Consider the following 72,089-nt stretch of genomic DNA (forward strand, 5'->3'; position numbering starts at 1 on the left):
CAGCTCTGTTTGCTAGCTCCTGTGCCGCTGCCTGACTGGCTGCTACCTTTATAGGACCCCTAGTCAGTGAAGCCCCGCCCCCTAATCAGGGCTCAGCTTCTCTCCAGCACAAACCCCTTCAAACCTCTACACATACAGATACTACCAATACAAAACCAAACACACACAAATACCTTCTCCTCCAACAGAACTCCAACTCAAACTCCCCTGTTTACAGCTCTGTTTGCTAGCTCCTGTGCCTCTGCAGCTGTCTGTGCCGCTGCCTTACTGGCTGCTCCCTTTATAGGACCCCTAGTCAGTGAAGCCCCGCCCCCTAATCAGGGCCCAGCTTCTCTCCCATCACAAAGCCCCTCCAAGCCTCTACACATACAGATACTACCAATACAAAAACACACACAAATACCTTCTCCTCCAACAGAACTCCCACTCAAACTCCCCTGTTCACAGCTCTGTTTGCTAGCTCCTGTGCCACTGCCTGACTGTCTGCTACCTTTATAGGACCCCTAGTCAGTGAAGCCCCGCCCCCTAATCAGGGCTCAGCTTCTCTCCAGCACAAAGCCCCTTCAAACCTCTACACATACAGATACTACCAATACAAAACCAAACACACACAAATACCTTCTCCTCCAACAGAACTCCAACTCAAACTCCCCTGTTTACAGCTCTGTTTGCTAGCTCCTGTGCCGCTGCCTGACTGGCTGCTACCTTTATAGGACCCCTAGTCAGGGAAGCCCCGTCCCCTAATCAGGGCTCAGCTTCTCTCCCAGCACAAAGCCCCTGCACATACAGATACTGACAATACAAAACCAAACACAAACAAATACCTTCTCCTCCAACAGAACTCCCACTCCAACTCCACTATTTACAGCTCTGTTTGCTAGCTCCTGTGCCGCTGCAGCTGTCTGAGCCGCTGCCTGACTGGCTGCTACCTTTATAGGAACCCTAGTCAGTCAAGCCCCGCCCCCTAATCAGGGCTCAGCTTCTCTCCCAGCACCTAGCCCCTCCAAGCCTCTACACATAGAGATACTACCAATACAAAAACACACACAAATACCTTCTCCTCCAACAGAACTCCCACTCAAACTCCCCTGATTACAGCTCTGTTTGCTAGCTCCTGTGCCACTGCCTGACTGGATGCTACCTTCATAGGACCCCTAGTCAGTGAAGCCCCGCCACCTAATCAGGGCTCAGCTTCTCTCCCAGCACGAAGCTCCTACACATACAGATACTACCAATAGAAAACCAAACACACACAAATACCTTCTCCTCCAACAGAACTCCCACTCAAACTCCCCTGTTTACTTCTCTGTTTGCTAGCTCCTGTGCCACTGCCTGACTGGCTGCTACCTTATAGGACCCCTAGTCAGTCAAGCCCCGCCCCCTAATCAGGGCTCAGCTTCTCTCCCAGCACTAAGCCCCTTCAAGCCTCTACACATACGTATACTACCAATACAAAACCAAAAACACACAAATACCATCTCCTCCAACAGAACTCCCACTCAAACTCCCCTGCTTACAGCTCTGTTTGCTAGCTCCTGTGCCGCTGCCTGACTGGCTGCTACCTTTATAGGACCCCTAGTCAGTGAAGCCCCGCCCCCTAATCAGGGCTCAGCTTCTCTCCCAGCACCTAGCCCCTCCAAGCCTCTACACACAGAGATACTACCAATACAAAAACACACACAAATACCTTCTCCTCCAACAGAACTCCCACTCAAACTCCCCTGCTTACAGCTCTGTTTGCTAGCTCCTGTGCCGCTGACTGGCTGCTACCTTTATAGGACCCCTAGTCAGTGAAGCCCCGCCCCCTAATCAGGGCTCAGCTTCTCTCCAAGCACAAAGTCCCGCCAAACCCCTACACATACAGATACTACCCATACAAAACCAAACACACACAAATACCTTCTCCTCCAACAGAACTCCCACTCAAACTCCCCTGTTCACAGCTCTGTTTGCTAGCTCCTGTGCCGCTGACTGACTGGCTGCTACCTTTATAGGACCCCGAGTCAGTGAAGCCCCGCCCCCTAATCAGGGCTCAGCTTCTCTCCCAGCACAAAGCCCCTCCAAGCCTCCACACATACAGTTACTACCAATACAAAACCAAACACACACAAATACCTTCCCCTCCAACAGAACTCCCACTCAAACTCCCCTGTTTACAGCTCTGTTTGCTAGCTCCTGTGCCACTGCAGCTGTCTGTGCCACTGCCTGACTGGCTGCTCCCTTTATAGGACCCCTAGTCAGTGAAGCCCCGCCCCCTAATCAGGGCCCAGCTTCTCTCCCAGCACAAAGCCCCTCCAAGCCTCTACACATACAGATAATACCAATACAAAAACACACACAAATACCTTCTCCTCCAACAGAACTCCCACTCAAACTCCCCTGTTCACAGCTCTGTTTGCTAGCTCCTGTGCCGCTGCCTGACTGGCTGCTTCCTTTATAGGACCCCTAGTCAGTGAAACCCCGCCCCCTAATCAGGGCCCAGCTTCTCTCCCAGCACAAAGCCCCTCCAAGCCTCTACACATACAGATACTACCAATACAAAACCAAACACACACAAATACCTTCTCCTCCAACAGAACTCCAACTCAAGCTCCCCTGTTTACAGCTCTGTTTGCTAGCTCCTGTGCCGCTGCAGCTGTCTGAGCCGCTGCCTGACTGGCTGCTACCTTTATAGGACCCCTAGTCAGTCAAGCCCCGCCCCCTAATCAGGGCTCAGCTTCTCTCCCAGCACAAAGCCCCTGCACATACAGATACTGACAATACAAAACCAAACACAAACAAATACCTTCTCCTCCAACAGAACTCCCACTCCAACTCCACTATTTACAGCTCTGTTTGCTAGCTCCTGTGCCGCTGCAGCTGTCTGAGCCGCTGCCTGACTGGCTGCTACCTTTATAGGAACCCTAGTCAGTCAAGCCCCGCCCCCTAATCAGGGCTCAGCTTCTCTCCCAGCACAAAGCCCCTCCAAGCCTCTGCACATACAGATACTACCAATACAAAAACACACACAAATACCTTCTCCAACAGAACTCCCACTCAAACTCCCCTGCTTACAACTCTGTTTGCTAGCTCCTGTGCCGCTGCCTGACTGGCTGCTACCTTTATAGGACCCCTAGTCAGTGAAGCCCCGCCCCCTAATCAGGGCTCAGCTTCTCTCCCAGCACCTAGCCCCTCCAAGCCTCTACACATAGAGATACTACCAATACAAAAACACACACAAATACCTTCTCCAACAGAACTCCCACTCAAACTCCCCTGTTTACAGCTCTGTTTGCTAGCTCCTGTGCCACTGCCTGACTGGATGCTACCTTCATAGGACCCCTAGTCAGTGAAGCCCCGCCACCTAATCAGGGCTCAGCTTCTCTCCCAGCACGAAGCCCCTACACATACAGATACTACCAATACAAAACCAAACACACACAAATACCTTCTCCTCCAACAGAACTCCCACTCAAACTCCCCTGTTTACAGCTCTGTTTGCTAGCTCCTGTGCCGCTGCAGCTGTCTGAGCCGCTGCCTGACTGGCTGCTACCTTTATAGGAACCATAGTCAGTCAAGCCCCGCCCCCTAATCAGGGCTCAGCTTCTCTCCCAGCACAAAGCCCCTTCAAGCCTCTACACATACATATACTACCAGTACAAAACGAAACACACACAAATACCATCTCCTCCAACAGAACTCCCACTCAAACTCCCCTGTTTACAGCTCTGTTTGCTAGCTCCTGTGCCACTGCCTGACTGGCTGCTACCTTCATAGGACCCCTAGTCAGTGAAGCCCCGCCACCTAATCAGGGCTCAGCTTCTCTCCCAGCACGAAGCCCCTACACATACAGATGCTACCAATAAAAACGAAACACACACAAATACCTTCTCCTCCAACAGAACTCCCACTCAAACTCCCCTGTTCACAGCTCTGTTTGCTAGCTCCTGTGCCGCTGCCTGACTGGCTGCTACCTTTATAGGACCCCTAGTCAGTGAAGCCCCGCCCCCTAATCAGGGCTCAGCTTCTCTCCCAGCACAAAGCCCCTCCAAGCCTCTACACATACAGATACTACCAATACAAAAAAACACACAAATACCTTCTCCTCCAACAGAACTCCCACTCAAACTCCCCTGCTTACAGCTCTGTTTGCTAGCTCCTGTGCCGCTGTCTGACTGGCTGCTACCTTTATAGGACCCCTAGTCAGTGAAGCCCCGCCCCCTAATCAGGGCTCAGCTTCTCTCCAAGCACAAAGTCCCGCCAAACCCCTACACATACAGATACTACCAATACAAAACCAAACACACACAAATACCTTCTCCTCCAACAGAACTCCCACTCAAACTCCCCTGTTTACAGCTCTGTTTGCTAGCTCCTGTGCTGCTGCAGCTGTCTGTGCCGCTGCCTGACTGGCTGCTACCTTTATAGGACCCCAAGTCAGTGAAGCCCCGCCCCCTTATCAGGGCTAAGCTTCTCCCCCAGCACAAAGCCCCTCAAAGCCTCTACACATACAGATACTACCAATAAAAAAACACACACAAATACCTTCTCCTCCAACAGAACTCGCACTCAAACTCCCCTGTTCACAGCTCTGTTTGCTAGCTCCTGTGCCGCTGCCTGACTGGCTGCTACCTTTATAGGACCCCTAGTCAGTGAAGCCCCGCCCCCTAATCAGGGCTCAGCTTCTCTCCCAGCACAAAGCCCCTCCAAGCCTCTACACATACAGATACTACCAATACAAAACCAAACACACACAAATACCTTCTCCTCCAACAGAACTCCCACTCAAACTCCCCTGTTTACAGCTCTGTTTGCTAGCTCCTGTGCCGCTGCCTGACTGGCTGCTACCTTTATAGGACCCCTAGTCAGGGAAGCACCGCCACCTAATCAGGGCTCAGCTTCTCTCCCAGCACAAAGCCCCTCCAAGCCTCTACATATACAGATACTGACAATACAAAACCAAACACACACAAATACCTTCTCCTCCAACAGAACTCCCACTCAAACTCCCCTGTTCACAGCTCTGTTTGCTAGCTCCTGTGCCGCTGCAGCTGTCTGAGCCGCTGCCTGACTGGCTGCTACCTTCATAGGACCCCTAGTCAGTGAAGCCCCGCCACCTAAACAGGGCTCAGCTTCTCTCCCAGCACGAAGCCCCTACACATACAGATACTACCAATAGAAAACCAAACACACACAAATACCTTCTCCTCCAACAGAACTCCCACTCAAACTCCCCTGTTCACAGCTCTGTTTGCTAGCTCCTGTGCCGCTGCCTGACTGGCTGCTACCTTTATAGGACCCCTAGTCAGTGAAGCCCCGCCCCCTAATCAGGGCTCAGCTTCTCTCCCAGCACAAAGCCCCTCCAAGCCTCTACACATACAGATACTACCAATACAAAAAAACACACAAATACCTTCTCCTCCAACAGAACTCCCACTCAAACTCCCCTGCTTACAGCTCTGTTTGCTAGCTCCTGTGCCGCTGTCTGACTGGCTGCTACCTTTATAGGACCCCTAGTCAGTGAAGCCCCGCCCCCTAATCAGGGCTCAGCTTCTCTCCAAGCACAAAGTCCCGCCAAACCCCTACACATACAGATACTACCAATACAAAACCAAACACACACAAATACCTTCTCCTCCAACAGAACTCCCACTCAAACTCCCCTGTTCACAGCTCTGTTTGCTAGCTCCTGTGCCGCTGCCTGACTGGCTGCTACCTTTATAGGACCCCTAGTCAGTGAAGCCCCGCCCCCTAATCAGGGCTCAGCTTCTCTCCCAGCACAAAGCCCCTCCAAGCCTCTACACATACAGATACTACTTATACAAAACCAAACACACAAAAATACCTTCTCCTCCAACAGAACTCCAACTCAAACTCCCCTGTTTACAGCTCTGTTTGCTGGCTCCTGTGCCGCTGCCTGACTGGCTGCTACCTTTATAGGACCCCTAGTCAGGGAAGCACCGCCCCCTAATCAGGGCTCAGCTTCTCTCCCAGCACAAAGCCCCTCCAAGCCTCTACACATACAGATACTGACAATACAAAACCAAACACACAAATACCTTCTCCTCCAACAGAACTCCCACTCAAACTCCCCTGTTTACAGCTCTCTTTGCTAGCTCCTGTACCGCTGCAGCTGTCTGTGACGCTGCCTGACTGGCTGCTACCTTTATAGGACCCCTACTCAGTGAAGCCCCGCCCCCTAATCAGGGCTCAGCTTCTCTCCCAGCACAAAGCCCGTCCAAGCCTCTACACATACAGATACTACCAATACAAAACCAAACACACACAAATACCTTCTACTCCAACAGAACTCCAACTCAAACTCCCCTGTTTACAGCTCTGTTTGCTAGCTCCTGTGCTGCTGCCTGACTGGCTGCTACCTTTATTGGACCCCTAGTCAGGGATGCCCCGCCCCCTAATCAGGGCTCAGCTTCTCTCCAAGCACAAAGTCCCGCCAAACCCCTACACATACAGATACTACCCATACAAAACCAAACACACACAAATACCTTCTCCTCCAACAGAACTCCCACTCAAACTCCCCTGTTCACAGCTCTGTTTGCTAGCTCCTGTGCCGCTGACTGACTGGCTGCTACCTTTATAGGACCCCGAGTCAGTGAAGCCCCGCCCCCTAATCAGGGCTCAGCTTCTCTCCCAGCACAAAGCCCCTCCAAGCCTCCACACATACAGTTACTACCAATACAAAACCAAACACACACAAATACCTTCCCCTCCAACAGAAGTCCCACTCAAACTCCCCTGTTTACAGCTCTGTTTGCTAGCTCCTGTGCCACTGCAGCTGTCTGTGCCGCTGCCTGACTGGCTGCTCCCTTTATAGGACCCCTAGTCAGTGAAGCCCCGCCCCCTAATCAGGGCCCAGCTTCTCTCCCAGCACAAAGCCCCTCCAAGCCTCTACACATACAGATAATACCAATACAAAAACACACACAAATACCTTCTCCTCCAACAGAACTCCCACTCAAACTCCCCTGTTCACAGCTCTGTTTGCTAGCTCCTGTGCCGCTGCCTGACTGGCTGCTTCCTTTATAGGACCCCTAGTCAGTGAAACCCCGCCCCCTAATCAGGGCCCAGCTTCTCTCCCAGCACAAAGCCCCTCCAAGCCTCTACACATACAGATACTACCAATACAAAACCAAACACACACAAATACCTTCTCCTCCAACAGAACTCCAACTCAAACTCCCCTGTTTACAGCTCTGTTTGCTAGCTCCTGTGCGGCTGCCTAACTGGCTGCTACCTTTATAGGACCCCTAGTCAGGGAAGCCCCGTCCCCTAATCAGGGCTCAGCTTCTCTCCCAGCACAAAGCCCCTGCACATACAGATACTGACAATACAAAACCAAACACAAACAAATACCTTCTCCTCCAACAGAACTCCCACTCCAACTCCACTATTTACAGCTCTGTTTGCTAGCTCCTGTGCCGCTGCAGCTGTCTGAGCCGCTGCCTGACTGGCTGCTACCTTTATAGGAACCCTAGTCAGTCAAGCCCCGCCCCCTAATCAGGGCTCAGCTTCTCTCCCAGCACAAAGCCCCTCCAAGCCTCTGCACATACAGATACTACCAATACAAAACCAAACACACAAATACCTTCTCCTCCAACAGAACTCCCACTCAAACTCCCCTGTTTACAGCTCTGTTTGCTAGCTCCTGTGCCACTGCCTGACTGGCTGCTACCTTCATAGGACCCCTAGTCAGTGAAGCCCCGCCACCTAATCAGGGCTCAGCTTCTCTCCCAGCACGAAGCCCCTACACATACAGATGCTACCAATACAAAACCAAACACACACAAATACCTTCTCCTCCAACAGAACTCCCACTCAAACTCCCCTGTTCACAGCTCTGTTTGCTAGCTCCTGTGCCGCTGCCTGACTGGCTGCTACCTTTATAGGACCCCTAGTCAGTGAAGCCCCGCCCCCTAATCAGGGCTCAGCTTCTCTCCCAGCACAAAGCCCCTCCAAGCCTCTACACATACAGATACTACTTATACAAAACCAAACACACAAAAATACCTTCTCCTCCAACAGAACTCCAACTCAAACTCCCCTGTTTACAGCTCTGTTTGCTGGCTCCTGTGCCGCTGCCTGACTGGCTGCTACCTTTATAGGACCCCTAGTCAGGGAAGCACCGCCCCCTAATCAGGGCTCAGCTTCTCTCCCAGCACAAAGCCCCTCCAAGCCTCTACACATACAGATACTGACAATACAAAACCAAACACACAAATACCTTCTCCTCCAACAGAACTCCCACTCAAACTCCCCTGTTTACAGCTCTCTTTGCTAGCTCCTGTACCGCTGCAGCTGTCTGTGACGGTGCCTGACTGGCTGCTACCTTTATAGGACCCCTAGTCAGTGAAGCCCCGCCCCCTAATCAGGGCTCAGCTTCTCTCCCAGCACAAAGCCCGTCCAAGCCTCTACACATACAGATACTACCAATACAAAACCAAACACACACAAATACCTTCTACTCCAACAGAACTCCAACTCAAACTCCCCTGTTTACAGCTCTGTTTGCTAGCTCCTGTGCTGCTGCCTGACTGGCTGCTACCTTTATTGGACCCCTAGTCAGGGATGCCCCGCCCCCTAATCAGGGCTCAGCTTCTCTCCAAGCACAAAGTCCCGCCAAACCCCTACACATACAGATACTACCCATACAAAACCAAACACACACAAATACCTTCTCCTCCAACAGAACTCCCACTCAAACTCCCCTGTTCACAGCTCTGTTTGCTAGCTCCTGTGCCGCTGACTGACTGGCTGCTACCTTTATAGGACCCCGAGTCAGTGAAGCCCCGCCCCCTAATCAGGGCTCAGCTTCTCTCCCAGCACAAAGCCCCTCCAAGCCTCCACACATACAGTTACTACCAATACAAAACCAAACACACACAAATACCTTCCCCTCCAACAGAACTCCCACTCAAACTCCCCTGTTTACAGCTCTGTTTGCTAGCTCCTGTGCCACTGCAGCTGTCTGTGCCGCTGCCTGACTGGCTGCTCCCTTTATAGGACCCCTAGTCAGTGAAGCCCCGCCCCCTAATCAGGGCCCAGCTTCTCTCCCAGCACAAAGCCCCTCCAAGCCTCTACACATACAGATAATACCAATACAAAAACACACACAAATACCTTCTCCTCCAACAGAACTCCCACTCAAACTCCCCTGTTCACAGCTCTGTTTGCTAGCTCCTGTGCCGCTGCCTGACTGGCTGCTTCCTTTATAGGACCCCTAGTCAGTGAAACCCCGCCCCCTAATCAGGGCCCAGCTTCTCTCCCAGCACAAAGCCCCTCCAAGCCTCTACACATACAGATACTACCAATACAAAACCAAACACACACAAATACCTTCTCCTCCAACAGAACTCCAACTCAAACTCCCCTGTTTACAGCTCTGTTTGCTAGCTCCTGTGCCGCTGCCTAACTGGCTGCTACCTTTATAGGACCCCTAGTCAGGGAAGCCCCGTCCCCTAATCAGGGCTCAGCTTCTCTCCCAGCACAAAGCCCCTGCACATACAGATACTGACAATACAAAACCAAACACAAACAAATACCTTCTCCTCCAACAGAACTCCCACTCCAACTCCACTATTTACAGCTCTGTTTGCTAGCTCCTGTGCCGCTGCAGCTGTCTGAGCCGCTGCCTGACTGGCTGCTACCTTTATAGGAACCCTAGTCAGTCAAGCCCCGCCCCCTAATCAGGGCTCAGCTTCTCTCCCAGCACAAAGCCCCTCCAAGCCTCTGCACATACAGATACTACCAATACAAAAACACACACAAATACCTTCTCCTCCAACAGAACTCCCACTCAAACTCCCCTGTTTACAGCTCTGTTTGCTAGCTCCTGTGCCACTGCCTGACTGGCTGCTACCTTCATAGGACCCCTAGTCAGTCAAGCCCCGCCCCCTAATCAAGGCTCAGCTTCTCTCCCAGCACTAAGCCCCTTCAAGCCTCTACACATACGTATACTACCAATACAAAACCAAAAACACACAAATACCATCTCCTCCAACAGAACTCCCACTCAAACTCCCCTGCTTACAACTCTGTTTGCTAGCTCCTGTGCCGCTGCCTGACTGGCTGCTACCTTTATAGGACCCCTAGTCAGTGAAGCCCCGCCCCCTAATCAGGGCTCAGCTTCTCTCCCAGCACCAAGCCCCTCCAAGCCTCTACACATAGAGATACTACCAATACAAAAACACACACAAATACCTTCTCCAACAGAACTCCCACTCAAACTCCCCTGTTTACAGCTCTGTTTGCTAGCTCCTGTGCCACTGCCTGACTGGATGCTACCTTCATAGGACCCCTAGTCAGTGAAGCCCCGCCACCTAATCAGGGCTCAGCTTCTCTCCCAGCACGAAGCCCCTACACATACAGATACTACCAATACAAAACCAAACACACACAAATACCTTCTCCTCCAACAGAACTCCCACTCAAACTCCCCTGTTTACAGCTCTGTTTGCTAGCTCCTGTGCCGCTGCAGCTGTCTGAGCCGCTGCCTGACTGGCTGCTACCTTTATAGGAACCATAGTCAGTCAAGCCCCGCCCCCTAATCAGGGCTCAGCTTCTCTCCCAGCACAAAGCCCCTTCAAGCCTCTACGCATACATATACTACCAGTACAAAACGAAACACACACAAATACCATCTCCTCCAACAGAACTCCCACTCAAACTCCCCTGTTTACAGCTCTGTTTGCTAGCTCCTGTGCCACTGCCTGACTGGCTGCTACCTTCATAGGACCCCTAGTCAGTGAAGCCCCGCCACCTAATCAGGGCTCAGCTTCTCTCCCAGCACGAAGCCCCTACACATACAGATGCTACCAATAAAAACGAAACACACACAAATACCTTCTCCTCCAACAGAACTCCCACTCAAACTCCCCTGTTCACAGCTCTGTTTGCTAGCTCCTGTGCCGCTGCCTGACTGGCTGCTACCTTTATAGGACCCCTAGTCAGTGAAGCCCCGCCCCCTAATCAGGGCTCAGCTTCTCTCCCAGCACAAAGCCCCTCCAAGCCTCTACACATACAGATACTACCAATACAAAACCAAACACACACAAATACCTTCTCCTCCAACAGAACTCCCACTCAAACTCCCCTGTTTACAGCTCTGTTTGCTAGCTCCTGTGCCGCTGCCTGACTGGCTGCTACCTTTATAGGACCCCTAGTCAGGGAAGCACCGCCACCTAATCAGGGCTCAGCTTCTCTCCCAGCACAAAGCCCCTCCAAGCCTCTACATATACAGATACTGACAATACAAAACCAAACACACACAAATACCTTCTCCTCCAACAGAACTCCCACTCAAACTCCCCTGTTCACAGCTCTGTTTGCTAGCTCCTGTGCCGCTGCAGCTGTCTGAGCCGCTGCCTGACTGGCTGCTACCTTCATAGGACCCCTAGTCAGTGAAGCCCCGCCACCTAATCAGGGCTCAGCTTCTCTCCCAGCACGAAGCCCCTACACATACAGATACTACCAATAGAAAACCAAACACACACAAATACCTTCTCCTCCAACAGAACTCCCACTCAAACTCCCCTGTTTACTTCTCTGTTTGCTAGCTCCTGTGCCACTGCCTGACTGGCTGCTACCTTTATAGGACCCCTAGTCAGTCAAGCCCCGCCCCCTAATCAGGGCTCAGCTTCTCTCCCAGCACACAGCCCCTCCAAGCCTCTACACATACAGATACTACCAATACAAAAAAACACACAAATACCTTCTCCTCCAACAGAACTCCCACTCAAACTCCCCTGCTTACAGCTGTGTTTGCTAGCTCCTGTGCCGCTGTCTGACTGGCTGCTACCTTTATAGGACCCCTAGTCAGTGAAGCCCCGCCCCCTAATCAGGGCTCAGCTTCTCTCCAAGCACAAAGTCCCGCCAAACCCCTACACATACAGATACTACCAATACAAAACCAAACACACACAAATACCTTCTCCTCCAACAGAACTCCCACTCAAACTCCCCTGTTTACAGCTCTGTTTGCTAGCTCCTGTGCTGATGCAGCTGTCTGTGCCGCTGCCTGACTGGCTGCTACCTTTATAGGACCCCTAGACAGTGAAGCCCCGCCCCCTTATCAGGGCTAAGCTTCTCCCCCAGCACAAAGCCCCTCAAAGCCTCTACACATACAGATACTACCAATAAAAAAACACACACAAATACCTTCTCCTCCAACAGAACTCGCACTCAAACTCCCCTGTTCACAGCTCTGTTTGCTAGCTCCTGTGCCACTGCAGCTGTCTGAGCCGCTGCCTGACTGGCTGCTACCTTTATAGGACCCCTAGTCAGTCAAGTCCCGCCCCCTAATCAGGGCTCAGCTTCTCTCCCAGCACAAAGCCCCTGCACATACAGATACTGACAATACAAAACCAAACACACAAATACCTTCTCCTCCAACAGAACTCCCACTCAAACTCCCCTGTTTACAGCTCTGTTTGCTAGCTCCTGTGCCACTGCCTGACTGGCTGCTACCTTCATAGGACCCCTAGTCAGTGAAGCCCCGCCACCTAATCAGGGCTCAGCTTCTCTCCCAGCACGAAGCCCCTACACATACAGATGCTACCAATACAAAACCAAACACACACAAATACCTTCTCCTCCAACAGAACTCCCACTCAAACTCCCCTGTTCACAGCTCTGTTTGCTAGCTCCTGTGCCGCTGCCTGACTGGCTGCTACCTTTATAGGACCCCTAGTCAGTGAAGCCCCGCCCCCTAATCAGGGCTCAGCTTCTCTCCCAGCACAAAGCCCCTCCAAGCCTCTACACATACAGATACTACTTATACAAAACCAAACACACAAAAATACCTTCTCCTCCAACAGAACTCCCACTCAAACTCCCCTGTTTACAGCTCTGTTTGCTAGCTCCTGTGCTGCTGCAGCTGTCTGTGCCGCTGCCTGACTGGCTGCTACCTTTATAGGACCCCTAGACAGTGAAGCCCCGCCCCCTTATCAGGGCTAAACTTCTCCCCCAGCACAAAGCCCCTCAAAGCCTCTACACATACAGATACTACCAATACAAAAACACACAAAAATACCTTCTCCTCCAACAGAACTCGCACTCAAACTCCCCTGTTCACAGCTCTGTTTGCTAGCTCCTGTGCCACTGCAGCTGTCTGAGCCGCTGCCTGACTGGCTGCTACCTTCATAGGACCCCTAGTCAGTGAAGCCCCGCCACCTAATCAGGGCTCAGCTTCTCTCCCAGCACGAAGCCCCTACACATACAGATACTACCAATAGAAAACCAAACACACACAAATACCTTCTCCTCCAACAGAACTCCCACTCAAACTCCCCTGTTTACTTCTCTGTTTGCTAGCTCCTGTGCCACTGCCTGACTGGCTGCTACCTTTATAGGACCCCTAGTCAGTCAAGCCCCGCCCCCTAATCAGGGCTCAGCTTCTCTCCCAGCACACAGCCCCTCCAAGCCTCTACACATACAGATACTACCAATACAAAAAAACACACAAATACCTTCTCCTCCAACAGAACTCCCACTCAAACTCCCCTGCTTACAGCTGTGTTTGCTAGCTCCTGTGCCGCTGTCTGACTGGCTGCTACCTTTATAGGACCCCTAGTCAGTGAAGCCCCGCCCCCTAATCAGGGCTCAGCTTCTCTCCCAGCACGAAGCCCCTACACATACAGATACTACCAATACAAAACCAAACACACAAATACCTTCTCCTCCAACAGAACTCCCACTCAAACTCCCCTGTTTACAGCTCTGTTTGCTAGCTCCTGTGCCACTGCCTGACTGGCTGCTACCTTCATAGGACCCCTAGTCAGTGAAGCCCCGCCACCTAATCAGGGCTCAGCTTCTCTCCCAGCACGAAGCCCCTACACATACAGATGCTACCAATACAAAACCAAACACACACAAATACCTTCTCCTCCAACAGAACTCCCACTCAAACTCCCCTGTTCACAGCTCTGTTTGCTAGCTCCTGTGCCGCTGCCTGACTGGCTGCTACCTTTATAGGACCCCTAGTCAGTGAAGCCCCGCCCCCTAATCAGGGCTCAGCTTCTCTCCCAGCACAAAGCCCCTCCAAGCCTCTACACATACAGATACTACTTATACAAAACCAAACACACAAAAATACCTTCTCCTCCAACAGAACTCCAACTCAAACTCCCCTGTTTACAGCTCTGTTTGCTGGCTCCTGTGCCGCTGCCTGACTGGCTGCTACCTTTATAGGACCCCTAGTCAGGGAAGCACCGCCCCCTAATCAGGGCTCAGCTTCTCTCCCAGCACAAAGCCCCTCCAAGCCTCTACACATACAGATACTGACAATACAAAACCAAACACACAAATACCTTCTCCTCCAACAGAACTCCCACTCAAACTCCCCTGTTTACAGCTCTCTTTGCTAGCTCCTGTACCGCTGCAGCTGTCTGTGACGGTGCCTGACTGGCTGCTACCTTTATAGGACCCCTAGTCAGTGAAGCCCCGCCCCCTAATCAGGGCTCAGCTTCTCTCCCAGCACAAAGCCCGTCCAAGCCTCTACACATACAGATACTACCAATACAAAACCAAACACACACAAATACCTTCTACTCCAACAGAACTCCAACTCAAACTCCCCTGTTTACAGCTCTGTTTGCTAGCTCCTGTGCTGCTGCCTGACTGGCTGCTACCTTTATTGGACCCCTAGTCAGGGATGCCCCGCCCCCTAATCAGGGCTCAGCTTCTCTCCAAGCACAAAGTCCCGCCAAACCCCTACACATACAGATACTACCCATACAAAACCAAACACACACAAATACCTTCTCCTCCAACAGAACTCCCACTCAAACTCCCCTGTTCACAGCTCTGTTTGCTAGCTCCTGTGCCGCTGACTGACTGGCTGCTACCTTTATAGGACCCCTAGTCAGGGAAGCCCCGCCCCCTAATCAGGGCCCAGCTTCTCTCCCAGCACAAAGCCCCTCCAAGCCTCTACACATACAGATAATACCAATACAAAAACACACACAAATACCTTCTCCTCCAACAGAACTCCCACTCAAACTCCCCTGTTCACAGCTCTGTTTGCTAGCTCCTGTGCCGCTGCCTGACTGGCTGCTTCCTTTATAGGACCCCTAGTCAGTGAAACCCCGCCCCCTAATCAGGGCCCAGCTTCTCTCCCAGCACAAAGCCCCTCCAAGCCTCTACACATACAGATACTACCAATACAAAACCAAACACACACAAATACCTTCTCCTCCAACAGAACTCCAACTCAAACTCCCCTGTTTACAGCTCTGTTTGCTAGCTCCTGTGCCGCTGCCTAACTGGCTGCTACCTTTATAGGACCCCTAGTCAGGGAAGCCCCGTCCCCTAATCAGGGCTCAGCTTCTATCCCAGCACAAAGCCCCTGCACATACAGATACTGACAATACAAAACCAAACACAAACAAATACCTTCTCCTCCAACAGAACTCCCACTCCAATTCCACTATTTACAGCTCTGTTTGCTAGCTCCTGTGCCGCTGCAGCTGTCTGAGCCGCTGCCTGACTGGCTGCTACCTTTATAGGACCCCTAGTCAGTGAAGCCCCGCCCCCTAATCAGGGCTCAGCTTCTCTCCCAGCACAAAGCCCCTCCAAGCCTCTGCACATACAGATACTACCAATACAAAAACACACACAAATACCTTCTCCTCCAACAGAACTCCCACTCAAACTCCCCTGTTTACAGCTCTGTTTGCTAGCTCCTGTGCCACTGCCTGACTGGCTGCTACCTTCATAGGACCCCTAGTCAGTCAAGCCCCGCCCCCTAATCAAGGCTCAGCTTCTCTCCCAGCACTAAGCCCCTTCAAGCCTCTACACATACGTATACTACCAATACAAAACCAAAAACACACAAATACCATTTCCTCCAACAGAACTCCCACTCAAACTCCCCTGCTTACAACTCTGTTTGCTAGCTCCTGTGCCGCTGCCTGACTGGCTGCTACCTTTATAGGACCCCTAGTCAGTGAAGCCCCGCCCCCTAATCAGGGCTCAGCTTCTCTCCCAGCACCTAGCCCCTCCAAGCCTCTACACATAGAGATACTACCAATACAAAAACACACACAAATACCTTCTCCAACAGAACTCCCACTCAAACTCCCCTGCTTACAACTCTGTTTGCTAGCTCCTGTGCCGCTGCCTGACTGGCTGCTACCTTTATAGGACCCCTAGTCAGTGAAGCCCCGCCCCCTAATCAGGGCTCAGCTTCTCTCCCAGCACCTAGCCCCTCCAAGCCTCTACACATAGAGATACTACCAATACAAAAACACACACAAATACCTTCTCCAACAGAACTCCCACTCAAACTCCCCTGTTTACAGCTCTGTTTGCTAGCTCCTGTGCCACTGCCTGACTGGATGCTACCTTCATAGGACCCCTAGTCAGTGAAGCCCCGCCACCTAATCAGGGCTCAGCTTCTCTCCCAGCACGAAGCCCCTACACATACAGATACTACCAATACAAAACCAAACACACACAAATACCTTCTCCTCCAACAGAACTCCCACTCAAACTCCCCTGTTTACAGCTCTGTTTGCTAGCTCCTGTGCCGCTGCAGCTGTCTGAGCCGCTGCCTGACTGGCTGCTACCTTTATAGGAACCATAGTCAGTGAAGCCCCGCCCCCTAATCAGGGCTCAGCTTCTCTCCCAGCACAAAGCCCCTCCAAGCCTCTACACATACAGATACTACCAATACAAAAAAACACACAAATACCTTCTCCTCCAACAGAACTCCCACTCAAACTCCCCTGCTTACAGCTCTGTTTGCTAGCTCCTGTGCCGCTGTCTGACTGGCTGCTACCTTTATAGGACCCCTAGTCAGTGAAGCCCCGCCCCCTAATCAGGGCTCAGCTTCTCTCCAAGCACAAAGTCCCGCCAAACCCCTACACATACAGATACTACCAATACAAAACCAAACACACACAAATACCTTCTCCTCCAACAGAACTCCCACTCAAACTCCCCTGTTTACAGCTCTGTTTGCTAGCTCCTGTGCTGCTGCAGCTGTCTGTGCCGCTGCCTGACTGGCTGCTACCTTTATAGGACCCCAAGTCAGTGAAGCCCCGCCCCCTTATCAGGGCTAAGCTTCTCCCCCAGCACAAAGCCCCTCAAAGCCTCTACACATACAGATACTACCAATAAAAAAACACACACAAATACCTTCTCCTCCAACAGAACTCGCACTCAAACTCCCCTGTTCACAGCTCTGTTTGCTAGCTCCTGTGCCGCTGCCTGACTGGCTGCTACCTTTATAGGACCCCTAGTCAGTGAAGCCCCGCCCCCTAATCAGGGCTCAGCTTCTCTCCCAGCACGAAGCCCCTACACATACAGATACTACCAATACAAAACCAAACACACAAATACCTTCTCCTCCAACAGAACTCCCACTCAAACTCCCCTGTTTACAGCTCTGTTTGCTAGCTCCTGTGCCACTGCCTGACTGGCTGCTACCTTCATAGGACCCCTAGTCAGTGAAGCCCCGCCACCTAATCAGGGCTCAGCTTCTCTCCCAGCACGAAGCCCCTACACATACAGATGCTACCAATACAAAACCAAACACACACAAATACCTTCTCCTCCAACAGAACTCCCACTCAAACTCCCCTGTTCACAGCTCTGTTTGCTAGCTCCTGTGCCGCTGCCTGACTGGCTGCTACCTTTATAGGACCCCTAGTCAGTGAAGCCCCGCCCCCTAATCAGGGCTCAGCTTCTCTCCCAGCACAAAGCCCCTCCAAGCCTCTACACATACAGATACTACTTATACAAAACCAAACACACAAAAATACCTTCTCCTCCAACAGAACTCCAACTCAAACTCCCCTGTTTACAGCTCTGTTTGCTGGCTCCTGTGCCGCTGCCTGACTGGCTGCTACCTTTATAGGACCCCTAGTCAGGGAAGCACCGCCCCCTAATCAGGGCTCAGCTTCTCTCCCAGCACAAAGCCCCTCCAAGCCTCTACACATACAGATACTGACAATACAAAACCAAACACACAAATACCTTCTCCTCCAACAGAACTCCCACTCAAACTCCCCTGTTTACAGCTCTCTTTGCTAGCTCCTGTACCGCTGCAGCTGTCTGTGCCGCTGCCTGACTGGCTGCTACCTTTATAGGACCCCTAGTCAGTGAAGCCCCGCCCCCTAATCAGGGCTCAGCTTCTCTCCCAGCACCAAGCCCCTCCAAGCCTCTACACATAGAGATACTACCAATACAAAAACACACACAAATACCTTCTCCAACAGAACTCCCACTCAAACTCCCCTGTTTACAGCTCTGTTTGCTAGCTCCTGTGCCACTGCCTGACTGGATGCTACCTTCATAGGACCCCTAGTCAGTGAAGCCCCGCCACCTAATCAGGGCTCAGCTTCTCTCCCAGCACGAAGCCCCTACACATACAGATACTACCAATACAAAACCAAACACACACAAATACCTTCTCCTCCAACAGAACTCCCACTCAAACTCCCCTGTTTACAGCTCTGTTTGCTAGCTCCTGTGCCGCTGCAGCTGTCTGAGCCGCTGCCTGACTGGCTGCTACCTTTATAGGAACCATAGTCAGTCAAGCCCCGCCCCCTAATCAGGGCTCAGCTTCTCTCCCAGCACAAAGCCCCTTCAAGCCTCTACGCATACATATACTACCAGTACAAAACGAAACACACACAAATACCATCTCCTCCAACAGAACTCCCACTCAAACTCCCCTGTTTACAGCTCTGTTTGCTAGCTCCTGTGCCACTGCCTGACTGGCTGCTACCTTCATAGGACCCCTAGTCAGTGAAGCCCCGCCACCTAATCAGGGCTCAGCTTCTCTCCCAGCACGAAGCCCCTACACATACAGATGCTACCAATAAAAACGAAACACACACAAATACCTTCTCCTCCAACAGAACTCCCACTCAAACTCCCCTGTTCACAGCTCTGTTTGCTAGCTCCTGTGCCGCTGCCTGACTGGCTGCTACCTTTATAGGACCCCTAGTCAGTGAAGCCCCGCCCCCTAATCAGGGCTCAGCTTCTCTCCCAGCACAAAGCCCCTCCAAGCCTCTACACATACAGATACTACCAATACAAAACCAAACACACACAAATACCTTCTCCTCCAACAGAACTCCCACTCAAACTCCCCTGTTTACAGCTCTGTTTGCTAGCTCCTGTGCCGCTGCCTGACTGGCTGCTACCTTTATAGGACCCCTAGTCAGGGAAGCACCGCCACCTAATCAGGGCTCAGCTTCTCTCCCAGCACAAAGCCCCTCCAAGCCTCTACATATACAGATACTGACAATACAAAACCAAACACACACAAATACCTTCTCCTCCAACAGAACTCCCACTCAAACTCCCCTGTTCACAGCTCTGTTTGCTAGCTCCTGTGCCGCTGCAGCTGTCTGAGCCGCTGCCTGACTGGCTGCTACCTTCATAGGACCCCTAGTCAGTGAAGCCCCGCCACCTAATCAGGGCTCAGCTTCTCTCCCAGCACGAAGCCCCTACACATACAGATACTACCAATAGAAAACCAAACACACACAAATACCTTCTCCTCCAACAGAACTCCCACTCAAACTCCCCTGTTTACTTCTCTGTTTGCTAGCTCCTGTGCCACTGCCTGACTGGCTGCTACCTTTATAGGACCCCTAGTCAGTCAAGCCCCGCCCCCTAATCAGGGCTCAGCTTCTCTCCCAGCACACAGCCCCTCCAAGCCTCTACACATACAGATACTACCAATACAAAAAAACACACAAATACCTTCTCCTCCAACAGAACTCCCACTCAAACTCCCCTGCTTACAGCTGTGTTTGCTAGCTCCTGTGCCGCTGTCTGACTGGCTGCTACCTTTATAGGACCCCTAGTCAGTGAAGCCCCGCCCCCTAATCAGGGCTCAGCTTCTCTCCAAGCACAAAGTCCCGCCAAACCCCTACACATACAGATACTACCAATACAAAACCAAACACACACAAATACCTTCTCCTCCAACAGAACTCCCACTCAAACTCCCCTGTTTACAGCTCTGTTTGCTAGCTCCTGTGCCGCTGCCTGACTGGCTGCTACCTTTATAGGACCCCTAGACAGTGAAGCCCCGCCCCCTTATCAGGGCTAAGCTTCTCCCCCAGCACAAAGCCCCTCAAAGCCTCTACACATACAGATACTACCAATACAAAAACACACACAAATACCTTCTCCTCCAACAGAACTCGCACTCAAACTCCCCTGTTCACAGCTCTGTTTGCTAGCTCCTGTGCCACTGCAGCTGTCTGAGCCGCTGCCTGACTGGCTGCTACCTTTATAGGACACCTAGTCAGTCAAGTCCCGCCCCCTAATCAGGGCTCAGCTTCTCTCCCAGCACAAAGCCCCTGCACATACAGATACTGACAATACAAAACCAAACACACAAATACCTTCTCCTCCAACAGAACTCCCACTCAAACTCCCCTGTTTACAGCTCTGTTTGCTAGCTCCTGTGCCACTGCCTGACTGGCTGCTACCTTCATAGGACCCCTAGTCAGTGAAGCCCCGCCACCTAATCAGGGCTCAGCTTCTCTCCCAGCACGAAGCCCCTACACATACAGATGCTACCAATACAAAACCAAACACACACAAATACCTTCTCCTCCAACAGAACTCCCACTCAAACTCCCCTGCTTACAGCTGTGTTTGCTAGCTCCTGTGCCGCTGTCTGACTGGCTGCTACCTTTATAGGACCCCTAGTCAGTGAAGCCCCGCCCCCTAATCAGGGCTCAGCTTCTCTCCCAGCACGAAGCCCCTACACATACAGATACTACCAATACAAAACCAAACACACAAATACCTTCTCCTCCAACAGAACTCCCACTCAAACTCCCCTGTTTACAGCTCTGTTTGCTAGCTCCTGTGCCACTGCCTGACTGGCTGCTACCTTCATAGGACCCCTAGTCAGTGAAGCCCCGCCACCTAATCAGGGCTCAGCTTCTCTCCCAGCACGAAGCCCCTACACATACAGATGCTACCAATACAAAACCAAACACACACAAATACCTTCTCCTCCAACAGAACTCCCACTCAAACTCCCCTGTTCACAGCTCTGTTTGCTAGCTCCTGTGCTGCTGCCTGACTGGCTGCTACCTTTATTGGACCCCTAGTCAGGGATGCCCCGCCCCCTAATCAGGGCTCAGCTTCTCTCCAAGCACAAAGTCCCGCCAAACCCCTACACATACAGATACTACCCATACAAAACCAAACACACACAAATACCTTCTCCTCCAACAGAACTCCCACTCAAACTCCCCTGTTCACAGCTCTGTTTGCTAGCTCCTGTGCCGCTGACTGACTGGCTGCTACCTTTATAGGACCCCTAGTCAGGGAAGCCCCGCCCCCTAATCAGGGCCCAGCTTCTCTCCCAGCACAAAGCCCCTCCAAGCCTCTACACATACAGATAATACCAATACAAAAACACACACAAATACCTTCTCCTCCAACAGAACTCCCACTCAAACTCCCCTGTTCACAGCTCTGTTTGCTAGCTCCTGTGCCGCTGCCTGACTGGCTGCTTCCTTTATAGGACCCCTAGTCAGTGAAACCCCGCCCCCTAATCAGGGCCCAGCTTCTCTCCCAGCACAAAGCCCCTCCAAGCCTCTACACATACAGATACTACCAATACAAAACCAAACACACACAAATACCTTCTCCTCCAACAGAACTCCAACTCAAACTCCCCTGTTTACAGCTCTGTTTGCTAGCTCCTGTGCCGCTGCCTAACTGGCTGCTACCTTTATAGGACCCCTAGTCAGGGAAGCCCCGTCCCCTAATCAGGGCTCAGCTTCTATCCCAGCACAAAGCCCCTGCACATACAGATACTGACAATACAAAACCAAACACAAACAAATACCTTCTCCTCCAACAGAACTCCCACTCCAACTCCACTATTTACAGCTCTGTTTGCTAGCTCCTGTGCCGCTGCAGCTGTCTGAGCCGCTGCCTGACTGGCTGCTACCTTTATAGGAACCCTAGTCAGTCAAGCCCCGCCCCCTAATCAGGGCTCAGCTTCTCTCCCAGCACAAAGCCCCTCCAAGCCTCTGCACATACAGATACTACCAATACAAAAACACACACAAATACCTTCTCCTCCAACAGAACTCCCACTCAAACTCCCCTGTTTACAGCTCTGTTTGCTAGCTCCTGTGCCACTGCCTGACTGGCTGCTACCTTCATAGGACCCCTAGTCAGTCAAGCCCCGCCCCCTAATCAAGGCTCAGCTTCTCTCCCAGCACTAAGCCCCTTCAAGCCTCTACACATACGTATACTACCAATACAAAACCAAAAACAGACAAATACCATCTCCTCCAACAGAACTCCCACTCAAACTCCCCTGCTTACAACTCTGTTTGCTAGCTCCTGTGCCGCTGCCTGACTGGCTGCTACCTTTATAGGACCCCTAGTCAGTGAAGCCCCGCCCCCTAATCAGGGCTCAGCTTCTCTCCCAGCACCTAGCCCCTCCAAGCCTCTACACATAGAGATACTACCAATACAAAAACACACACAAATACCTTCTCCAACAGAACTCCCACTCAAACTCCCCTGCTTACAACTCTGTTTGCTAGCTCCTGTGCCGCTGCCTGACTGGCTGCTACCTTTATAGGACCCCTAGTCAGTGAAGCCCCGCCCCCTAATCAGGGCTCAGCTTCTCTCCCAGCACCTAGCCCCTCCAAGCCTCTACACATAGAGATACTACCAATACAAAAACACACACAAATACCTTCTCCAACAGAACTCCCACTCAAACTCCCCTGTTTACAGCTCTGTTTGCTAGCTCCTGTGCCACTGCCTGACTGGATGCTACCTTCATAGGACCCCTAGTCAGTGAAGCCCCGCCACCTAATCAGGGCTCAGCTTCTCTCCCAGCACGAAGCCCCTACACATACAGATACTACCAATACAAAACCAAACACACACAAATACCTTCTCCTCCAACAGAACTCCCACTCAAACTCCCCTGTTTACAGCTCTGTTTGCTAGCTCCTGTGCTGATGCAGCTGTCTGTGCCGCTGCCTGACTGGCTGCTACCTTTATAGGACCCCTAGACAGTGAAGCCCCGCCCCCTTATCAGGGCTAAGCTTCTCCCCCAGCACAAAGCCCCTCAAAGCCTCTACACATACAGATACTACCAATACAAAAACACACACAAATACCTTCTCCTCCAACAGAACTCGCACTCAAACTCCCCTGTTCACAGCTCTGTTTGCTAGCTCCTGTGCCACTGCAGCTGTCTGAGCCGCTGCCTGACTGGCTGCTACCTTTATAGGACCCCTAGTCAGTCAAGTCCCGCCCCCTAATCAGGGCTCAGCTTCTCTCCCAGCACAAAGCCCCTGCACATACAGATACTGACAATACAAAACCAAACACACAAATACCTTCTCCTCCAACAGAACTCCCACTCAAACTCCCCTGTTTACAGCTCTGTTTGCTAGCTCCTGTGCCACTGCCTGACTGGCTGCTACCTTCATAGGACCCCTAGTCAGTGAAGCCCCGCCACCTAATCAGGGCTCAGCTTCTCTCCCAGCACGAAGCCCCTACACATACAGATGCTACCAATACAAAACCAAACACACACAAATACCTTCTCCTCCAACAGAACTCCCACTCAAACTCCCCTGTTCACAGCTCTGTTTGCTAGCTCCTGTGCCGCTGCCTGACTGGCTGCTACCTTTATAGGACCCCTAGTCAGTGAAGCCCCGCCCCCTAATCAGGGCTCAGCTTCTCTCCCAGCACAAAGCCCCTCCAAGCCTCTACACATACAGATACTACTTATACAAAACCAAACACACAAAAATACCTTCTCCTCCAACAGAACTCCCACTCAAACTCCCCTGTTTACAGCTCTGTTTGCTAGCTCCTGTGCTGCTGCAGCTGTCTGTGCCGCTGCCTGACTGGCTGCTACCTTTATAGGACCCCTAGACAGTGAAGCCCCGCCCCCTTATCAGGGCTAAACTTCTCCCCCAGCACAAAGCCCCTCAAAGCCTCTACACATACAGATACTACCAATACAAAAACACACAAAAATACCTTCTCCTCCAACAGAACTCGCACTCAAACTCCCCTGTTCACAGCTCTGTTTGCTAGCTCCTGTGCCACTGCAGCTGTCTGAGCCGCTGCCTGACTGGCTGCTACCTTCATAGGACCCCTAGTCAGTGAAGCCCCGCCACCTAATCAGGGCTCAGCTTCTCTCCCAGCACGAAGCCCCTACACATACAGATACTACCAATAGAAAACCAAACACACACAAATACCTTCTCCTCCAACAGAACTCCCACTCAAACTCCCCTGTTTACTTCTCTGTTTGCTAGCTCCTGTGCCACTGCCTGACTGGCTGCTACCTTTATAGGACCCCTAGTCAGTCAAGCCCCGCCCCCTAATCAGGGCTCAGCTTCTCTCCCAGCACACAGCCCCTCCAAGCCTCTACACATACAGATACTACCAATACAAAAAAACACACAAATACCTTCTCCTCCAACAGAACTCCCACTCAAACTCCCCTGCTTACAGCTGTGTTTGCTAGCTCCTGTGCCGCTGTCTGACTGGCTGCTACCTTTATAGGACCCCTAGTCAGTGAAGCCCCGCCCCCTAATCAGGGCTCAGCTTCTCTCCCAGCACGAAGCCCCTACACATACAGATACTACCAATACAAAACCAAACACACAAATACCTTCTCCTCCAACAGAACTCCCACTCAAACTCCCCTGTTTACAGCTCTGTTTGCTAGCTCCTGTGCCACTGCCTGACTGGCTGCTACCTTCATAGGACCCCTAGTCAGTGAAGCCCCGCCACCTAATCAGGGCTCAGCTTCTCTCCCAGCACGAAGCCCCTACACATACAGATGCTACCAATACAAAACCAAACACACACAAATACCTTCTCCTCCAACAGAACTCCCACTCAAACTCCCCTGTTCACAGCTCTGTTTGCTAGCTCCTGTGCCGCTGCCTGACTGGCTGCTACCTTTATAGGACCCCTAGTCAGTGAAGCCCCGCCCCCTAATCAGGGCTCAGCTTCTCTCCCAGCACAAAGCCCCTCCAAGCCTCTACACATACAGATACTACTTATACAAAACCAAACACACAAAAATACCTTCTCCTCCAACAGAACTCCAACTCAAACTCCCCTGTTTACAGCTCTGTTTGCTGGCTCCTGTGCCGCTGCCTGACTGGCTGCTACCTTTATAGGACCCCTAGTCAGGGAAGCACCGCCCCCTAATCAGGGCTCAGCTTCTCTCCCAGCACAAAGCCCCTCCAAGCCTCTACACATACAGATACTGACAATACAAAACCAAACACACAAATACCTTCTCCTCCAACAGAACTCCCACTCAAACTCCCCTGTTTACAGCTCTCTTTGCTAGCTCCTGTACCGCTGCAGCTGTCTGTGACGGTGCCTGACTGGCTGCTACCTTTATAGGACCCCTAGTCAGTGAAGCCCCGCCCCCTAATCAGGGCTCAGCTTCTCTCCCAGCACAAAGCCCGTCCAAGCCTCTACACATACAGATACTACCAATACAAAACCAAACACACACAAATACCTTCTACTCCAACAGAACTCCAACTCAAACTCCCCTGTTTACAGCTCTGTTTGCTAGCTCCTGTGCTGCTGCCTGACTGGCTGCTACCTTTATTGGACCCCTAGTCAGGGATGCCCCGCCCCCTAATCAGGGCTCAGCTTCTCTCCAAGCACAAAGTCCCGCCAAACCCCTACACATACAGATACTACCCATACAAAACCAAACACACACAAATACCTTCTCCTCCAACAGAACTCCCACTCAAACTCCCCTGTTCACAGCTCTGTTTGCTAGCTCCTGTGCCGCTGACTGACTGGCTGCTACCTTTATAGGACCCCTAGTCAGGGAAGCCCCGCCCCCTAATCAGGGCCCAGCTTCTCTCCCAGCACAAAGCCCCTCCAAGCCTCTACACATACAGATAATACCAATACAAAAACACACACAAATACCTTCTCCTCCAACAGAACTCCCACTCAAACTCCCCTGTTCACAGCTCTGTTTGCTAGCTCCTGTGCCGCTGCCTGACTGGCTGCTTCCTTTATAGGACCCCTAGTCAGTGAAACCCCGCCCCCTAATCAGGGCCCAGCTTCTCTCCCAGCACAAAGCCCCTCCAAGCCTCTACACATACAGATACTACCAATACAAAACCAAACACACACAAATACCTTCTCCTCCAACAGAACTCCAACTCAAACTCCCCTGTTTACAGCTCTGTTTGCTAGCTCCTGTGCCGCTGCCTAACTGGCTGCTACCTTTATAGGACCCCTAGTCAGGGAAGCCCCGTCCCCTAATCAGGGCTCAGCTTCTATCCCAGCACAAAGCCCCTGCACATACAGATACTGACAATACAAAACCAAACACAAACAAATACCTTCTCCTCCAACAGAACTCCCACTCCAACTCCACTATTTACAGCTCTGTTTGCTAGCTCCTGTGCCGCTGCAGCTGTCTGAGCCGCTGCCTGACTGGCTGCTACCTTTATAGGACCCCTAGTCAGTGAAGCCCCGCCCCCTAATCAGGGCTCAGCTTCTCTCCCAGCACAAAGCCCCTCCAAGCCTCTGCACATACAGATACTACCAATACAAAAACACACACAAATACCTTCTCCTCCAACAGAACTCCCACTCAAACTCCCCTGTTTACAGCTCTGTTTGCTAGCTCCTGTGCCACTGCCTGACTGGCTGCTACCTTCATAGGACCCCTAGTCAGTCAAGCCCCGCCCCCTAATCAAGGCTCAGCTTCTCTCCCAGCACTAAGCCCCTTCAAGCCTCTACACATACGTATACTACCAATACAAAACCAAAAACACACAAATACCATTTCCTCCAACAGAACTCCCACTCAAACTCCCCTGCTTACAACTCTGTTTGCTAGCTCCTGTGCCGCTGCCTGACTGGCTGCTACCTTTATAGGACCCCTAGTCAGTGAAGCCCCGCCCCCTAATCAGGGCTCAGCTTCTCTCCCAGCACCTAGCCCCTCCAAGCCTCTACACATAGAGATACTACCAATACAAAAACACACACAAATACCTTCTCCAACAGAACTCCCACTCAAACTCCCCTGCTTACAACTCTGTTTGCTAGCTCCTGTGCCGCTGCCTGACTGGCTGCTACCTTTATAGGACCCCTAGTCAGTGAAGCCCCGCCCCCTAATCAGGGCTCAGCTTCTCTCCCAGCACCTAGCCCCTCCAAGCCTCTACACATAGAGATACTACCAATACAAAAACACACACAAATACCTTCTCCAACAGAACTCCCACTCAAACTCCCCTGTTTACAGCTCTGTTTGCTAGCTCCTGTGCCACTGCCTGACTGGCTGCTACCTTCATAGGACCCCTAGTCAGTGAAGCCCCGCCACCTAATCAGGGCTCAGCTTCTCTCCCAGCACGAAGCCCCTACACATACAGATACTACCAATACAAAACCAAACACACACAAATACCTTCTCCTCCAACAGAACTCCCACTCAAACTCCCCTGTTTACAGCTCTGTTTGCTAGCTCCTGTGCCGCTGCAGCTGTCTGAGCCGCTGCCTGACTGGCTGCTACCTTTATAGGAACCATAGTCAGTGAAGCCCCGCCCCCTAATCAGGGCTCAGCTTCTCTCCCAGCACAAAGCCCCTCCAAGCCTCTACACATACAGATACTACCAATACAAAAAAACACACAAATACCTTCTCCTCCAACAGAACTCCCACTCAAACTCCCCTGCTTACAGCTCTGTTTGCTAGCTCCTGTGCCGCTGTCTGACTGGCTGCTACCTTTATAGGACCCCTAGTCAGTGAAGCCCCGCCCCCTAATCAGGGCTCAGCTTCTCTCCAAGCACAAAGTCCCGCCAAACCCCTACACATACAGATACTACCAATACAAAACCAAACACACACAAATACCTTCTCCTCCAACAGAACTCCCACTCAAACTCCCCTGTTTACAGCTCTGTTTGCTAGCTCCTGTGCTGCTGCAGCTGTCTGTGCCGCTGCCTGACTGGCTGCTACCTTTATAGGACCCCAAGTCAGTGAAGCCCCGCCCCCTTATCAGGGCTAAGCTTCTCCCCCAGCACAAAGCCCCTCAAAGCCTCTACACATACAGATACTACCAATAAAAAAACACACACAAATACCTTCTCCTCCAACAGAACTCGCACTCAAACTCCCCTGTTCACAGCTCTGTTTGCTAGCTCCTGTGCCGCTGCCTGACTGGCTGCTACCTTTATAGGACCCCTAGTCAGTGAAGCCCCGCCCCCTAATCAGGGCTCAGCTTCTCTCCCAGCACGAAGCCCCTACACATACAGATACTACCAATACAAAACCAAACACACAAATACCTTCTCCTCCAACAGAACTCCCACTCAAACTCCCCTGTTTACAGCTCTGTTTGCTAGCTCCTGTGCCACTGCCTGACTGGCTGCTACCTTCATAGGACCCCTAGTCAGTGAAGCCCCGCCACCTAATCAGGGCTCAGCTTCTCTCCCAGCACGAAGCCCCTACACATACAGATGCTACCAATACAAAACCAAACACACACAAATACCTTCTCCTCCAACAGAACTCCCACTCAAACTCCCCTGTTCACAGCTCTGTTTGCTAGCTCCTGTGCCGCTGCCTGACTGGCTGCTACCTTTATAGGACCCCTAGTCAGTGAAGCCCCGCCCCCTAATCAGGGCTCAGCTTCTCTCCCAGCACAAAGCCCCTCCAAGCCTCTACACATACAGATACTACTTATACAAAACCAAACACACAAAAATACCTTCTCCTCCAACAGAACTCCAACTCAAACTCCCCTGTTTACAGCTCTGTTTGCTGGCTCCTGTGCCGCTGCCTGACTGGCTGCTACCTTTATAGGACCCCTAGTCAGGGAAGCACCGCCCCCTAATCAGGGCTCAGCTTCTCTCCCAGCACAAAGCCCCTCCAAGCCTCTACACATACAGATACTGACAATACAAAACCAAACACACAAATACCTTCTCCTCCAACAGAACTCCCACTCAAACTCCCCTGTTTACAGCTCTCTTTGCTAGCTCCTGTACCGCTGCAGCTGTCTGTGCCGCTGCCTGACTGGCTGCTACCTTTATAGGACCCCTAGTCAGTGAAGCCCCGCCCCCTAATCAGGGCTCAGCTTCTCTCCCAGCACCAAGCCCCTCCAAGCCTCTACACATAGAGATACTACCAATACAAAAACACACACAAATACCTTCTCCAACAGAACTCCCACTCAAACTCCCCTGTTTACAGCTCTGTTTGCTAGCTCCTGTGCCACTGCCTGACTGGATGCTACCTTCATAGGACCCCTAGTCAGTGAAGCCCCGCCACCTAATCAGGGCTCAGCTTCTCTCCCAGCACGAAGCCCCTACACATACAGATACTACCAATACAAAACCAAACACACACAAATACCTTCTCCTCCAACAGAACTCCCACTCAAACTCCCCTGTTTACAGCTCTGTTTGCTAGCTCCTGTGCCGCTGCAGCTGTCTGAGCCGCTGCCTGACTGGCTGCTACCTTTATAGGAACCATAGTCAGTCAAGCCCCGCCCCCTAATCAGGGCTCAGCTTCTCTCCCAGCACAAAGCCCCTTCAAGCCTCTACGCATACATATACTACCAGTACAAAACGAAACACACACAAATACCATCTCCTCCAACAGAACTCCCACTCAAACTCCCCTGTTTACAGCTCTGTTTGCTAGCTCCTGTGCCACTGCCTGACTGGCTGCTACCTTCATAGGACCCCTAGTCAGTGAAGCCCCGCCACCTAATCAGGGCTCAGCTTCTCTCCCAGCACGAAGCCCCTACACATACAGATGCTACCAATAAAAACGAAACACACACAAATACCTTCTCCTCCAACAGAACTCCCACTCAAACTCCCCTGTTCACAGCTCTGTTTGCTAGCTCCTGTGCCGCTGCCTGACTGGCTGCTACCTTTATAGGACCCCTAGTCAGTGAAGCCCCGCCCCCTAATCAGGGCTCAGCTTCTCTCCCAGCACAAAGCCCCTCCAAGCCTCTACACATACAGATACTACCAATACAAAACCAAACACACACAAATACCTTCTCCTCCAACAGAACTCCCACTCAAACTCCCCTGTTTACAGCTCTGTTTGCTAGCTCCTGTGCCGCTGCCTGACTGGCTGCTACCTTTATAGGACCCCTAGTCAGGGAAGCACCGCCACCTAATCAGGGCTCAGCTTCTCTCCCAGCACAAAGCCCCTCCAAGCCTCTACATATACAGATACTGACAATACAAAACCAAACACACACAAATACCTTCTCCTCCAACAGAACTCCCACTCAAACTCCCCTGTTCACAGCTCTGTTTGCTAGCTCCTGTGCCGCTGCAGCTGTCTGAGCCGCTGCCTGACTGGCTGCTACCTTCATAGGACCCCTAGTCAGTGAAGCCCCGCCACCTAATCAGGGCTCAGCTTCTCTCCCAGCACGAAGCCCCTACACATACAGATACTACCAATAGAAAACCAAACACACACAAATACCTTCTCCTCCAACAGAACTCCCACTCAAACTCCCCTGTTTACTTCTCTGTTTGCTAGCTCCTGTGCCACTGCCTGACTGGCTGCTACCTTTATAGGACCCCTAGTCAGTCAAGCCCCGCCCCCTAATCAGGGCTCAGCTTCTCTCCCAGCACACAGCCCCTCCAAGCCTCTACACATACAGATACTACCAATACAAAAAAACACACAAATACCTTCTCCTCCAACAGAACTCCCACTCAAACTCCCCTGCTTACAGCTGTGTTTGCTAGCTCCTGTGCCGCTGTCTGACTGGCTGCTACCTTTATAGGACCCCTAGTCAGTGAAGCCCCGCCCCCTAATCAGGGCTCAGCTTCTCTCCAAGCACAAAGTCCCGCCAAACCCCTACACATACAGATACTACCAATACAAAACCAAACACACACAAATACCTTCTCCTCCAACAGAACTCCCACTCAAACTCCCCTGTTTACAGCTCTGTTTGCTAGCTCCTGTGCCGCTGCCTGACTGGCTGCTACCTTTATAGGACCCCTAGACAGTGAAGCCCCGCCCCCTTATCAGGGCTAAGCTTCTCCCCCAGCACAAAGCCCCTCAAAGCCTCTACACATACAGATACTACCAATACAAAAACACACACAAATACCTTCTCCTCCAACAGAACTCGCACTCAAACTCCCCTGTTCACAGCTCTGTTTGCTAGCTCCTGTGCCACTGCAGCTGTCTGAGCCGCTGCCTGACTGGCTGCTACCTTTATAGGACACCTAGTCAGTCAAGTCCCGCCCCCTAATCAGGGCTCAGCTTCTCTCCCAGCACAAAGCCCCTGCACATACAGATACTGACAATACAAAACCAAACACACAAATACCTTCTCCTCCAACAGAACTCCCACTCAAACTCCCCTGTTTACAGCTCTGTTTGCTAGCTCCTGTGCCACTGCCTGACTGGCTGCTACCTTCATAGGACCCCTAGTCAGTGAAGCCCCGCCACCTAATCAGGGCTCAGCTTCTCTCCCAGCACGAAGCCCCTACACATACAGATGCTACCAATACAAAACCAAACACACACAAATACCTTCTCCTCCAACAGAACTCCCACTCAAACTCCCCTGCTTACAGCTGTGTTTGCTAGCTCCTGTGCCGCTGTCTGACTGGCTGCTACCTTTATAGGACCCCTAGTCAGTGAAGCCCCGCCCCCTAATCAGGGCTCAGCTTCTCTCCCAGCACGAAGCCCCTACACATACAGATACTACCAATACAAAACCAAACACACAAATACCTTCTCCTCCAACAGAACTCCCACTCAAACTCCCCTGTTTACAGCTCTGTTTGCTAGCTCCTGTGCCACTGCCTGACTGGCTGCTACCTTCATAGGACCCCTAGTCAGTGAAGCCCCGCCACCTAATCAGGGCTCAGCTTCTCTCCCAGCACGAAGCCCCTACACATACAGATGCTACCAATACAAAACCAAACACACACAAATACCTTCTCCTCCAACAGAACTCCCACTCAAACTCCCCTGTTCACAGCTCTGTTTGCTAGCTCCTGTGCTGCTGCCTGACTGGCTGCTACCTTTATTGGACCCCTAGTCAGGGATGCCCCGCCCCCTAATCAGGGCTCAGCTTCTCTCCAAGCACAAAGTCCCGCCAAACCCCTACACATACAGATACTACCCATACAAAACCAAACACACACAAATACCTTCTCCTCCAACAGAACTCCCACTCAAACTCCCCTGTTCACAGCTCTGTTTGCTAGCTCCTGTGCCGCTGACTGACTGGCTGCTACCTTTATAGGACCCCTAGTCAGGGAAGCCCCGCCCCCTAATCAGGGCCCAGCTTCTCTCCCAGCACAAAGCCCCTCCAAGCCTCTACACATACAGATAATACCAATACAAAAACACACACAAATACCTTCTCCTCCAACAGAACTCCCACTCAAACTCCCCTGTTCACAGCTCTGTTTGCTAGCTCCTGTGCCGCTGCCTGACTGGCTGCTTCCTTTATAGGACCCCTAGTCAGTGAAACCCCGCCCCCTAATCAGGGCCCAGCTTCTCTCCCAGCACAAAGCCCCTCCAAGCCTCTACACATACAGATACTACCAATACAAAACCAAACACACACAAATACCTTCTCCTCCAACAGAACTCCAACTCAAACTCCCCTGTTTACAGCTCTGTTTGCTAGCTCCTGTGCCGCTGCCTAACTGGCTGCTACCTTTATAGGACCCCTAGTCAGGGAAGCCCCGTCCCCTAATCAGGGCTCAGCTTCTATCCCAGCACAAAGCCCCTGCACATACAGATACTGACAATACAAAACCAAACACAAACAAATACCTTCTCCTCCAACAGAACTCCCACTCCAACTCCACTATTTACAGCTCTGTTTGCTAGCTCCTGTGCCGCTGCAGCTGTCTGAGCCGCTGCCTGACTGGCTGCTACCTTTATAGGAACCCTAGTCAGTCAAGCCCCGCCCCCTAATCAGGGCTCAGCTTCTCTCCCAGCACAAAGCCCCTCCAAGCCTCTGCACATACAGATACTACCAATACAAAAACACACACAAATACCTTCTCCTCCAACAGAACTCCCACTCAAACTCCCCTGTTTACAGCTCTGTTTGCTAGCTCCTGTGCCACTGCCTGACTGGCTGCTACATTCATAGGACCCCTAGTCAGTCAAGCCCCGCCCCCTAATCAAGGCTCAGCTTCTCTCCCAGCACTAAGCCCCTTCAAGCCTCTACACATACGTATACTACCAATACAAAACCAAAAACAGACAAATACCATCTCCTCCAACAGAACTCCCACTCAAACTCCCCTGCTTACAACTCTGTTTGCTAGCTCCTGTGCCGCTGCCTGACTGGCTGCTACCTTTATAGGACCCCTAGTCAGTGAAGCCCCGCCCCCTAATCAGGGCTCAGCTTCTCTCCCAGCACCTAGCCCCTCCAAGCCTCTACACATAGAGATACTACCAATACAAAAACACACACAAATACCTTCTCCAACAGAACTCCCACTCAAACTCCCCTGCTTACAACTCTGTTTGCTAGCTCCTGTGCCGCTGCCTGACTGGCTGCTACCTTTATAGGACCCCTAGTCAGTGAAGCCCCGCCCCCTAATCAGGGCTCAGCTTCTCTCCCAGCACCTAGCCCCTCCAAGCCTCTACACATAGAGATACTACCAATACAAAAACACACACAAATACCTTCTCCAACAGAACTCCCACTCAAACTCCCCTGTTTACAGCTCTGTTTGCTAGCTCCTGTGCCACTGCCTGACTGGATGCTACCTTCATAGGACCCCTAGTCAGTGAAGCCCCGCCACCTAATCAGGGCTCAGCTTCTCTCCCAGCACGAAGCCCCTACACATACAGATACTACCAATACAAAACCAAACACACACAAATACCTTCTCCTCCAACAGAACTCCCACTCAAACTCCCCTGTTTACAGCTCTGTTTGCTAGCTCCTGTGCCGCTGCAGCTGTCTGAGCCGCTGCCTGACTGGCTGCTACCTTTATAGGAACCATAGTCAGTCAAGCCCCGCCCCCTAATCAGGGCTCAGCTTCTCTCCCAGCACAAAGCCCCTTCAAGCCTCTACGCATACATATACTACCAGTACAAAACGAAACACACACAAATACCATCTCCTCCAACAGAACTCCCACTCAAACTCCCCTGTTTACAGCTCTGTTTGCTAGCTCCTGTGCCACTGCCTGACTGGCTGCTACCTTCATAGGACCCCTAGTCAGTGAAGCCCCGCCACCTAATCAGGGCTCAGCTTCTCTCCCAGCACGAAGCCCCTACACATACAGATGCTACCAATAAAAACGAAACACACACAAATACCTTCTCCTCCAACAGAACTCCCACTCAAACTCCCCTGTTCACAGCTCTGTTTGCTAGCTCCTGTGCCGCTGCCTGACTGGCTGCTACCTTTATAGGACCCCTAGTCAGTGAAGCCCCGCCCCCTAATCAGGGCTCAGCTTCTCTCCCAGCACAAAGCCCCTCCAAGCCTCTACACATACAGATACTACCAATACAAAAAAACACACAAATACCTTCTCCTCCAACAGAACTCCCACTCAAACTCCCCTGCTTACAGCTCTGTTTGCTAGCTCCTGTGCCGCTGTCTGACTGGCTGCTACCTTTATAGGACCCCTAGTCAGTGAAGCCCCGCCCCCTAATCAGGGCTCAGCTTCTCTCCAAGCACAAAGTCCCGCCAAACCCCTACACATACAGATACTACCAATACAAAACCAAACACACACAAATACCTTCTCCTCCAACAGAACTCCCACTCAAACTCCCCTGTTTACAGCTCTGTTTGCTAGCTCCTGTGCTGCTGCAGCTGTCTGTGCCGCTGCCTGACTGGCTGCTACCTTTATAGGACCCCAAGTCAGTGAAGCCCCGCCCCCTTATCAGGGCTAAGCTTCTCCCCCAGCACAAAGCCCCTCAAAGCCTCTACACATACAGATACTACCAATAAAAAAACACACACAAATACCTTCTCCTCCAACAGAACTCGCACTCAAACTCCCCTGTTCACAGCTCTGTTTGCTAGCTCCTGTGCCGCTGCCTGACTGGCTGCTACCTTTATAGGACCCCTAGTCAGTGAAGCCCCGCCCCCTAATCAGGGCTCAGCTTCTCTCCCAGCACAAAGCCCCTCCAAGCCTCTACACATACAGATACTACCAATACAAAACCAAACACACACAAATACCTTCTCCTCCAACAGAACTCCCACTCAAACTCCCCTGTTTACAGCTCTGTTTGCTAGCTCCTGTGCCGCTGCCTGACTGGCTGCTACCTTTATAGGACCCCTAGTCAGGGAAGCACCGCCACCTAATCAGGGCTCAGCTTCTCTCCCAGCACAAAGCCCCTCCAAGCCTCTACATATACAGATACTGACAATACAAAACCAAACACACACAAATACCTTCTCCTCCAACAGAACTCCCACTCAAACTCCCCTGTTCACAGCTCTGTTTGCTAGCTCCTGTGCCGCTGCAGCTGTCTGAGCCGCTGCCTGACTGGCTGCTACCTTCATAGGACCCCTAGTCAGTGAAGCCCCGCCACCTAATCAGGGCTCAGCTTCTCTCCCAGCACGAAGCCCCTACACATACAGATACTACCAATAGAAAACCAAACACACACAAATACCTTCTCCTCCAACAGAACTCCCACTCAAACTCCCCTGTTTACTTCTCTGTTTGCTAGCTCCTGTGCCACTGCCTGACTGGCTGCTACCTTTATAGGACCCCTAGTCAGTCAAGCCCCGCCCCCTAATCAGGGCTCAGCTTCTCTCCCAGCACACAGCCCCTCCAAGCCTCTACACATACAGATACTACCAATACAAAAAAACACACAAATACCTTCTCCTCCAACAGAACTCCCACTCAAACTCCCCTGCTTACAGCTGTGTTTGCTAGCTCCTGTGCCGCTGTCTGACTGGCTGCTACCTTTATAGGACCCCTAGTCAGTGAAGCCCCGCCCCCTAATCAGGGCTCAGCTTCTCTCCCAGCACGAAGCCCCTACACATACAGATACTACCAATACAAAACCAAACACACAAATACCTTCTCCTCCAACAGAACTCCCACTCAAACTCCCCTGTTTACAGCTCTGTTTGCTAGCTCCTGTGCCACTGCCTGACTGGCTGCTACCTTCATAGGACCCCTAGTCAGTGAAGCCCCGCCACCTAATCAGGGCTCAGCTTCTCTCCCAGCACGAAGCCCCTACACATACAGATGCTACCAATACAAAACCAAACACACACAAATACCTTCTCCTCCAACAGAACTCCCACTCAAACTCCCCTGTTCACAGCTCTGTTTGCTAGCTCCTGTGCCGCTGCCTGACTGGCTGCTACCTTTATAGGACCCCTAGTCAGTGAAGCCCCGCCCCCTAATCAGGGCTCAGCTTCTCTCCCAGCACAAAGCCCCTCCAAGCCTCTACACATACAGATACTACTTATACAAAACCAAACACACAAAAATACCTTCTCCTCCAACAGAACTCCAACTCAAACTCCCCTGTTTACAGCTCTGTTTGCTGGCTCCTGTGCCGCTGCCTGACTGGCTGCTACCTTTATAGGACCCCTAGTCAGGGAAGCACCGCCCCCTAATCAGGGCTCAGCTTCTCTCCCAGCACAAAGCCCCTCCAAGCCTCTACACATACAGATACTGACAATACAAAACCAAACACACAAATACCTTCTCCTCCAACAGAACTCCCACTCAAACTCCCCTGTTTACAGCTCTCTTTGCTAGCTCCTGTACCGCTGCAGCTGTCTGTGACGGTGCCTGACTGGCTGCTACCTTTATAGGACCCCTAGTCAGTGAAGCCCCGCCCCCTAATCAGGGCTCAGCTTCTCTCCCAGCACAAAGCCCGTCCAAGCCTCTACACATACAGATACTACCAATACAAAACCAAACACACACAAATACCTTCTACTCCAACAGAACTCCAACTCAAACTCCCCTGTTTACAGCTCTGTTTGCTAGCTCCTGTGCTGCTGCCTGACTGGCTGCTACCTTTATTGGACCCCTAGTCAGGGATGCCCCGCCCCCTAATCAGGGCTCAGCTTCTCTCCAAGCACAAAGTCCCGCCAAACCCCTACACATACAGATACTACCCATACAAAACCAAACACACACAAATACCTTCTCCTCCAACAGAACTCCCACTCAAACTCCCCTGTTCACAGCTCTGTTTGCTAGCTCCTGTGCCGCTGACTGACTGGCTGCTACCTTTATAGGACCCCTAGTCAGGGAAGCCCCGCCCCCTAATCAGGGCCCAGCTTCTCTCCCAGCACAAAGCCCCTCCAAGCCTCTACACATACAGATAATACCAATACAAAAACACACACAAATACCTTCTCCTCCAACAGAACTCCCACTCAAACTCCCCTGTTCACAGCTCTGTTTGCTAGCTCCTGTGCCGCTGCCTGACTGGCTGCTTCCTTTATAGGACCCCTAGTCAGTGAAACCCCGCCCCCTAATCAGGGCCCAGCTTCTCTCCCAGCACAAAGCCCCTCCAAGCCTCTACACATACAGATACTACCAATACAAAACCAAACACACACAAATACCTTCTCCTCCAACAGAACTCCAACTCAAACTCCCCTGTTTACAGCTCTGTTTGCTAGCTCCTGTGCCGCTGCCTAACTGGCTGCTACCTTTATAGGACCCCTAGTCAGGGAAGCCCCGTCCCCTAATCAGGGCTCAGCTTCTATCCCAGCACAAAGCCCCTGCACATACAGATACTGACAATACAAAACCAAACACAAACAAATACCTTCTCCTCCAACAGAACTCCCACTCCAACTCCACTATTTACAGCTCTGTTTGCTAGCTCCTGTGCCGCTGCAGCTGTCTGAGCCGCTGCCTGACTGGCTGCTACCTTTATAGGACCCCTAGTCAGTGAAGCCCCGCCCCCTAATCAGGGCTCAGCTTCTCTCCCAGCACAAAGCCCCTCCAAGCCTCTGCACATACAGATACTACCAATACAAAAACACACACAAATACCTTCTCCTCCAACAGAACTCCCACTCAAACTCCCCTGTTTACAGCTCTGTTTGCTAGCTCCTGTGCCACTGCCTGACTGGCTGCTACCTTCATAGGACCCCTAGTCAGTCAAGCCCCGCCCCCTAATCAAGGCTCAGCTTCTCTCCCAGCACTAAGCCCCTTCAAGCCTCTACACATACGTATACTACCAATACAAAACCAAAAACACACAAATACCATTTCCTCCAACAGAACTCCCACTCAAACTCCCCTGCTTACAACTCTGTTTGCTAGCTCCTGTGCCGCTGCCTGACTGGCTGCTACCTTTATAGGACCCCTAGTCAGTGAAGCCCCGCCCCCTAATCAGGGCTCAGCTTCTCTCCCAGCACCTAGCCCCTCCAAGCCTCTACACATAGAGATACTACCAATACAAAAACACACACAAATACCTTCTCCAACAGAACTCCCACTCAAACTCCCCTGCTTACAACTCTGTTTGCTAGCTCCTGTGCCGCTGCCTGACTGGCTGCTACCTTTATAGGACCCCTAGTCAGTGAAGCCCCGCCCCCTAATCAGGGCTCAGCTTCTCTCCCAGCACCTAGCCCCTCCAAGCCTCTACACATAGAGATACTACCAATACAAAAACACACACAAATACCTTCTCCAACAGAACTCCCACTCAAACTCCCCTGTTTACAGCTCTGTTTGCTAGCTCCTGTGCCACTGCCTGACTGGCTGCTACCTTCATAGGACCCCTAGTCAGTGAAGCCCCGCCACCTAATCAGGGCTCAGCTTCTCTCCCAGCACGAAGCCCCTACACATACAGATACTACCAATACAAAACCAAACACACACAAATACCTTCTCCTCCAACAGAACTCCCACTCAAACTCCCCTGTTTACAGCTCTGTTTGCTAGCTCCTGTGCCGCTGCAGCTGTCTGAGCCGCTGCCTGACTGGCTGCTACCTTTATAGGAACCATAGTCAGTGAAGCCCCGCCCCCTAATCAGGGCTCAGCTTCTCTCCCAGCACAAAGCCCCTCCAAGCCTCTACACATACAGATACTACCAATACAAAAAAACACACAAATACCTTCTCCTCCAACAGAACTCCCACTCAAACTCCCCTGCTTACAGCTCTGTTTGCTAGCTCCTGTGCCGCTGTCTGACTGGCTGCTACCTTTATAGGACCCCTAGTCAGTGAAGCCCCGCCCCCTAATCAGGGCTCAGCTTCTCTCCAAGCACAAAGTCCCGCCAAACCCCTACACATACAGATACTACCAATACAAAACCAAACACACACAAATACCTTCTCCTCCAACAGAACTCCCACTCAAACTCCCCTGTTTACAGCTCTGTTTGCTAGCTCCTGTGCTGCTGCAGCTGTCTGTGCCGCTGCCTGACTGGCTGCTACCTTTATAGGACCCCAAGTCAGTGAAGCCCCGCCCCCTTATCAGGGCTAAGCTTCTCCCCCAGCACAAAGCCCCTCAAAGCCTCTACACATACAGATACTACCAATAAAAAAACACACACAAATACCTTCTCCTCCAACAGAACTCGCACTCAAACTCCCCTGTTCACAGCTCTGTTTGCTAGCTCCTGTGCCGCTGCCTGACTGGCTGCTACCTTTATAGGACCCCTAGTCAGTGAAGCCCCGCCCCCTAATCAGGGCTCAGCTTCTCTCCCAGCACGAAGCCCCTACACATACAGATACTACCAATACAAAACCAAACACACAAATACCTTCTCCTCCAACAGAACTCCCACTCAAACTCCCCTGTTTACAGCTCTGTTTGCTAGCTCCTGTGCCACTGCCTGACTGGCTGCTACCTTCATAGGACCCCTAGTCAGTGAAGCCCCGCCACCTAATCAGGGCTCAGCTTCTCTCCCAGCACGAAGCCCCTACACATACAGATGCTACCAATACAAAACCAAACACACACAAATACCTTCTCCTCCAACAGAACTCCCACTCAAACTCCCCTGTTCACAGCTCTGTTTGCTAGCTCCTGTGCCGCTGCCTGACTGGCTGCTACCTTTATAGGACCCCTAGTCAGTGAAGCCCCGCCCCCTAATCAGGGCTCAGCTTCTCTCCCAGCACAAAGCCCCTCCAAGCCTCTACACATACAGATACTACTTATACAAAACCAAACACACAAAAATACCTTCTCCTCCAACAGAACTCCAACTCAAACTCCCCTGTTTACAGCTCTGTTTGCTGGCTCCTGTGCCGCTGCCTGACTGGCTGCTACCTTTATAGGACCCCTAGTCAGGGAAGCACCGCCCCCTAATCAGGGCTCAGCTTCTCTCCCAGCACAAAGCCCCTCCAAGCCTCTACACATACAGATACTGACAATACAAAACCAAACACACAAATACCTTCTCCTCCAACAGAACTCCCACTCAAACTCCCCTGTTTACAGCTCTCTTTGCTAGCTCCTGTACCGCTGCAGCTGTCTGTGCCGCTGCCTGACTGGCTGCTACCTTTATAGGACCCCTAGTCAGTGAAGCCCCGCCCCCTAATCAGGGCTCAGCTTCTCTCCCAGCACCAAGCCCCTCCAAGCCTCTACACATAGAGATACTACCAATACAAAAACACACACAAATACCTTCTCCAACAGAACTCCCACTCAAACTCCCCTGTTTACAGCTCTGTTTGCTAGCTCCTGTGCCACTGCCTGACTGGATGCTACCTTCATAGGACCCCTAGTCAGTGAAGCCCCGCCACCTAATCAGGGCTCAGCTTCTCTCCCAGCACGAAGCCCCTACACATACAGATACTACCAATACAAAACCAAACACACACAAATACCTTCTCCTCCAACAGAACTCCCACTCAAACTCCCCTGTTTACAGCTCTGTTTGCTAGCTCCTGTGCCGCTGCAGCTGTCTGAGCCGCTGCCTGACTGGCTGCTACCTTTATAGGAACCATAGTCAGTCAAGCCCCGCCCCCTAATCAGGGCTCAGCTTCTCTCCCAGCACAAAGCCCCTTCAAGCCTCTACGCATACATATACTACCAGTACAAAACGAAACACACACAAATACCATCTCCTCCAACAGAACTCCCACTCAAACTCCCCTGTTTACAGCTCTGTTTGCTAGCTCCTGTGCCACTGCCTGACTGGCTGCTACCTTCATAGGACCCCTAGTCAGTGAAGCCCCGCCACCTAATCAGGGCTCAGCTTCTCTCCCAGCACGAAGCCCCTACACATACAGATGCTACCAATAAAAACGAAACACACACAAATACCTTCTCCTCCAACAGAACTCCCACTCAAACTCCCCTGTTCACAGCTCTGTTTGCTAGCTCCTGTGCCGCTGCCTGACTGGCTGCTACCTTTATAGGACCCCTAGTCAGTGAAGCCCCGCCCCCTAATCAGGGCTCAGCTTCTCTCCCAGCACAAAGCCCCTCCAAGCCTCTACACATACAGATACTACCAATACAAAACCAAACACACACAAATACCTTCTCCTCCAACAGAACTCCCACTCAAACTCCCCTGTTTACAGCTCTGTTTGCTAGCTCCTGTGCCGCTGCCTGACTGGCTGCTACCTTTATAGGACCCCTAGTCAGGGAAGCACCGCCACCTAATCAGGGCTCAGCTTCTCTCCCAGCACAAAGCCCCTCCAAGCCTCTACATATACAGATACTGACAATACAAAACCAAACACACACAAATACCTTCTCCTCCAACAGAACTCCCACTCAAACTCCCCTGTTCACAGCTCTGTTTGCTAGCTCCTGTGCCGCTGCAGCTGTCTGAGCCGCTGCCTGACTGGCTGCTACCTTCATAGGACCCCTAGTCAGTGAAGCCCCGCCACCTAATCAGGGCTCAGCTTCTCTCCCAGCACGAAGCCCCTACACATACAGATACTACCAATAGAAAACCAAACACACACAAATACCTTCTCCTCCAACAGAACTCCCACTCAAACTCCCCTGTTTACTTCTCTGTTTGCTAGCTCCTGTGCCACTGCCTGACTGGCTGCTACCTTTATAGGACCCCTAGTCAGTCAAGCCCCGCCCCCTAATCAGGGCTCAGCTTCTCTCCCAGCACACAGCCCCTCCAAGCCTCTACACATACAGATACTACCAATACAAAAAAACACACAAATACCTTCTCCTCCAACAGAACTCCCACTCAAACTCCCCTGCTTACAGCTGTGTTTGCTAGCTCCTGTGCCGCTGTCTGACTGGCTGCTACCTTTATAGGACCCCTAGTCAGTGAAGCCCCGCCCCCTAATCAGGGCTCAGCTTCTCTCCAAGCACAAAGTCCCGCCAAACCCCTACACATACAGATACTACCAATACAAAACCAAACACACACAAATACCTTCTCCTCCAACAGAACTCCCACTCAAACTCCCCTGTTTACAGCTCTGTTTGCTAGCTCCTGTGCCGCTGCCTGACTGGCTGCTACCTTTATAGGACCCCTAGACAGTGAAGCCCCGCCCCCTTATCAGGGCTAAGCTTCTCCCCCAGCACAAAGCCCCTCAAAGCCTCTACACATACAGATACTACCAATACAAAAACACACACAAATACCTTCTCCTCCAACAGAACTCGCACTCAAACTCCCCTGTTCACAGCTCTGTTTGCTAGCTCCTGTGCCACTGCAGCTGTCTGAGCCGCTGCCTGACTGGCTGCTACCTTTATAGGACACCTAGTCAGTCAAGTCCCGCCCCCTAATCAGGGCTCAGCTTCTCTCCCAGCACAAAGCCCCTGCACATACAGATACTGACAATACAAAACCAAACACACAAATACCTTCTCCTCCAACAGAACTCCCACTCAAACTCCCCTGTTTACAGCTCTGTTTGCTAGCTCCTGTGCCACTGCCTGACTGGCTGCTACCTTCATAGGACCCCTAGTCAGTGAAGCCCCGCCACCTAATCAGGGCTCAGCTTCTCTCCCAGCACGAAGCCCCTACACATACAGATGCTACCAATACAAAACCAAACACACACAAATACCTTCTCCTCCAACAGAACTCCCACTCAAACTCCCCTGCTTACAGCTGTGTTTGCTAGCTCCTGTGCCGCTGTCTGACTGGCTGCTACCTTTATAGGACCCCTAGTCAGTGAAGCCCCGCCCCCTAATCAGGGCTCAGCTTCTCTCCCAGCACGAAGCCCCTACACATACAGATACTACCAATACAAAACCAAACACACAAATACCTTCTCCTCCAACAGAACTCCCACTCAAACTCCCCTGTTTACAGCTCTGTTTGCTAGCTCCTGTGCCACTGCCTGACTGGCTGCTACCTTCATAGGACCCCTAGTCAGTGAAGCCCCGCCACCTAATCAGGGCTCAGCTTCTCTCCCAGCACGAAGCCCCTACACATACAGATGCTACCAATACAAAACCAAACACACACAAATACCTTCTCCTCCAACAGAACTCCCACTCAAACTCCCCTGTTCACAGCTCTGTTTGCTAGCTCCTGTGCTGCTGCCTGACTGGCTGCTACCTTTATTGGACCCCTAGTCAGGGATGCCCCGCCCCCTAATCAGGGCTCAGCTTCTCTCCAAGCACAAAGTCCCGCCAAACCCCTACACATACAGATACTACCCATACAAAACCAAACACACACAAATACCTTCTCCTCCAACAGAACTCCCACTCAAACTCCCCTGTTCACAGCTCTGTTTGCTAGCTCCTGTGCCGCTGACTGACTGGCTGCTACCTTTATAGGACCCCTAGTCAGGGAAGCCCCGCCCCCTAATCAGGGCCCAGCTTCTCTCCCAGCACAAAGCCCCTCCAAGCCTCTACACATACAGATAATACCAATACAAAAACACACACAAATACCTTCTCCTCCAACAGAACTCCCACTCAAACTCCCCTGTTCACAGCTCTGTTTGCTAGCTCCTGTGCCGCTGCCTGACTGGCTGCTTCCTTTATAGGACCCCTAGTCAGTGAAACCCCGCCCCCTAATCAGGGCCCAGCTTCTCTCCCAGCACAAAGCCCCTCCAAGCCTCTACACATACAGATACTACCAATACAAAACCAAACACACACAAATACCTTCTCCTCCAACAGAACTCCAACTCAAACTCCCCTGTTTACAGCTCTGTTTGCTAGCTCCTGTGCCGCTGCCTAACTGGCTGCTACCTTTATAGGACCCCTAGTCAGGGAAGCCCCGTCCCCTAATCAGGGCTCAGCTTCTATCCCAGCACAAAGCCCCTGCACATACAGATACTGACAATACAAAACCAAACACAAACAAATACCTTCTCCTCCAACAGAACTCCCACTCCAACTCCACTATTTACAGCTCTGTTTGCTAGCTCCTGTGCCGCTGCAGCTGTCTGAGCCGCTGCCTGACTGGCTGCTACCTTTATAGGAACCCTAGTCAGTCAAGCCCCGCCCCCTAATCAGGGCTCAGCTTCTCTCCCAGCACAAAGCCCCTCCAAGCCTCTGCACATACAGATACTACCAATACAAAAACACACACAAATACCTTCTCCTCCAACAGAACTCCCACTCAAACTCCCCTGTTTACAGCTCTGTTTGCTAGCTCCTGTGCCACTGCCTGACTGGCTGCTACATTCATAGGACCCCTAGTCAGTCAAGCCCCGCCCCCTAATCAAGGCTCAGCTTCTCTCCCAGCACTAAGCCCCTTCAAGCCTCTACACATACGTATACTACCAATACAAAACCAAAAACAGACAAATACCATCTCCTCCAACAGAACTCCCACTCAAACTCCCCTGCTTACAACTCTGTTTGCTAGCTCCTGTGCCGCTGCCTGACTGGCTGCTACCTTTATAGGACCCCTAGTCAGTGAAGCCCCGCCCCCTAATCAGGGCTCAGCTTCTCTCCCAGCACCTAGCCCCTCCAAGCCTCTACACATAGAGATACTACCAATACAAAAACACACACAAATACCTTCTCCAACAGAACTCCCACTCAAACTCCCCTGCTTACAACTCTGTTTGCTAGCTCCTGTGCCGCTGCCTGACTGGCTGCTACCTTTATAGGACCCCTAGTCAGTGAAGCCCCGCCCCCTAATCAGGGCTCAGCTTCTCTCCCAGCACCTAGCCCCTCCAAGCCTCTACACATAGAGATACTACCAATACAAAAACACACACAAATACCTTCTCCAACAGAACTCCCACTCAAACTCCCCTGTTTACAGCTCTGTTTGCTAGCTCCTGTGCCACTGCCTGACTGGATGCTACCTTCATAGGACCCCTAGTCAGTGAAGCCCCGCCACCTAATCAGGGCTCAGCTTCTCTCCCAGCACGAAGCCCCTACACATACAGATACTACCAATACAAAACCAAACACACACAAATACCTTCTCCTCCAACAGAACTCCCACTCAAACTCCCCTGTTTACAGCTCTGTTTGCTAGCTCCTGTGCCGCTGCAGCTGTCTGAGCCGCTGCCTGACTGGCTGCTACCTTTATAGGAACCATAGTCAGTCAAGCCCCGCCCCCTAATCAGGGCTCAGCTTCTCTCCCAGCACAAAGCCCCTTCAAGCCTCTACGCATACATATACTACCAGTACAAAACGAAACACACACAAATACCATCTCCTCCAACAGAACTCCCACTCAAACTCCCCTGTTTACAGCTCTGTTTGCTAGCTCCTGTGCCACTGCCTGACTGGCTGCTACCTTCATAGGACCCCTAGTCAGTGAAGCCCCGCCACCTAATCAGGGCTCAGCTTCTCTCCCAGCACGAAGCCCCTACACATACAGATGCTACCAATAAAAACGAAACACACACAAATACCTTCTCCTCCAACAGAACTCCCACTCAAACTCCCCTGTTCACAGCTCTGTTTGCTAGCTCCTGTGCCGCTGCCTGACTGGCTGCTACCTTTATAGGACCCCTAGTCAGTGAAGCCCCGCCCCCTAATCAGGGCTCAGCTTCTCTCCCAGCACAAAGCCCCTCCAAGCCTCTACACATACAGATACTACCAATACAAAAAAACACACAAATACCTTCTCCTCCAACAGAACTCCCACTCAAACTCCCCTGCTTACAGCTCTGTTTGCTAGCTCCTGTGCCGCTGTCTGACTGGCTGCTACCTTTATAGGACCCCTAGTCAGTGAAGCCCCGCCCCCTAATCAGGGCTCAGCTTCTCTCCAAGCACAAAGTCCCGCCAAACCCCTACACATACAGATACTACCAATACAAAACCAAACACACACAAATACCTTCTCCTCCAACAGAACTCCCACTCAAACTCCCCTGTTTACAGCTCTGTTTGCTAGCTCCTGTGCTGCTGCAGCTGTCTGTGCCGCTGCCTGACTGGCTGCTACCTTTATAGGACCCCAAGTCAGTGAAGCCCCGCCCCCTTATCAGGGCTAAGCTTCTCCCCCAGCACAAAGCCCCTCAAAGCCTCTACACATACAGATACTACCAATAAAAAAACACACACAAATACCTTCTCCTCCAACAGAACTCGCACTCAAACTCCCCTGTTCACAGCTCTGTTTGCTAGCTCCTGTGCCGCTGCCTGACTGGCTGCTACCTTTATAGGACCCCTAGTCAGTGAAGCCCCGCCCCCTAATCAGGGCTCAGCTTCTCTCCCAGCACAAAGCCCCTCCAAGCCTCTACACATACAGATACTACCAATACAAAACCAAACACACACAAATACCTTCTCCTCCAACAGAACTCCCACTCAAACTCCCCTGTTTACAGCTCTGTTTGCTAGCTCCTGTGCCGCTGCCTGACTGGCTGCTACCTTTATAGGACCCCTAGTCAGGGAAGCACCGCCACCTAATCAGGGCTCAGCTTCTCTCCCAGCACAAAGCCCCTCCAAGCCTCTACATATACAGATACTGACAATACAAAACCAAACACACACAAATACCTTCTCCTCCAACAGAACTCCCACTCAAACTCCCCTGTTCACAGCTCTGTTTGCTAGCTCCTGTGCCGCTGCAGCTGTCTGAGCCGCTGCCTGACTGGCTGCTACCTTCATAGGACCCCTAGTCAGTGAAGCCCCGCCACCTAATCAGGGCTCAGCTTCTCTCCCAGCACGAAGCCCCTACACATACAGATACTACCAATAGAAAACCAAACACACACAAATACCTTCTCCTCCAACAGAACTCCCACTCAAACTCCCCTGTTTACTTCTCTGTTTGCTAGCTCCTGTGCCACTGCCTGACTGGCTGCTACCTTTATAGGACCCCTAGTCAGTCAAGCCCCGCCCCCTAATCAGGGCTCAGCTTCTCTCCCAGCACACAGCCCCTCCAAGCCTCTACACATACAGATACTACCAATACAAAAAAACACACAAATACCTTCTCCTCCAACAGAACTCCCACTCAAACTCCCCTGCTTACAGCTGTGTTTGCTAGCTCCTGTGCCGCTGTCTGACTGGCTGCTACCTTTATAGGACCCCTAGTCAGTGAAGCCCCGCCCCCTAATCAGGGCTCAGCTTCTCTCCCAGCACGAAGCCCCTACACATACAGATACTACCAATACAAAACCAAACACACAAATACCTTCTCCTCCAACAGAACTCCCACTCAAACTCCCCTGTTTACAGCTCTGTTTGCTAGCTCCTGTGCCACTGCCTGACTGGCTGCTACCTTCATAGGACCCCTAGTCAGTGAAGCCCCGCCACCTAATCAGGGCTCAGCTTCTCTCCCAGCACGAAGCCCCTACACATACAGATGCTACCAATACAAAACCAAACACACACAAATACCTTCTCCTCCAACAGAACTCCCACTCAAACTCCCCTGTTCACAGCTCTGTTTGCTAGCTCCTGTGCCGCTGCCTGACTGGCTGCTACCTTTATAGGACCCCTAGTCAGTGAAGCCCCGCCCCCTAATCAGGGCTCAGCTTCTCTCCCAGCACAAAGCCCCTCCAAGCCTCTACACATACAGATACTACTTATACAAAACCAAACACACAAAAATACCTTCTCCTCCAACAGAACTCCAACTCAAACTCCCCTGTTTACAGCTCTGTTTGCTGGCTCCTGTGCCGCTGCCTGACTGGCTGCTACCTTTATAGGACCCCTAGTCAGGGAAGCACCGCCCCCTAATCAGGGCTCAGCTTCTCTCCCAGCACAAAGCCCCTCCAAGCCTCTACACATACAGATACTGACAATACAAAACCAAACACACAAATACCTTCTCCTCCAACAGAACTCCCACTCAAACTCCCCTGTTTACAGCTCTCTTTGCTAGCTCCTGTACCGCTGCAGCTGTCTGTGACGGTGCCTGACTGGCTGCTACCTTTATAGGACCCCTAGTCAGTGAAGCCCCGCCCCCTAATCAGGGCTCAGCTTCTCTCCCAGCACAAAGCCCGTCCAAGCCTCTACACATACAGATACTACCAATACAAAACCAAACACACACAAATACCTTCTACTCCAACAGAACTCCAACTCAAACTCCCCTGTTTACAGCTCTGTTTGCTAGCTCCTGTGCTGCTGCCTGACTGGCTGCTACCTTTATTGGACCCCTAGTCAGGGATGCCCCGCCCCCTAATCAGGGCTCAGCTTCTCTCCAAGCACAAAGTCCCGCCAAACCCCTACACATACAGATACTACCCATACAAAACCAAACACACACAAATACCTTCTCCTCCAACAGAACTCCCACTCAAACTCCCCTGTTCACAGCTCTGTTTGCTAGCTCCTGTGCCGCTGACTGACTGGCTGCTACCTTTATAGGACCCCTAGTCAGGGAAGCCCCGCCCCCTAATCAGGGCCCAGCTTCTCTCCCAGCACAAAGCCCCTCCAAGCCTCTACACATACAGATAATACCAATACAAAAACACACACAAATACCTTCTCCTCCAACAGAACTCCCACTCAAACTCCCCTGTTCACAGCTCTGTTTGCTAGCTCCTGTGCCGCTGCCTGACTGGCTGCTTCCTTTATAGGACCCCTAGTCAGTGAAACCCCGCCCCCTAATCAGGGCCCAGCTTCTCTCCCAGCACAAAGCCCCTCCAAGCCTCTACACATACAGATACTACCAATACAAAACCAAACACACACAAATACCTTCTCCTCCAACAGAACTCCAACTCAAACTCCCCTGTTTACAGCTCTGTTTGCTAGCTCCTGTGCCGCTGCCTAACTGGCTGCTACCTTTATAGGACCCCTAGTCAGGGAAGCCCCGTCCCCTAATCAGGGCTCAGCTTCTATCCCAGCACAAAGCCCCTGCACATACAGATACTGACAATACAAAACCAAACACAAACAAATACCTTCTCCTCCAACAGAACTCCCACTCCAACTCCACTATTTACAGCTCTGTTTGCTAGCTCCTGTGCCGCTGCAGCTGTCTGAGCCGCTGCCTGACTGGCTGCTACCTTTATAGGACCCCTAGTCAGTGAAGCCCCGCCCCCTAATCAGGGCTCAGCTTCTCTCCCAGCACAAAGCCCCTCCAAGCCTCTGCACATACAGATACTACCAATACAAAAACACACACAAATACCTTCTCCTCCAACAGAACTCCCACTCAAACTCCCCTGTTTACAGCTCTGTTTGCTAGCTCCTGTGCCACTGCCTGACTGGCTGCTACCTTCATAGGACCCCTAGTCAGTCAAGCCCCGCCCCCTAATCAAGGCTCAGCTTCTCTCCCAGCACTAAGCCCCTTCAAGCCTCTACACATACGTATACTACCAATACAAAACCAAAAACACACAAATACCATTTCCTCCAACAGAACTCCCACTCAAACTCCCCTGCTTACAACTCTGTTTGCTAGCTCCTGTGCCGCTGCCTGACTGGCTGCTACCTTTATAGGACCCCTAGTCAGTGAAGCCCCGCCCCCTAATCAGGGCTCAGCTTCTCTCCCAGCACCTAGCCCCTCCAAGCCTCTACACATAGAGATACTACCAATACAAAAACACACACAAATACCTTCTCCAACAGAACTCCCACTCAAACTCCCCTGCTTACAACTCTGTTTGCTAGCTCCTGTGCCGCTGCCTGACTGGCTGCTACCTTTATAGGACCCCTAGTCAGTGAAGCCCCGCCCCCTAATCAGGGCTCAGCTTCTCTCCCAGCACCTAGCCCCTCCAAGCCTCTACACATAGAGATACTACCAATACAAAAACACACACAAATACCTTCTCCAACAGAACTCCCACTCAAACTCCCCTGTTTACAGCTCTGTTTGCTAGCTCCTGTGCCACTGCCTGACTGGCTGCTACCTTCATAGGACCCCTAGTCAGTGAAGCCCCGCCACCTAATCAGGGCTCAGCTTCTCTCCCAGCACGAAGCCCCTACACATACAGATACTACCAATACAAAACCAAACACACACAAATACCTTCTCCTCCAACAGAACTCCCACTCAAACTCCCCTGTTTACAGCTCTGTTTGCTAGCTCCTGTGCCGCTGCAGCTGTCTGAGCCGCTGCCTGACTGGCTGCTACCTTTATAGGAACCATAGTCAGTGAAGCCCCGCCCCCTAATCAGGGCTCAGCTTCTCTCCCAGCACAAAGCCCCTCCAAGCCTCTACACATACAGATACTACCAATACAAAAAAACACACAAATACCTTCTCCTCCAACAGAACTCCCACTCAAACTCCCCTGCTTACAGCTCTGTTTGCTAGCTCCTGTGCCGCTGTCTGACTGGCTGCTACCTTTATAGGACCCCTAGTCAGTGAAGCCCCGCCCCCTAATCAGGGCTCAGCTTCTCTCCAAGCACAAAGTCCCGCCAAACCCCTACACATACAGATACTACCAATACAAAACCAAACACACACAAATACCTTCTCCTCCAACAGAACTCCCACTCAAACTCCCCTGTTTACAGCTCTGTTTGCTAGCTCCTGTGCTGCTGCAGCTGTCTGTGCCGCTGCCTGACTGGCTGCTACCTTTATAGGACCCCAAGTCAGTGAAGCCCCGCCCCCTTATCAGGGCTAAGCTTCTCCCCCAGCACAAAGCCCCTCAAAGCCTCTACACATACAGATACTACCAATAAAAAAACACACACAAATACCTTCTCCTCCAACAGAACTCGCACTCAAACTCCCCTGTTCACAGCTCTGTTTGCTAGCTCCTGTGCCGCTGCCTGACTGGCTGCTACCTTTATAGGACCCCTAGTCAGTGAAGCCCCGCCCCCTAATCAGGGCTCAGCTTCTCTCCCAGCACGAAGCCCCTACACATACAGATACTACCAATACAAAACCAAACACACAAATACCTTCTCCTCCAACAGAACTCCCACTCAAACTCCCCTGTTTACAGCTCTGTTTGCTAGCTCCTGTGCCACTGCCTGACTGGCTGCTACCTTCATAGGACCCCTAGTCAGTGAAGCCCCGCCACCTAATCAGGGCTCAGCTTCTCTCCCAGCACGAAGCCCCTACACATACAGATGCTACCAATACAAAACCAAACACACACAAATACCTTCTCCTCCAACAGAACTCCCACTCAAACTCCCCTGTTCACAGCTCTGTTTGCTAGCTCCTGTGCCGCTGCCTGACTGGCTGCTACCTTTATAGGACCCCTAGTCAGTGAAGCCCCGCCCCCTAATCAGGGCTCAGCTTCTCTCCCAGCACAAAGCCCCTCCAAGCCTCTACACATACAGATACTACTTATACAAAACCAAACACACAAAAATACCTTCTCCTCCAACAGAACTCCAACTCAAACTCCCCTGTTTACAGCTCTGTTTGCTGGCTCCTGTGCCGCTGCCTGACTGGCTGCTACCTTTATAGGACCCCTAGTCAGGGAAGCACCGCCCCCTAATCAGGGCTCAGCTTCTCTCCCAGCACAAAGCCCCTCCAAGCCTCTACACATACAGATACTGACAATACAAAACCAAACACACAAATACCTTCTCCTCCAACAGAACTCCCACTCAAACTCCCCTGTTTACAGCTCTCTTTGCTAGCTCCTGTACCGCTGCAGCTGTCTGTGCCGCTGCCTGACTGGCTGCTACCTTTATAGGACCCCTAGTCAGTGAAGCCCCGCCCCCTAATCAGGGCTCAGCTTCTCTCCCAGCACCAAGCCCCTCCAAGCCTCTACACATAGAGATACTACCAATACAAAAACACACACAAATACCTTCTCCAACAGAACTCCCACTCAAACTCCCCTGTTTACAGCTCTGTTTGCTAGCTCCTGTGCCACTGCCTGACTGGATGCTACCTTCATAGGACCCCTAGTCAGTGAAGCCCCGCCACCTAATCAGGGCTCAGCTTCTCTCCCAGCACGAAGCCCCTACACATACAGATACTACCAATACAAAACCAAACACACACAAATACCTTCTCCTCCAACAGAACTCCCACTCAAACTCCCCTGTTTACAGCTCTGTTTGCTAGCTCCTGTGCCGCTGCAGCTGTCTGAGCCGCTGCCTGACTGGCTGCTACCTTTATAGGAACCATAGTCAGTCAAGCCCCGCCCCCTAATCAGGGCTCAGCTTCTCTCCCAGCACAAAGCCCCTTCAAGCCTCTACGCATACATATACTACCAGTACAAAACGAAACACACACAAATACCATCTCCTCCAACAGAACTCCCACTCAAACTCCCCTGTTTACAGCTCTGTTTGCTAGCTCCTGTGCCACTGCCTGACTGGCTGCTACCTTCATAGGACCCCTAGTCAGTGAAGCCCCGCCACCTAATCAGGGCTCAGCTTCTCTCCCAGCACGAAGCCCCTACACATACAGATGCTACCAATAAAAACGAAACACACACAAATACCTTCTCCTCCAACAGAACTCCCACTCAAACTCCCCTGTTCACAGCTCTGTTTGCTAGCTCCTGTGCCGCTGCCTGACTGGCTGCTACCTTTATAGGACCCCTAGTCAGTGAAGCCCCGCCCCCTAATCAGGGCTCAGCTTCTCTCCCAGCACAAAGCCCCTCCAAGCCTCTACACATACAGATACTACCAATACAAAACCAAACACACACAAATACCTTCTCCTCCAACAGAACTCCCACTCAAACTCCCCTGTTTACAGCTCTGTTTGCTAGCTCCTGTGCCGCTGCCTGACTGGCTGCTACCTTTATAGGACCCCTAGTCAGGGAAGCACCGCCACCTAATCAGGGCTCAGCTTCTCTCCCAGCACAAAGCCCCTCCAAGCCTCTACATATACAGATACTGACAATACAAAACCAAACACACACAAATACCTTCTCCTCCAACAGAACTCCCACTCAAACTCCCCTGTTCACAGCTCTGTTTGCTAGCTCCTGTGCCGCTGCAGCTGTCTGAGCCGCTGCCTGACTGGCTGCTACCTTCATAGGACCCCTAGTCAGTGAAGCCCCGCCACCTAATCAGGGCTCAGCTTCTCTCCCAGCACGAAGCCCCTACACATACAGATACTACCAATAGAAAACCAAACACACACAAATACCTTCTCCTCCAACAGAACTCCCACTCAAACTCCCCTGTTTACTTCTCTGTTTGCTAGCTCCTGTGCCACTGCCTGACTGGCTGCTACCTTTATAGGACCCCTAGTCAGTCAAGCCCCGCCCCCTAATCAGGGCTCAGCTTCTCTCCCAGCACACAGCCCCTCCAAGCCTCTACACATACAGATACTACCAATACAAAAAAACACACAAATACCTTCTCCTCCAACAGAACTCCCACTCAAACTCCCCTGCTTACAGCTGTGTTTGCTAGCTCCTGTGCCGCTGTCTGACTGGCTGCTACCTTTATAGGACCCCTAGTCAGTGAAGCCCCGCCCCCTAATCAGGGCTCAGCTTCTCTCCAAGCACAAAGTCCCGCCAAACCCCTACACATACAGATACTACCAATACAAAACCAAACACACACAAATACCTTCTCCTCCAACAGAACTCCCACTCAAACTCCCCTGTTTACAGCTCTGTTTGCTAGCTCCTGTGCCGCTGCCTGACTGGCTGCTACCTTTATAGGACCCCTAGACAGTGAAGCCCCGCCCCCTTATCAGGGCTAAGCTTCTCCCCCAGCACAAAGCCCCTCAAAGCCTCTACACATACAGATACTACCAATACAAAAACACACACAAATACCTTCTCCTCCAACAGAACTCGCACTCAAACTCCCCTGTTCACAGCTCTGTTTGCTAGCTCCTGTGCCACTGCAGCTGTCTGAGCCGCTGCCTGACTGGCTGCTACCTTTATAGGACACCTAGTCAGTCAAGTCCCGCCCCCTAATCAGGGCTCAGCTTCTCTCCCAGCACAAAGCCCCTGCACATACAGATACTGACAATACAAAACCAAACACACAAATACCTTCTCCTCCAACAGAACTCCCACTCAAACTCCCCTGTTTACAGCTCTGTTTGCTAGCTCCTGTGCCACTGCCTGACTGGCTGCTACCTTCATAGGACCCCTAGTCAGTGAAGCCCCGCCACCTAATCAGGGCTCAGCTTCTCTCCCAGCACGAAGCCCCTACACATACAGATGCTACCAATACAAAACCAAACACACACAAATACCTTCTCCTCCAACAGAACTCCCACTCAAACTCCCCTGCTTACAGCTGTGTTTGCTAGCTCCTGTGCCGCTGTCTGACTGGCTGCTACCTTTATAGGACCCCTAGTCAGTGAAGCCCCGCCCCCTAATCAGGGCTCAGCTTCTCTCCCAGCACGAAGCCCCTACACATACAGATACTACCAATACAAAACCAAACACACAAATACCTTCTCCTCCAACAGAACTCCCACTCAAACTCCCCTGTTTACAGCTCTGTTTGCTAGCTCCTGTGCCACTGCCTGACTGGCTGCTACCTTCATAGGACCCCTAGTCAGTGAAGCCCCGCCACCTAATCAGGGCTCAGCTTCTCTCCCAGCACGAAGCCCCTACACATACAGATGCTACCAATACAAAACCAAACACACACAAATACCTTCTCCTCCAACAGAACTCCCACTCAAACTCCCCTGTTCACAGCTCTGTTTGCTAGCTCCTGTGCTGCTGCCTGACTGGCTGCTACCTTTATTGGACCCCTAGTCAGGGATGCCCCGCCCCCTAATCAGGGCTCAGCTTCTCTCCAAGCACAAAGTCCCGCCAAACCCCTACACATACAGATACTACCCATACAAAACCAAACACACACAAATACCTTCTCCTCCAACAGAACTCCCACTCAAACTCCCCTGTTCACAGCTCTGTTTGCTAGCTCCTGTGCCGCTGACTGACTGGCTGCTACCTTTATAGGACCCCTAGTCAGGGAAGCCCCGCCCCCTAATCAGGGCCCAGCTTCTCTCCCAGCACAAAGCCCCTCCAAGCCTCTACACATACAGATAATACCAATACAAAAACACACACAAATACCTTCTCCTCCAACAGAACTCCCACTCAAACTCCCCTGTTCACAGCTCTGTTTGCTAGCTCCTGTGCCGCTGCCTGACTGGCTGCTTCCTTTATAGGACCCCTAGTCAGTGAAACCCCGCCCCCTAATCAGGGCCCAGCTTCTCTCCCAGCACAAAGCCCCTCCAAGCCTCTACACATACAGATACTACCAATACAAAACCAAACACACACAAATACCTTCTCCTCCAACAGAACTCCAACTCAAACTCCCCTGTTTACAGCTCTGTTTGCTAGCTCCTGTGCCGCTGCCTAACTGGCTGCTACCTTTATAGGACCCCTAGTCAGGGAAGCCCCGTCCCCTAATCAGGGCTCAGCTTCTATCCCAGCACAAAGCCCCTGCACATACAGATACTGACAATACAAAACCAAACACAAACAAATACCTTCTCCTCCAACAGAACTCCCACTCCAACTCCACTATTTACAGCTCTGTTTGCTAGCTCCTGTGCCGCTGCAGCTGTCTGAGCCGCTGCCTGACTGGCTGCTACCTTTATAGGAACCCTAGTCAGTCAAGCCCCGCCCCCTAATCAGGGCTCAGCTTCTCTCCCAGCACAAAGCCCCTCCAAGCCTCTGCACATACAGATACTACCAATACAAAAACACACACAAATACCTTCTCCTCCAACAGAACTCCCACTCAAACTCCCCTGTTTACAGCTCTGTTTGCTAGCTCCTGTGCCACTGCCTGACTGGCTGCTACCTTCATAGGACCCCTAGTCAGTCAAGCCCCGCCCCCTAATCAAGGCTCAGCTTCTCTCCCAGCACTAAGCCCCTTCAAGCCTCTACACATACGTATACTACCAATACAAAACCAAAAACAGACAAATACCATCTCCTCCAACAGAACTCCCACTCAAACTCCCCTGCTTACAACTCTGTTTGCTAGCTCCTGTGCCGCTGCCTGACTGGCTGCTACCTTTATAGGACCCCTAGTCAGTGAAGCCCCGCCCCCTAATCAGGGCTCAGCTTCTCTCCCAGCACCTAGCCCCTCCAAGCCTCTACACATAGAGATACTACCAATACAAAAACACACACAAATACCTTCTCCAACAGAACTCCCACTCAAACTCCCCTGCTTACAACTCTGTTTGCTAGCTCCTGTGCCGCTGCCTGACTGGCTGCTACCTTTATAGGACCCCTAGTCAGTGAAGCCCCGCCCCCTAATCAGGGCTCAGCTTCTCTCCCAGCACCTAGCCCCTCCAAGCCTCTACACATAGAGATACTACCAATACAAAAACACACACAAATACCTTCTCCAACAGAACTCCCACTCAAACTCCCCTGTTTACAGCTCTGTTTGCTAGCTCCTGTGCCACTGCCTGACTGGATGCTACCTTCATAGGACCCCTAGTCAGTGAAGCCCCGCCACCTAATCAGGGCTCAGCTTCTCTCCCAGCACGAAGCCCCTACACATACAGATACTACCAATACAAAACCAAACACACACAAATACCTTCTCCTCCAACAGAACTCCCACTCAAACTCCCCTGTTTACAGCTCTGTTTGCTAGCTCCTGTGCCGCTGCAGCTGTCTGAGCCGCTGCCTGACTGGCTGCTACCTTTATAGGAACCATAGTCAGTCAAGCCCCGCCCCCTAATCAGGGCTCAGCTTCTCTCCCAGCACAAAGCCCCTTCAAGCCTCTACGCATACATATACTACCAGTACAAAACGAAACACACACAAATACCATCTCCTCCAACAGAACTCCCACTCAAACTCCCCTGTTTACAGCTCTGTTTGCTAGCTCCTGTGCCACTGCCTGACTGGCTGCTACCTTCATAGGACCCCTAGTCAGTGAAGCCCCGCCACCTAATCAGGGCTCAGCTTCTCTCCCAGCACGAAGCCCCTACACATACAGATGCTACCAATAAAAACGAAACACACACAAATACCTTCTCCTCCAACAGAACTCCCACTCAAACTCCCCTGTTCACAGCTCTGTTTGCTAGCTCCTGTGCCGCTGCCTGACTGGCTGCTACCTTTATAGGACCCCTAGTCAGTGAAGCCCCGCCCCCTAATCAGGGCTCAGCTTCTCTCCCAGCACAAAGCCCCTCCAAGCCTCTACACATACAGATACTACCAATACAAAAAAACACACAAATACCTTCTCCTCCAACAGAACTCCCACTCAAACTCCCCTGCTTACAGCTCTGTTTGCTAGCTCCTGTGCCGCTGTCTGACTGGCTGCTACCTTTATAGGACCCCTAGTCAGTGAAGCCCCGCCCCCTAATCAGGGCTCAGCTTCTCTCCAAGCACAAAGTCCCGCCAAACCCCTACACATACAGATACTACCAATACAAAACCAAACACACACAAATACCTTCTCCTCCAACAGAACTCCCACTCAAACTCCCCTGTTTACAGCTCTGTTTGCTAGCTCCTGTGCTGCTGCAGCTGTCTGTGCCGCTGCCTGACTGGCTGCTACCTTTATAGGACCCCAAGTCAGTGAAGCCCCGCCCCCTTATCAGGGCTAAGCTTCTCCCCCAGCACAAAGCCCCTCAAAGCCTCTACACATACAGATACTACCAATAAAAAAACACACACAAATACCTTCTCCTCCAACAGAACTCGCACTCAAACTCCCCTGTTCACAGCTCTGTTTGCTAGCTCCTGTGCCGCTGCCTGACTGGCTGCTACCTTTATAGGACCCCTAGTCAGTGAAGCCCCGCCCCCTAATCAGGGCTCAGCTTCTCTCCCAGCACAAAGCCCCTCCAAGCCTCTACACATACAGATACTACCAATACAAAACCAAACACACACAAATACCTTCTCCTCCAACAGAACTCCCACTCAAACTCCCCTGTTTACAGCTCTGTTTGCTAGCTCCTGTGCCGCTGCCTGACTGGCTGCTACCTTTATAGGACCCCTAGTCAGGGAAGCACCGCCACCTAATCAGGGCTCAGCTTCTCTCCCAGCACAAAGCCCCTCCAAGCCTCTACATATACAGATACTGACAATACAAAACCAAACACACACAAATACCTTCTCCTCCAACAGAACTCCCACTCAAACTCCCCTGTTCACAGCTCTGTTTGCTAGCTCCTGTGCCGCTGCAGCTGTCTGAGCCGCTGCCTGACTGGCTGCTACCTTCATAGGACCCCTAGTCAGTGAAGCCCCGCCACCTAATCAGGGCTCAGCTTCTCTCCCAGCACGAAGCCCCTACACATACAGATACTACCAATAGAAAACCAAACACACACAAATACCTTCTCCTCCAACAGAACTCCCACTCAAACTCCCCTGTTTACTTCTCTGTTTGCTAGCTCCTGTGCCACTGCCTGACTGGCTGCTACCTTTATAGGACCCCTAGTCAGTCAAGCCCCGCCCCCTAATCAGGGCTCAGCTTCTCTCCCAGCACACAGCCCCTCCAAGCCTCTACACATACAGATACTACCAATACAAAAAAACACACAAATACCTTCTCCTCCAACAGAACTCCCACTCAAACTCCCCTGCTTACAGCTGTGTTTGCTAGCTCCTGTGCCGCTGTCTGACTGGCTGCTACCTTTATAGGACCCCTAGTCAGTGAAGCCCCGCCCCCTAATCAGGGCTCAGCTTCTCTCCAAGCACAAAGTCCCGCCAAACCCCTACACATACAGATACTACCAATACAAAACCAAACACACACAAATACCTTCTCCTCCAACAGAACTCCCACTCAAACTCCCCTGTTTACAGCTCTGTTTGCTAGCTCCTGTGCTGATGCAGCTGTCTGTGCCGCTGCCTGACTGGCTGCTACCTTTATAGGACCCCTAGACAGTGAAGCCCCGCCCCCTTATCAGGGCTAAGCTTCTCCCCCAGCACAAAGCCCCTCAAAGCCTCTACACATACAGATACTACCAATACAAAAACACACACAAATACCTTCTCCTCCAACAGAACTCGCACTCAAACTCCCCTGTTCACAGCTCTGTTTGCTAGCTCCTGTGCCACTGCAGCTGTCTGAGCCGCTGCCTGACTGGCTGCTACCTTTATAGGACCCCTAGTCAGTCAAGTCCCGCCCCCTAATCAGGGCTCAGCTTCTCTCCCAGCACAAAGCCCCTGCACATACAGATACTGACAATACAAAACCAAACACACAAATACCTTCTCCTCCAACAGAACTCCCACTCAAACTCCCCTGTTTACAGCTCTGTTTGCTAGCTCCTGTGCCACTGCCTGACTGGCTGCTACCTTCATAGGACCCCTAGTCAGTGAAGCCCCGCCACCTAATCAGGGCTCAGCTTCTCTCCCAGCACGAAGCCCCTACACATACAGATGCTACCAATACAAAACCAAACACACACAAATACCTTCTCCTCCAACAGAACTCCCACTCAAACTCCCCTGTTCACAGCTCTGTTTGCTAGCTCCTGTGCCGCTGCCTGACTGGCTGCTACCTTTATAGGACCCCTAGTCAGTGAAGCCCCGCCCCCTAATCAGGGCTCAGCTTCTCTCCCAGCACAAAGCCCCTCCAAGCCTCTACACATACAGATACTACTTATACAAAACCAAACACACAAAAATACCTTCTCCTCCAACAGAACTCCAACTCAAACTCCCCTGTTTACAGCTCTGTTTGCTGGCTCCTGTGCCGCTGCCTGACTGGCTGCTACCTTTATAGGACCCCTAGTCAGGGAAGCCCCGCCCCCTAATCAGGGCTCAGCTTCTCTCCCAGCACAAAGCCCGTCCAAGCCTCTACACATACAGATAATACCAATACAAAACCAAACACACACAAATACCTTCTACTCCAACAGAACTCCAACTCAAACTCCCCTGTTTACAGCTCTGTTTGCTAGCTCCTGTGCTGCTGCCTGACTGGCTGCTACCTTTATTGGACCCCTAGTCAGGGATGCCCCGCCCCCTAATCAGGGCCCAGCTTCTCTCCAAGCACAAAGTCCCGCCAAACCCCTACACATACAGATACTACCCATACAAAACCAAACACACACAAATACCTTCTCCTCCAACAGAACTCCCACTCAAACTCCCCTGTTTACAGCTCTGTTTGCTAGCTCCTGTGCCACTGCAGCTGTCTGTGCCGCTGCCTGACTGGCTGCTCCCTTTATAGGACCCCTAGTCAGTGAAGCCCCGCCCCCTAATCAGGGCCCAGCTTCTCTCCCAGCACAAAGCCCCTCCAAGCCTCTACACATACAGATAATACCAATACAAAAACACACACAAATACCTTCTCCTCCAACAGAACTCCCACTCAAACTCCCCTGTTCACAGCTCTGTTTGCTAGCTCCTGTGCCGCTGCCTGACTGGCTGCTTCCTTTATAGGACCCCTAGTCACTGAAACCCCGCCCCCTAATCAGGGCCCAGCTTCTCTCCCAGCACAAAGCCCCTCCAAGCCTCTACACATACAGATACTACCAATACAAAACCAAACACACACAAATACCTTCTCCTCCAACAGAACTCCCACTCAAACTCCCCTGTTTACAGCTCTGTTTGCTAGCTCCTGTGCCACTGCCTGACTGGCTGCTACCTTCATAGGACCCCTAGTCAGTGAAGCCCCGCCACCTAATCAGGGCTCAGCTTCTCTCCCAGCACGAAGCCCCTACACATACAGATACTACCAATAGAAAACCAAACACACACAAATACCTTCTCCTCCAACAGAACTCCCACTCAAACTCCCCTGTTTACTTCTCTGTTTGCTAGCTCCTGTGCCACTGCCTGACTGGCTGCTACCTTCATAGGACCCCTAGTCAGTCAAGCCCCGCCCCCTAATCAAGGCTCAGCTTCTCTCCCAGCACTAAGCCCCTTCAAGCCTCTACACATACGTATACTACCAATACAAAACCAAAAACACACAAATACCATCTCCTCCAACAGAACTCCCACTCAAACTCCCCTGCTTACAACTCTGTTTGCTAGCTCCTGTGCCGCTGCCTGACTGGCTGCTACCTTTATAGGACCCCTAGTCAGTGAAGCCCCGCCCCCTAATCAGGGCTCAGCTTCTCTCCCAGCACCTAGCCCCTCCAAGCCTCTACACATAGAGATACTACCAATACAAAAACACACACAAATACCTTCTCCAACAGAACTCCCACTCAAACTCCCCTGTTTACAGCTCTGTTTGCTAGCTCCTGTGCCACTGCCTGACTGGATGCTACCTTCATAGGACCCCTAGTCAGTGAAGCCCCGCCACCTAATCAGGGCTCAGCTTCTCTCCCAGCACGAAGCCCCTACACATACAGATACTACCAATACAAAACCAAACACACACAAATACCTTCTCCTCCAACAGAACTCCCACTCAAACTCCCCTGTTTACAGCTCTGTTTGCTAGCTCCTGTGCCGCTGCAGCTGTCTGAGCCGCTGCCTGACTGGCTGCTACCTTTATAGGAACCATAGTCAGTCAAGCCCCGCCCCCTAATCAGGGCTCAGCTTCTCTCCCAGCACAAAGCCCCTTCAAGCCTCTACACATACATATACTACCAGTACAAAACGAAACACACACAAATACCATCTCCTCCAACAGAACTCCCACTCAAACTCCCCTGTTTACAGCTCTGTTTGCTAGCTCCTGTGCCACTGCCTGACTGGCTGCTACCTTCATAGGACCCCTAGTCAGTGAAGCCCCGCCACCTAATCAGGGCTCAGCTTCTCTCCCAGCACGAAGCCCCTACACATACAGATGCTACCAATAAAAACGAAACACACACAAATACCTTCTCCTCCAACAGAACTCCCACTCAAACTCCCCTGTTCACAGCTCTGTTTGCTAGCTCCTGTGCCGCTTCCTGACTGGCTGCTACCTTTATAGGACCCCTAGTCAGTGAAGCCCCGCCCCCTAATCAGGGCTCAGCTTCTCTCCCAGCACAAAGCCCCTCCAAGCCTCTACACATACAGATACTACCAATACAAAAAAACACACAAATACCTTCTCCTCCAACAGAACTCCCACTCAAACTCCCCTGCTTACAGCTCTGTTTGCTAGCTCCTGTGCCGCTGTCTGACTGGCTGCTACCTTTATAGGACCCCTAGTCAGTGAAGCCCCGCCCCCTTATCAGGGCTAAGCTTCTCCCCCAGCACAAAGCCCCTCAAAGCCTCTACACATACAGATACTACCAATACAAAACCAAACACACACAAATACCTTCTCCTCCAACAGAACTCCCACTCCAACTCCCCTGTTCACAGCTCTGTTTGCTAGCTCCTGTGCCGCTGCAGCTGTATGAGCCGCTGCCTGACTGGCTGCTACATTCATAGGACCCCTAGTCAGTGAAGCCCCGCCCCCTAATCAGGGCTCAGCTTCTCTCCCAGCACCTAGCCCCTCCAAGCCTCTACACATACAGATACTACCAATACAAAAACACACACAAATACCTTCTCCTCCAACAGAACTCCACTCAAACTCCCCTGTTCACAGCTCTGTTTGCTAGCTCCTGTGCCGCTGCAGCTGTCTGAGCCGCTGCCTGACTGGCTGCTACCTTTATAGGACCCCTAATCACTCAAGCCCCGCCCCCTAATCAGGGCTCAGCTTCTCTCCCAGCACAAAGCCCCTTCAAGCCTCTACACATACGTGTACTACCAATACAAAACCAAACACACACAAATACCATCTCCTCCAACAGAACTCCCACTCAAACTCCCCTGTTTACAGCTCTGTTTGCTAGCTCCTGTGCCGCTGCCTGACTGGCTGCTACCTTTATAGGACCCCTAGTCAGTGAAGCCCCGCCCCCTAATCAGGGCTCAGCTTCTCTTCCAGCACAAAGCCCCTCCAAGCCTCTACACATACAGATACTGCCAATACAAAACCAAAGACACACAAATACCTTCTCCTCCAACAGAACTCCCACTCAAACTCCCCTGTTTACAGCTCTGTTTGCTAGCTCCTGTGCTGCTGCAGCTGTCTGTGCCGCTGCCTGACTGGCTGCTACCTTTATAGGACCCCTAGTCAGTGAAGCCCCGCCCCCTAATCAGGGCTAAGCTTCTCTCCAAGCACAAAGTCCCGCCAAACCCCTACACATACAGATACTACCAATACAAAAAAACACACAAATACCTTCTCCTCCAACAGAACTCCCACTCAAACTCCCCTGCTTACAGCTCTGTTTGCTAGCTCCTGTGCCGCTGCAGCTGTCTGAGCTGCTGCCTGACTGGCTGCTACCTTTATAGGACCCCTAGTCAGTCAAGCCCCGCCCCCTAATCAGGGCTCAGCTTCTCTCCCAGCACAAAGCCCCTTCAAGCCTCTACACATACGTATACTACCAATACAAAACCAAACACACACAAATACCATCTCCTCCAACAGAACTCCCACTCCAACTCCCCTGTTTACAGCTCTGTTTGCTAGCTCCTGTGCCGCTGCCTTACTGGCTGCTACCTTTATAGGACCCCTATTCAGGGAAGCACCGCCCCCTAATCAGGGCTCAGCTTCTCTCCCAGCACAAAGCCCCTGCACATACAGATACTGACAATACAAAACCAAACACACAAATACCTTCTCCTCCAACAGAACTCCCACTCAAACTCCCCTGTTTACAGCTCTGTTTGCTAGCTCCTGTGCCGCTTCAGCTGTCTGTGCCGCTGCCTGACTGGCTGCTACCTTTATAGGACCCCTAGTCAGTGAAGCCCCGCCCCCTAATCAGGGCTCAGCTTCTCTCCCAGCACAAAGCCCCTCCAAGCCTCTACACATACAGATACTACCAATACAAAACCAAACACACAAAAATACCTTCTCCTCCAACAGAACTCCAACTCAAACTCCCCTGTTTACAGCTCTGTTTGCTGGCTCCTGTGCCACTGCCTGACTGGCTGCTACCTTTATAGGACCCCTAGTCAGGGAAGCCCCGCCCCCTAATCAGGGCTCAGCTTCTCTCCCAGCACAAAGCCCCTCCAAGCCTCTACACATACAGATACTACCAATACAAAAAAACACACAAATACCTTCTCCTCCAACAGAACTCCCACTCAAACTCCCCTGCTTACAGCTCTGTTTGCTAGCTCCTGTGCCGCTGCAGCTGTCTGAGCCGCTGCCTGACTGGCTGCTACCTTTATAGGACCCCTAGTCAGTCAAGCCCCGCCCCCTAATCAGGGCTCAGCTTCTCTCCCAGCACAAAGCCCCTTCAAGCCTCTACACATACATATACTACCAGTACAAAACGAAACACACACAAATACCATCTCCTCCAACAGAACTCCCACTCAAACTCCCCTGTTTACAGCTCTGTTTGCTAGCTCCTGTGCCACTGCCTGACTGGCTGCTACCTTCATAGGACCCCTAGTCAGTGAAGCCCCGCCACCTAATCAGGGCTCAGCTTCTCTCCCAGCACGAAGCCCCTACACATACAGATGCTACCAATAAAAACGAAACACACACAAATACCTTCTCCTCCAACAGAACTCCCACTCAGACTCCCCTGTTTACAGCTCTGTTTGCTAGCTCCTGTGCCGCTGCCTGACTGGCTGCTACCTTTATAGGACCCCTAGTCAGTGAAGCCCCGCCCCCTAATCAGGGCTCAGCTTCTCTCCCAGCACAAAGCCCCTCCAAGCCTCTACACATACAGATACTACCAATACAAAAAAACACACAAATACCTTCTCCTCCAACAGAACTCCCACTCAAACTCCCCTGCTTACAGCTCTGTTTGCTAGCTCCTGTGCCACTGCCTGACTGGATGCTACCTTCATAGGACCCCTAGTCAGTGAAGCCCCGCCACCTAATCAGGGCTCAGCTTCTCTCCCAGCACGAAGCCCCTACACATACAGATACTACCAATACAAAACCAAACACACACAAATACCTTCTCCTCCAACAGAACTCCCACTCAAACTCCCCTGTTTACAGCTCTGTTTGCTAGCTCCTGTGCCGCTGCAGCTGTCTGAGCCGCTGCCTGACTGGCTGCTACCTTTATAGGAACCATAGTCAGTCAAGCCCCGCCCCCTAATCAGGGCTCAGCTTCTCTCCCAGCACAAAGCCCCTTCAAGCCTCTACACATACATATACTACCAGTACAAAACGAAACACACACAAATACCATCTCCTCCAACAGAACTCCCACTCAAACTCCCCTGTTTACAGCTCTGTTTGCTAGCTCCTGTGCCACTGCCTGACTGGCTGCTACCTTCATAGGACCCCTAGTCAGTGAAGCCCCGCCACCTAATCAGGGCTCAGCTTCTCTCCCAGCACGAAGCCCCTACACATACAGATGCTACCAATAAAAACGAAACACACACAAATACCTTCTCCTCCAACAGAACTCCCACTCAAACTCCCCTGTTCACAGCTCTGTTTGCTAGCTCCTGTGCCGCTTCCTGACTGGCTGCTACCTTTATAGGACCCCTAGTCAGTGAAGCCCCGCCCCCTAATCAGGGCTCAGCTTCTCTCCCAGCACAAAGCCCCTCCAAGCCTCTACACATACAGATACTACCAATACAAAAAAACACACAAATACCTTCTCCTCCAACAGAACTCCCACTCAAACTCCCCTGCTTACAGCTCTGTTTGCTAGCTCCTGTGCCGCTGTCTGACTGGCTGCTACCTTTATAGGACCCCTAGTCAGTGAAGCCCCGCCCCCTAATCAGGGCTCAGCTTCTCTCCAAGCACAAAGTCCCGCCAAACCCCTACACATACAGATACTACCAATACAAAACCAAACACACACAAATACCTTCTCCTCCAACAGAACTCCCACTCAAACTCCCCTGTTTACAGCTCTGTTTGCTAGCTCCTGTGCTGCTGCAGCTGTCTGTGCCGCTGCCTGACTGGCTGCTACCTTTATAGGACCCCAAGTCAGTGAAGCCCCGCCCCCTTATCAGGGCTAAGCTTCTCCCCCAGCACAAAGCCCCTCAAAGCCTCTACACATACAGATACTACACATACAGAGACTACCAATACAAAACCAAACACACACAAATACCTTCTCCTCCAACAGAACTCCCACTCCAACTCCCCTGTTCACAGCTCTGTTTGCTAGCTCCTGTGCCGCTGCAGCTGTATGAGCCGCTGCCTGACTGGCTGCTACATTCATAGGACCCCTAGTCAGTGAAGCCCCGCCCCCTAATCAGGGCTCAGCTTCTCTCCCAGCACCTAGCCCCTCCAAGCCTCTACACATACAGATACTACCAATACAAAAACACACACAAATACCTTCTCCTCCAACAGAACTCCACTCAAACTCCCCTGTTCACAGCTCTGTTTGCTAGCTCCTGTGCCGCTGCAGCTGTCTGAGCCGCTGCCTGACTGGCTGCTACCTTTATAGGACCCCTAATCACTCAAGCCCCGCCCCCTAATCAGGGCTCAGCTTCTCTCCCAGCACAAAGCCCCTTCAAGCCTCTACACATACGTGTACTACCAATACAAAACCAAACACACACAAATACCATCTCCTCCAACAGAACTCCCACTCAAACTCCCCTGTTTACAGCTCTGTTTGCTAGCTCCTGTGCCGCTGCCTGACTGGCTGCTACCTTTATAGGACCCCTAGTCAGTGAAGCCCCGCCCCCTAATCAGGGCCCAGCTTCTCTCCCAGCACAAAGCCCCTCCAAGCCTCTACACATACAGATAATACCAATACAAAAACACACACAAATACCTTCTCCTCCAACAGAACTCCCACTCAAACTCCCCTGTTCACAGCTCTGTTTGCTAGCTCCTGTGCCGCTGCCTGACTGGCTGCTTCCTTTATAGGACCCCTAGTCACTGAAACCCCGCCCCCTAATCAGGGCCCAGCTTCTCTCCCAGCACAAAGCCCCTCCAAGCCTCTACACATACAGATACTACCAATACAAAACCAAACACACACAAATACCTTCTCCTCCAACAGAACTCCCACTCAAACTCCCCTGTTTACAGCTCTGTTTGCTAGCTCCTGTGCCACTGCCTGACTGGCTGCTACCTTCATAGGACCCCTAGTCAGTGAAGCCCCGCCACCTAATCAGGGCTCAGCTTCTCTCCCAGCACGAAGCCCCTACACATACAGATACTACCAATAGAAAACCAAACACACACAAATACCTTCTCCTCCAACAGAACTCCCACTCAAACTCCCCTGTTTACTTCTCTGTTTGCTAGCTCCTGTGCCACTGCCTGACTGGCTGCTACCTTCATAGGACCCCTAGTCAGTCAAGCCCCGCCCCCTAATCAAGGCTCAGCTTCTCTCCCAGCACTAAGCCCCTTCAAGCCTCTACACATACGTATACTACCAATACAAAACCAAAAACACACAAATACCATCTCCTCCAACAGAACTCCCACTCAAACTCCCCTGCTTACAACTCTGTTTGCTAGCTCCTGTGCCGCTGCCTGACTGGCTGCTACCTTTATAGGACCCCTAGTCAGTGAAGCCCCGCCCCCTAATCAGGGCTCAGCTTCTCTCCCAGCACCTAGCCCCTCCAAGCCTCTACACATAGAGATACTACCAATACAAAAACACACACAAATACCTTCTCCAACAGAACTCCCACTCAAACTCCCCTGTTTACAGCTCTGTTTGCTAGCTCCTGTGCCACTGCCTGACTGGATGCTACCTTCATAGGACCCCTAGTCAGTGAAGCCCCGCCACCTAATCAGGGCTCAGCTTCTCTCCCAGCACGAAGCCCCTACACATACAGATACTACCAATACAAAACCAAACACACACAAATACCTTCTCCTCCAACAGAACTCCCACTCAAACTCCCCTGTTTACAGCTCTGTTTGCTAGCTCCTGTGCCGCTGCAGCTGTCTGAGCCGCTGCCTGACTGGCTGCTACCTTTATAGGAACCATAGTCAGTCAAGCCCCGCCCCCTAATCAGGGCTCAGCTTCTCTCCCAGCACAAAGCCCCTTCAAGCCTCTACACATACATATACTACCAGTACAAAACGAAACACACACAAATACCATCTCCTCCAACAGAACTCCCACTCAAACTCCCCTGTTTACAGCTCTGTTTGCTAGCTCCTGTGCCACTGCCTGACTGGCTGCTACCTTCATAGGACCCCTAGTCAGTGAAGCCCCGCCACCTAATCAGGGCTCAGCTTCTCTCCCAGCACGAAGCCCCTACACATACAGATGCTACCAATAAAAACGAAACACACACAAATACCTTCTCCTCCAACAGAACTCCCACTCAAACTCCCCTGTTCACAGCTCTGTTTGCTAGCTCCTGTGCCGCTTCCTGACTGGCTGCTACCTTTATAGGACCCCTAGTCAGTGAAGCCCCGCCCCCTAATCAGGGCTCAGCTTCTCTCCCAGCACAAAGCCCCTCCAAGCCTCTACACATACAGATACTACCAATACAAAAAAACACACAAATACCTTCTCCTCCAACAGAACTCCCACTCAAACTCCCCTGCTTACAGCTCTGTTTGCTAGCTCCTGTGCCGCTGTCTGACTGGCTGCTACCTTTATAGGACCCCTAGTCAGTGAAGCCCCGCCCCCTAATCAGGGCTCAGCTTCTCTCCAAGCACAAAGTCCCGCCAAACCCCTACACATACAGATACTACCAATACAAAACCAAACACACACAAATACCTTCTCCTCCAACAGAACTCCCACTCAAACTCCCCTGTTTACAGCTCTGTTTGCTAGCTCCTGTGCTGCTGCAGCTGTCTGTGCCGCTGCCTGACTGGCTGCTACCTTTATAGGACCCCAAGTCAGTGAAGCCCCGTCCCCTTATCAGGGCTAAGCTTCTCCCCCAGCACAAAGCCCCTCAAAGCCTCTACACATACAGATACTACCAATACAAAACCAAACACACACAAATACCTTCTCCTCCAACAGAACTCCCACTCCAACTCCCCTGTTCACAGCTCTGTTTGCTAGCTCCTGTGCCGCTGCAGCTGTATGAGCCGCTGCCTGACTGGCTGCTACATTCATAGGACCCCTAGTCAGTGAAGCCCCGCCCCCTAATCAGGGCTCAGCTTCTCTCCCAGCACCTAGCCCCTCCAAGCCTCTACACATACAGATACTACCAATACAAAAACACACACAAATACCTTCTCCTCCAACAGAACTCCACTCAAACTCCCCTGTTCACAGCTCTGTTTGCTAGCTCCTGTGCCGCTGCAGCTGTCTGAGCCGCTGCCTGACTGGCTGCTACCTTTATAGGACCCCTAATCACTCAAGCCCCGCCCCCTAATCAGGGCTCAGCTTCTCTCCCAGCACAAAGCCCCTTCAAGCCTCTACACATACGTGTACTACCAATACAAAACCAAACACACACAAATACCATCTCCTCCAACAGAACTCCCACTCAAACTCCCCTGTTTACAGCTCTGTTTGCTAGCTCCTGTGCCGCTGCCTGACTGGCTGCTACCTTTATAGGACCCCTAGTCAGTGAAGCCCCGCCCCCTAATCAGGGCTCAGCTTCTCTTCCAGCACAAAGCCCCTCCAAGCCTCTACACATACAGATACTGCCAATACAAAACCAAAGACACACAAATACCTTCTCCTCCAACAGAACTCCCACTCAAACTCCCCTGTTTACAGCTCTGTTTGCTAGCTCCTGTGCTGCTGCAGCTGTCTGTGCCGCTGCCTGACTGGCTGCTACCTTTATAGGACCCCTAGTCAGTGAAGCCCCGCCCCCTAATCAGGGCTAAGCTTCTCTCCAAGCACAAAGTCCCGCCAAACCCCTACACATACAGATACTACCAATACAAAAAAACACACAAATACCTTCTCCTCCAACAGAACTCCCACTCAAACTCCCCTGCTTACAGCTCTGTTTGCTAGCTCCTGTGCCGCTGCAGCTGTCTGAGCTGCTGCCTGACTGGCTGCTACCTTTATAGGACCCCTAGTCAGTCAAGCCCCGCCCCCTAATCAGGGCTCAGCTTCTCTCCCAGCACAAAGCCCCTTCAAGCCTCTACACATACGTATACTACCAATACAAAACCAAACACACACAAATACCATCTCCTCCAACAGAACTCCCACTCCAACTCCCCTGTTTACAGCTCTGTTTGCTAGCTCCTGTGCCGCTGCCTTACTGGCTGCTACCTTTATAGGACCCCTATTCAGGGAAGCACCGCCCCCTAATCAGGGCTCAGCTTCTCTCCCAGCACAAAGCCCCTGCACATACAGATACTGACAATACAAAACCAAACACACAAATACCTTCTCCTCCAACAGAACTCCCACTCAAACTCCCCTGTTTACAGCTCTGTTTGCTAGCTCCTGTGCCGCTTCAGCTGTCTGTGCCGCTGCCTGACTGGCTGCTACCTTTATAGGACCCCTAGTCAGTGAAGCCCCGCCCCCTAATCAGGGCTCAGCTTCTCTCCCAGCACAAAGCCCCTCCAAGCCTCTACACATACAGATACTACCAATACAAAACCAAACACACAAAAATACCTTCTCCTCCAACAGAACTCCAACTCAAACTCCCCTGTTTACAGCTCTGTTTGCTGGCTCCTGTGCCACTGCCTGACTGGCTGCTACCTTTATAGGACCCCTAGTCAGGGAAGCCCCGCCCCCTAATCAGGGCTCAGCTTCTCTCCCAGCACAAAGCCCCTCCAAGCCTCTACACATACAGATACTACCAATACAAAAAAACACACAAATACCTTCTCCTCCAACAGAACTCCCACTCAAACTCCCCTGCTTACAGCTCTGTTTGCTAGCTCCTGTGCCGCTGCAGCTGTCTGAGCCGCTGCCTGACTGGCTGCTACCTTTATAGGACCCCTAGTCAGTCAAGCCCCGCCCCCTAATCAGGGCTCAGCTTCTCTCCCAGCACAAAGCCCCTTCAAGCCTCTACACATACATATACTACCAGTACAAAACGAAACACACACAAATACCATCTCCTCCAACAGAACTCCCACTCAAACTCCCCTGTTTACAGCTCTGTTTGCTAGCTCCTGTGCCACTGCCTGACTGGCTGCTACCTTCATAGGACCCCTAGTCAGTGAAGCCCCGCCACCTAATCAGGGCTCAGCTTCTCTCCCAGCACGAAGCCCCTACACATACAGATGCTACCAATAAAAACGAAACACACACAAATACCTTCTCCTCCAACAGAACTCCCACTCAGACTCCCCTGTTTACAGCTCTGTTTGCTAGCTCCTGTGCCGCTGCCTGACTGGCTGCTACCTTTATAGGACCCCTAGTCAGTGAAGCCCCGCCCCCTAATCAGGGCTCAGCTTCTCTCCCAGCACAAAGCCCCTCCAAGCCTCTACACATACAGATACTACCAATACAAAAAAACACACAAATACCTTCTCCTCCAACAGAACTCCCACTCAAACTCCCCTGCTTACAGCTCTGTTTGCTAGCTCCTGTGCCACTGCCTGACTGGATGCTACCTTCATAGGACCCCTAGTCAGTGAAGCCCCGCCACCTAATCAGGGCTCAGCTTCTCTCCCAGCACGAAGCCCCTACACATACAGATACTACCAATACAAAACCAAACACACACAAATACCTTCTCCTCCAACAGAACTCCCACTCAAACTCCCCTGTTTACAGCTCTGTTTGCTAGCTCCTGTGCCGCTGCAGCTGTCTGAGCCGCTGCCTGACTGGCTGCTACCTTTATAGGAACCATAGTCAGTCAAGCCCCGCCCCCTAATCAGGGCTCAGCTTCTCTCCCAGCACAAAGCCCCTTCAAGCCTCTACACATACATATACTACCAGTACAAAACGAAACACACACAAATACCATCTCCTCCAACAGAACTCCCACTCAAACTCCCCTGTTTACAGCTCTGTTTGCTAGCTCCTGTGCCACTGCCTGACTGGCTGCTACCTTCATAGGACCCCTAGTCAGTGAAGCCCCGCCACCTAATCAGGGCTCAGCTTCTCTCCCAGCACGAAGCCCCTACACATACAGATGCTACCAATAAAAACGAAACACACACAAATACCTTCTCCTCCAACAGAACTCCCACTCAAACTCCCCTGTTCACAGCTCTGTTTGCTAGCTCCTGTGCCGCTTCCTGACTGGCTGCTACC

Source organism: Lepidochelys kempii, chromosome 25 (assembly GCF_965140285.1).
Source record: "Lepidochelys kempii isolate rLepKem1 chromosome 25, rLepKem1.hap1, whole genome shotgun sequence".
NCBI lineage: Eukaryota > Metazoa > Chordata > Testudines > Cheloniidae > Lepidochelys > Lepidochelys kempii.